Source organism: Lissotriton vulgaris, chromosome 2_1 (genome assembly GCF_964263255.1).
Source record: "Lissotriton vulgaris chromosome 2_1, aLisVul1.2, whole genome shotgun sequence".
NCBI lineage: Eukaryota > Metazoa > Chordata > Amphibia > Caudata > Salamandridae > Lissotriton > Lissotriton vulgaris.
The window spans coordinates 303,674,285-303,746,373 of record NC_141687.1 but is presented as its reverse complement, the minus strand read 5'-3'; the positions used below and the strand labels follow the sequence as shown (position 1 = coordinate 303,746,373).

Sequence of the window (72,089 nt, the reverse complement as noted above, 5' to 3'; positions counted from 1 at the left end):
TTTGAACCTCAAAATCCATGGTCATGCCACTAAGTATACTGAGCCTGATGCACTGAAAGATTTTCTAGAGACCAGGGAGTCCTCCTCTATGGAAGTGTCTAGGCTTGCTCAGCCTTCCTCCCCCAGACAAGCACATCATGGGTCCCTCAATAGTTACCGGCGCTTGGATGCCATGCCAGCAATAACGTGCAGGAGATCAGACAGTCAGTCAATCAATCAATCAATAAATCAATCATCGCATTTGTAAAGCGCACTACTTACCCGTGAGGGTCTCAATGCGCTGGGGGGAAGGGAATGCTGCTACTGCTCGAAAAGCCAGGAGTCTTCTGAAGGTCAGCAGGTCTTGGGTCTGCCGTAGGTGGATAAAGAGTGTGTTCCAGGTCTTACGGCGAGGTGGGAGAACGATCTGCCGCCGGAGGTTGCTCTTCGGATGCGGGGGACTGTGGCGAGGTTGAAGTCGGCAGAGCATAGCTGGTGAATGGGGGTGTAGAAGCTGAGCCATCCGTTGAGGTACGCTGGTCCGGTGTTGTGGAGTGCCTTGTGTGCGTGGGTGAGGAGCTTGAAGGTTATCCTCTAGCTGACGGGGAGCCAGTGCAGGTCTCTCAGGTGGGGTGTGATGTTGCTGCGGCGGGGGATGTCTAGGATCAGGCGTGCAGAGGCATTCTGGATGCTTTGAAGCCTCTTCAGGAGTTTTGCCGAGGCTCCTGCTTAGAGTGCATTTCCGTAGTGCAATCTGATGCTGATGAGGGCCTGGGTGACCGTTCTTCTCGTTTCAGTGGGGATCCACTTGTAGATCTTGCGGAGCATGAAGAGGGTGTTGAAGCAGGAGGAAGAGATGGCGTTGGCCTGCTTAGTCATGGAGAGTGTGGTTGAGGATGATCCCTAGGTTGCGTGCATGGTCGGTGGGTGTTGGAACTGTTCTCAGTACGGTCAGCCACCATGGGTCATCCCAGTCCGAAGGGGTGGGTCCGAGGATGAGGACCTCTGTCTTGTCGAAATTCAGCTTCAGTCGGCTGTTCCTCATCCATTCGGCGACGGCCTTCATATAGGTTGGTTTTGGCGGTGTGGGGGTCCTTGGTGAGGGAGAGGATCAGTTGGGTGTCATTGGCATAGGAGATGATGTTGAGGACGTGTAGTCAGGCAATGTGGGCGAGCGGGTACGCCGCAGATGATCTCGGTGGCTTCGGAGCGGAAGGGTGGGGGGGGAGGCGGATGCTCTGTGTTCTGCCAGAGAGGAAGGAGGTGGTCCAGTCCAGGGCCTTCTCTTGGATTCCGGCGTCGTGGAGGCCTGTTCATAGTGTGCGGTGGCAGACTGTGTCGCAGGCAGCTGACAGGTCCAGGAGGATGAGGGCCACGGTTTCTCAGTTGTCTAACAGGGTTCTGATGTCATCAGTGTAGGCAATGAGGGCAGTTTCGATGCTGTGGTTGCTGCGGAACCGACTGGGACGGGTCCAGGATTTTGTTCTCCTCGAGGTAGCGGGTCAGTTGTTTGTTGGCAGTCTTCTCGATGTTCTTCACCGGGAACAGGAGCAGGGAGAAGGGACGGAAGTTCTTGAGGTCCTTGCGGTCCGCCTTGGGTTTCTTGAGTAAGGCGTTGACCTCAGCGTGCTTCCAACTCTCCGGGAAGGTTGCTGTCTCGAAGGATATGTTGATGGCTTCCTGGAGATGGGGTGCGATGCGGTGCTGGCCTTGTTGAAGATGTGGTGTGTGCAAGTGTCTGACTGAGATCCAGAGTGGATGGTGTTTGTGATCTTGATGATGTTGTCGTTGTTGATGTTGGTCCAGGAGAGCAGGTGGTTGGTGCGGGTGTGTCTGTGGTGGTGGGGCGGATGTGGCGTTGAAGCTGTTGTGGATGTCTGCAATCTTGCGAAGGAAGAAGGTGGCGAGCGAGTCACACAGGTCTTGCGAAGGTGGGCTGTCGTTGGTGTTGGAGCTGGCGTTCGATAGTTCCTTCACGATGTTGAAGAGCTCTTTGCTTTTGTGTGTGTTGTTGTCTAGGCGATCTTTGAAGGAGGCCCCTCTGGTGGATTTGATGAGGTGATGGTGTCTGCGGGTGGCGTTCTTGTGGGCTGCGTAGCTGCCCGGTGTTCGTTCGCTGAGCCAGATCTTCTCTAGCTTTCGGCAGGTTTGCTTGGAGGCCTGGAGGTCTTCAGTGAACCAGCTGGCTTTCTTGCTGGTGTGGCTTATGGTGGGTTTCTTGAGCAGGTAGGGGTGTTGGCGCAGTCGTCGATCCACTGTCTGAGGTTGCGTGCGGTGGGGTCAGAGGGTGGGCTCTGGGCGAGGGTGGTGGTTAGCTGGTCTTCTGTGATTTTGCTCCAACAGTGGTGGGGCATCTGTTGGGCGCCGTGGTGCATGGTGGGTTTCCAGAAGTTGAAGTGGATGCAGCGAGTGTCGGTCCAATGGAGTTCGATGGTGTGGCTGAAGGTGACGTGGGAGCTTGCTGAGAAGATAGGGTCAACCGTGTGGCCAGCGGTGTGGGTGGGTGGGTGTTGTGACGAGTTGTCTTAGTCCGAGGTTGGCGATCAGGGTGGTGGAGTTGGTGTTGTTGTTCTCAAGGTGGAAGTTCAGGTCCTCAAGGAGGATGTAGTCTGTGGAGGCGAGGGCATGTGTTCTGTCGGCGATGGAGTCGCTGAACTGTGGTCAGGGTCCAGGGGTTCTGTAGACGAGGGTTCCTCTGAGGGAGGTGTTAGGGTCGGTGTGGATCTAGAAGTGCAGGTGTTCGGCGGTGCTGAGGGTGTAGTCGGTGTTGGTTTAGACTCTGAGCGTTCCTGTGGACAATGGCAATTCCTCCTCCTATTTCGTTGGTGCTGTCTCTGTGGGTGATCTTGTAGCCGGGATGGCTATGGCTATAGCGATGTCGGGCGCGGAGGAGGGGTTCATCCAGGTCTCTGTCAGGAAGGCGACGTCTGGGGAGGTTGAGTTGAGTAGGTCCTAGAGTTCGATGGCGTGTTTGCGGGTGACACTGGTGTTGAGAAGGATGCAGCTGAGGTGGTTGGGTACTTTCCTGGTCGATGGGTTGTTGGGTTGTTGGGCCAGATGCTGGTGAAGCTGCAGTTCCGGCAGGAGAAGGGCCTTTGCGTGCGCTTCGGGGCAGCCAGGTAGCAGGTGCGTGATCGTCCGGTGTGGAGTGCATGGAGGGTGCTGTAGTCGTAGCTGAGACGGGCACTGTGGCTGTCGCAGGGGCCCTGGCGCTGGGCGCAGTCCAGGTGCGGATTGGCGCAGATGGGCTTGCCTTAGGCGCGTCCGTTGCGCGACTACGCAAAGGTCGCCATTTGAAGGGTGGGGGGGAGGGACGATGAGCTGGAAGGTGGGAGGGGAGGGTCAGGGATAGAGGCGAAACGGCAGGAAAAATATGGGGGGGGGGGCAGAACACAAAAGAGGAAAAATACATTGGCAATCAGGGAATGGAATTATGAGTAAAATAGAACCAGGACCGGAACAGAGGAAGATAGCAAGAACAGAGGGCGAATGAAAATTACAGTGGCAGTCACAGAGAATAAGAATGAAATTAGAACCAAACCGGAACAGAGGCAAAAGCAGGAACAGAGGGCGGGCAGACTCAAACCCTGAACAGGAGTACTGGCTAGGCGCGAAGCGAGGCAGAGCCCCGCTGAGCTGCTGGGGAGCTGGAGGGAGGAGTGAGCTCCTTGGACCAAGGTCTGAGGACTCACAGTGGTAGACTGAAACAAATGTTTGGTTACCAAAGGGACAAGTTAAAGTCCACGCTGATTCTGGATCTTGGACATCAAAATGCTAGGGAGACACCATCTGACTAATGCTTGCTAATTTCTCTGACCGTATGCCCTTGGTGAGATAATCAACATAACTTATTTTGTATTGACATCCTCCTTGCCATGGCCTTGATAGATCTAGGGCAGGGTTCCCTCATGTACTGTTGGCACGTCTTTGTTTTACTTAGGACACATGGGTATTCCCCTGGGAACAACCGAGGATCCCTAGTGTGGAATCTTTCCTGTCTTCTCACTACTCTTGCCCCACTAAGTGCTCTACACACCTAACATGGCCATTTTATTCGCCTGCAGCTTGCTGTTCACCATGATACATCTGCTTCTATGCAAACTCCCCATTCCACAAAATAGTTTTAACCAGCATTTGGCTCACACCACCACGCAGGTGTACCCTGACGTACGGCTGTCTTACCAATATACGGGCACCAATCGGACACACCTTCCCCGTTTCTTTGTATGCCCTGTTTCTGCAACCATATTCACTTAAGTCTGGGCAGGCAACGTCGCAGGATAAAAGAGTACAGATTCTGAAAAACAGATTCAAGTATGGGGCTATATTATACACTTAGGGGTAGATTTACTAAGATTTTGTGACAAGGTTGTACTACTTTTGTGGCCCAGGTCCAACGCAAAATAATTTTTGTTATTTACTAAGCCAGGCATAGCCATTCTAAGTGGCTTTGCCTGGTTTAGTGAATGCAAAGTAACTCAAGGCAGCTCAAGTATGGGCATTCAAATGCATCCACCATTGGATAATATTGCACTTCTAGATTTGCAAAGACTTGTAAACCTGTGAATGCGTCAAAACGCTATCCCTTCCCCATTGAGGCATTAGAAGGAGAAATATATTAATTTCTCCTTGTCAAATCCACTTTCCAAGTGTGTTTCATTTTGCAGCACACCGAGAAGATCAAAACACTGATAAGGATTGTTTTTGTGCAGGAAGTTGTCCCTTGGCGCAAGGATGCCTGTGCAAGCATTAGGAGACAGCAGAAATGCACCACATCATAGATGGTATGGCGCATTTCTGCTGTTTCCCTTCCAAGCAAAGCAGCACAGCAAGTTGCACTGAGTTAAATGTATGTAAATCTGCCCCCTAGTTCCCAGAAGCAACTCTTCTTTTCTATGCTACCATGACTGTTTATGGAATTTGAGTCCTCTAAGATATTGGTGACACGAACCTTGCCATCTGACCTCTTGCTAGACACGTCATGGGCCACTAAAAAGACATGACTGTAAGGACAGGCAACGCTGAGACCCGATTGCAGCTTACGTGACGAGTAACGCTTGCTACATCCGAATGAACACGACTACATAGTCCTGTCCTGTGTGCATGGCATGTCCTCCTGCTAGACTATTTTCTATTTGGAGTTACACTTCTTTTTGTTGTCTCCCGTTTCAACAAGCGAGTGGGGCATCACAGCCCACTCGCTTTTACTACTGGGCCGGAACCTAAACCTAGGGTGAGTTTTACCCCTTATGGCACATGCAAATCAATCAGTAAAATACTCCCCCAAGAGAAAACCTCCACTTAGGTTGCACATAACAAATGCAGGGAGATGAAAGAGGGTTCTGTCACCTTAACACAGGTACTGTGGAGTGGTGTGGCTCACTGGTTAGAGGCGGCAGACCCGGAAGCAGAGAACGGCCCGGGACCAGGGTTCAATTCCCGACGCGGCAGGGTCGTGGACCAGGGTCAACGGACTCGATAATTCTCGCCTCAGTGCCTACTCTAACCAGGGATCACACTCGGCAACTCTGGGCATTAAGCTTGCCTCATCTCTACAACGGCCCCCCACAGACGCCGGGGATGCCTGGTTTCCCTTTGGAGATACCCAGAAGGGATCATCTCACAGGGAAAGCCAGGACGGGTTCCCCAGCGGTCTTCAGCGCCAGGACACCCCGAGATGGGGTAACAGTGCGCTTTACAAGTATCATCATTACATTACATTACTGTGGGCACCGGCAAAGCTGCCTGGAGGGGCATGCTGATGCGCAACTCTGCTACTGCCAGAGGGACTCCATTAGGGTATGCTCCAGACTAGAATCGGTAGTTAAAGATCCAACAATGAAAATAGTACAGAACCTTATCCTGAGGTGAAACGTCAACTGGGTCAGCGAAAATCTCCCTCCCCTCCTTCTATACACAGAAAGCAGAACGAGCCTGCTTTAAAGTGAAATGAAGACAGGATGACAAATTACTAGTGCGCCCTTTAGACATAACAGAGACCTTCACCACCTATTACGAAGACCTTTATTGGTCTAGTCCTCCAGGCTTGCCTGCAGCAAAGGAGGAATTTCTGAGATCCTTAAAACGGCCTATTTCGTCACCTAAAAGTAGGAAGCTTCTAGATGGTAAGATCGCCCTAGACTTAGTTATGGCAGCAATATGAGCTCCCCGCTGGTAAATCACCTGGTGAAGACAGTTTAACATTGGAATTTTACAAACCTGGGAAATGTCTTCTGGGTCCAGTGTTGGAAATGGGGGACAAGCATTGGAAAGCCAATAGGTCCAGACCCTAAATGTGAGTGCCGAGCTGTTGCGAGTGCCAAGGTTTGTTTGTATTTAAAATAAAAAGTAAACAGAAAAATATCTATCAAAATAATGGAGGAAGACCAAATGTATATTATTGTGTCTTAAAAACGTGCATTGAATTAAATATTTAAATTCAGGAAACTGAACTGAATTTAAAAAGAATACGGTAGAGTCAGAATGTGAAGGGGACCACTTGCCAGGGCCTATGCTGCTCTCTACAGGTTTTAGCCCTTTGTTGCTCTGTAGAAGCCCAGGGAGCTGATTTACAGGTCCTCCAGTAGAAGAGTTATACAAGTTCCATCTTCGGCCTCGGATGCCAACCTACTGAGTGCAGTAAATGGCCCTTCCCCCACCGTCATAAAATCCTTTGTGTGACAAAGGTGGTTCTGACATGCGATGTGTTGAATGCAGAGGATAAAACAAAAATAACCCTTAAAGTCTGCACTTCAGCCATACTCCAGCGAAAATATCCCTACTGCTGTGCTTTTACAGATGGACTGCGATGGGTGGGGAGGCATCGCCGTGCAGAGGGAGGAAGCAGCATACGAGGGAGAAAGCTACAACACATGATCTCTCATGGAGTTCTGGATGAAAAACAAATAAAAAGCAGCTCCCTAAATGCGTGATGTGGAAAGGTACAAGTCAGCCAATTGAAAGGATTGTAAAGAGGCTATTCTCCTGAGTGGGGACTACACAAAAAGTGGAAGGAAAGCCAACAAATAAGAAACAAGCAAATGAGAGGGGCAGTAAAGCTAATCAATGGTAAGCAGTGAGCGAGCTCTAAACCCACAGAAAGTTCACAATGTGTCATTTGCAACTAGACAGCTTGCATTTTCTGGTAGGCAAGACAAAAAGCATTGCCAGAGAAAAAGCATGGACAAAAACAATAGGTTTTTATTCAATCTGCCAATGATGAAACAAGTCATCATGTCATTGAGTGGCCCACATGCAAGAAACAAAGATTTCTTGCAGGCACAAACACAAAGAAAGGTGGAGAGGACACAGGTAAAGAAATGGTGAACAGTCACAAGGCAATGTGGCTGCATTAGACAGTATAGTAGAGAAAGTGGACAATGTTAAAATAATAATAATATTTCAGTACTCTTGAGTTGAGCTTAGACAAAAGGAATTGGATAGTGGGACTAAAGGGTGAAGGAGGCTGAAACCAGAATATAAATATCTCATGGATGTTCTGGAAATAAACGTGTTGGGGTGCATCTGTGCCCATGTTTTTTCTAGAGAGCAAGTCCTAAATTTAGAAGAACAGAAGAAGAGTTGTAAATTCCAGACTACTGGGATTTCCTTTGGTGGTTACCAAATCCAGTGAGCCCAAACGAACCCTTGAGCCAATAGGCGGTATTATTATGGTGATGAGGGGGTATCCAGATTTGTGGGAAGCTATGTATGCTAGGGGTCCATTAGGAGACAATAAAAAAGCATACATCATCCTTACTGTATAAGCACCATCAGGCCTACAGAGATCAACATTAGTTAGCCCCTTGCGGCTTGAAGAATCACTGTCCAGTCACATAGTTTAGGAGACTTCAATGATGTTATGTCTGAGGACACGGACAGATCTATGGGTGTGATGAGGATCAAAAGTATCCTAATATGATTAACATAATATGGATGAGCCATGTTGCCATCTGATATACAAGGATCTTAAACATGCATCAGTTGCATACTACATTTCAGGGGCACACGGATCTGTGTCTCAATCAGACTACATATTTACTAGATCTTTACTCCAGTGGTCGACATTCTGCACATCCTCAGAATAACTGTTTGCTGAGAGGCATTTTAGAGCATTGATCTCTCCTACTGACAGCTGGGGCATATGCAGGGTGAGGTAGAAAAGGATGGAGGCTCAATGACTTGGGATTTATTTTTCCTATGCTTTAAAATGGCTCTATCCCAATATATCCAAGTCGTATTAGGGTTGAGAAACGAACATAAGTATTGTTCAGGAGAAACGTTTAATCCCCAAAGCTGTTCAATTTGCACTGTATTCACTTGTATACATTTCACTTGTGAAATAAGGTAGTGACATTCAGCACATTACCTACATTGAGGGCAAAGCTGTAGAAATACCTTAAACGTGTCTAACACGGTCTTTTTATCTTTCCTGAAATTAGCAAGTACGGTACACTATTCATGAGAGGTCAGTTTTGACGATCTGGGCAACAAACGCTAAATTTAGTGGAGTATTTGGTGGAGGGCATTGACAAATCAGGCACTATTGCTGTTTCACAGAAAAGTTAAAGTTTTGATTAAACTTAGAGAACCCGCAAGGATACTGAGCCCACAGCAACTCGAATGATGAATCGCACCTAGGTCTAGATTTACTAACTCAAATGCAGAATAGCTCTTAGTGAAAATCAGCAGGGTAACAGCGTTGTGCGGATGATTTTTTTGTTAAAAAGGCAGGTTTAACAAGAGTCACATGCTGAAGAGGTCATTTGTTGCTCTAAAAAAGCTGTCTTTCATTAACCAAGGGGACAGATTTACTAAGGACATGTATTGTCCATGCATTTTTTTTGTTGCATTGTCCATGCATGACGCAAGTCGTAGCAATGCACTTTGTGTGGCTTTGCATGGTTTAGTACATACGAAGTAATATGACACAGCGCATAGCTCCGCTTTGTGTTACTTTGCGTCAGATAAGTGTTACATGGGTGGAGCATGGGTGTTTCCATGCATCCACCTATATATTTTGACGCAAACTCAGATTTACGAAGATTTATAAGCCTGGGTTTTCACTAAAATGGTGCACCTACCAAACAGAGGCAGCTTACATTAAAAAAAGGAATAGGTTCTAAAGGTTGTTTTTGTCCAGGAAGGTATCCCTTCTGCACATAAACAATCCTTCCCCTACGGTGTGAGGGTGATGGCGCTAGGCAGCAGAGTGTGCCAGCGCAAGGAGAGCACAGATATACTTCATATACTTTCATTCAATGCAGCGCAGCAAGATGTCTTACTGTGTTGTGTTACGTGAAAGAATGGTAACTCTGCCCTTAAGTTTTATCCTATGATGCCCAGGCAACCTAGCGGTGCATTGCACAAGATGTGTACTTGAAGTAAACCATGCACTACAAAACACAATAAGAGGACAGCTGCCCTGTAGCTGTGCTACAAATACACGCAACGTGAGTTTCCACTTGAGCTCTGTTTGCGCCCGGTTCCTTTGATGTCAAGCAATCTTAGTTGCTCCGGCTTTGCATGAAAACGTACATTAATCAATTTTTTTCCACCCCACTTCAATGCTTCTGTATAAATTACAGGGTGTTAGGTGCATCTTAACAAGAAGGAATGTGGTCATATCATTCCTCTGCTTCTGGGGCAAAAATAGTGTTTTTGCATGTAAAAGTGGACCAGCGCCGGTTTGCAACACCATGCACTGTAAAAGTGCAAATAGTAAATCTGCACCTCAGTTTACCCCAGCGGTTGCCAAGATTTAGAAATACGACCAAAGAATTTAAGAGCCCATTTTACTGGCAAATAGATAAAATGGAAAAGTAGGCGATAGAGCTTTTTTTGAATCTCAAACAGTTTATTTTTGTTTTTATTGCAATTTGAATTTACTGAATGAAGGGACTCTAAAGGTTTTTTACTCTCTTTTGAATTCTATGTCAGGGCCGGAGGCGAGGATTATGCTCATTCTTCCTTCACTTTATTAACAAATTTTAAACAGCAGCTCATCACTAATATGTAACAAAACTACATTTCCCATAGCACTAGGGAAGAAAAAACTGTCTCTTATGAAGTCCTTTTATAGTGTCCATGACTGATAGCCCATTAATTTCTTCAGTCACATCCTGCACTTCCTCTTTCTTTGCTGCTCGGCAGCTAGAGTGAAGTGCTTTTCTTATGGTCATAATGTTTGTCCTCTGTTCTTACGGATTCTTGCGGGGGATCGTGGGTTTGATTGCTGTTGCATGCTTTTGTCCCGCAGATTTCTTTTTTTCTCGGCGGCAGGAACGCTTGTGCGCTCCTTGCGCGGCTTGTGTTTTTCCGACGGGAACCACGGTGCGGACTTCCGCACACTAGAGGGCGCTGGGGGGCGACGCGACTCGGGTCCCCGGAGCACAATTTCAGTCAGAAAGTGACAGAACGCTCTCCGGTCACCCTGCATCCGCGCCCCTGCTGCCTGTAATCGCCCAGTGCTTCTGGGTCCATATTAAGCCCCAAATTGATTTAAGCGCCCACTCGGCGGATCGGTAGTTGGTGGGGTGCACCTGTTGAGCTTGAGCTCTTCACGCCCATCTCTGGCGGGTAGGAATAAGCATGTGGGGGGGGGCGGGGGGGGGGGGGGGGGATGGTTGGGCTCGCGCTAGTCTCCACATGGACGCCACCGGCAGGCAGTTGTCCCAGTGGATTGGTGGGGAGTTTGGTGGTGTCCCTGAAGGTAATGTAATGTAATGGGGTTCTTGTATAGCGCATCAAATCGCTCCACGGAGCATCTTGCCGCTTTGAGAAACTCGAAAGGGATGGAAAAACAATCGGCACTGAGTCAGCTGTATGTCAGATCAAGCATATTAAGTCATACTAAACTTTTGCATAAGGCATCGGGTAGACTGTAAATCCAGGTCTTTAGGCGGTGGTAGTTTGTTCCAGGTCTTTGAGCCCAGGACCGCCAAGGCCTTTTCTCCCCTAGTCTTTAATCTAAAAGTGGGAATCGTGAGGAGGTTCGCTTTTGCAGACCTCAGATTTCGTGTGGGATTGTACTGCTCAAACATGCCCTGGATGTAGCTGGGTCCTCTTCCGTGATAGGCCCTAAAAGTAATTAAAAGGATTTTGAAAAGCACCCTCTTGTGCATCGGCAACCAGTGGAGGGTGTCCATTGCCGCTGTGGCTGATCATCTGAACACCAGCCTTGCAGCGGCATGCTGCACCATTTGTAACTTATGACCCACCGTCTTGTTTGTCCCTGCTTAAAGGCTATTGCAGTAGTCAAGTCACGATGTAATGGGTGCTACTACCACCATTTTCCGTGCTAAGAGTGGTATCAGGTCAAAGAATTTTCTTAGGCCTTTTATGATGCTAAAACAAGTTCCTGCCACGGCTACTGCTTGCTGTTTAAATGCCAAAGTGGCATCAAATGTAATCCCTAGATTTTTAGCTGTCATAATGGTGTTAGGGGGAACGGAGGCATCTTTCGGCCACCATAATGTGGGGCTGAACTGATTATCTTTCCCATATGGCAAGATCTCAGTTTTCCCTGAATTACATTTCAGATAGTTGTTGCTCATCCATTGAAACGTTGCTTTGAGGCAGTTTTTGACATTAATTTCAGCCTAGCTGGTGTTGTTGTCCAATACCAGGATGAGCTGCGTATCTTCCGCATACGAGATGGTGTTAATTTTAAAGGATGATATCAGTGCAATCAGGGGAGCCATATATACATTGAAAAGAGTGGGGCTCAGACAGGAGCCCTGTGGTACTCTTGAGGTGAGCCGTTTTTCTTCCAACCTGAAATGGCCTAGGGTGATTACTTGTCGCCTGTTAGTTAGAATTTTTTTTACCCAACCCAATAAGTTTCCAGCTATCACGGCCGCGGCTAGACGGTCTACAAGAATAGTATGAGAGACCGTATCGAACGCCGCGGACAGGTCCAAGAGTACTAGGACGGCCTTCTTTCCCTGGTCCATAACTGCTCGCAGGGTTTCAGAGGTAAAGATGAGGGCTGACTCCATCGAGTGTTGAGCCCTGAAACCTGCTTGGTTTGGGTGCCAGATGTTATTAGCCTCCAAAAAAGCAGTGAGCTGTTTATTTACGGCTTTCTCTGTTAATTTACAGAGGGCCGGGACCAGTGAGATGGGGCGTAGGTTTGAAAGGGTTGTTGGGTCAGGTAGCTGTTTTTTCTGTAGGAGTTTTACCGCTACTAGCTTCCATTCTTCGGGGACTGAGGCTAGCTGGAGTGAGGAGTTTATGATGCGGTTAATGGTGGGGTTGACTATGTCCACCATTGCATGGAGGACCAGGGGCGAGCAGGGATCAAAAGGGGAGCCGGATTTGATCACCAAGATTGCTGTCCGATATTCCTCTAGGCTAACCGGATAAAACCTGGACATACTGGCCGTGGCTGTGTCTAGCTTAGCGCCCCCAGTATCACCTTGGGTCGGCGGAGAGGGGGAATGAGTGTGCGGATCTTGTCATCAAAGTAGCCAGCTATTGTGTTGCAGAGGCTTTGAGAAGGGGGAATGTCTTTCTGCATGGTTACAGGATTCATAAAAGTACTGACTATCTTAAAGATTTATTTTTGCTTATTTGTGCTGTTATTTATGGCTTCAGTGTAGTGTTCCTTTTTTGCAGTTTTTATCATGCTATGATACTGACGGTGCGCAGCTTTGTAACGATTCCGGGCACTTTGCAGAATAGTACACCACGCCGTGAGGGGAACGGCAGCTCTACCAGCCCTACCTGCACTTTATTTGTCTCCCCTGCCGTGAGGGCAACGGCGCAGTCACCACCACCGGCACCGGGAACTACAACTCCCAGCAGCACCGCGGCGGGAGCAACGTGGACAACGCGCCCGGCGGCGCTTTAAGAGAAGGGCGCGCCGAGCACTCCTGGGGCACTTTGCAGAATAGTACACCACGCCGTGAGGGGAACGGCAGCTCTACCAGCCCTACCTGCACTTTATTTGTCTCCCCTGCCATGAGGGCAACGGCGCAGTCACCACCACCGGCACCGGGAACTACAACTCCCAGCAGCACCGCGGCAGGCGCGGCGGGAGCAACGTGGATAACGCGCCCGGCGCCGCTTTAAGAGAAGGGCGCGCCGAGCACTCCTGGGGACACTTTGCAGAATAGTACACCACGCCGTGAGGGGAACGGCAGCTCTACCAGCCCTACCTGCACTTTATTTGTCTCCCCTGCCGTGAGGGCAACGGCACAGTCACCACCACCGGCACCGGGAACTACAACTCCCAGCAGCACCGTGGCAGGCGCGGCGGGAGCAACGTGGACAACGCGCCCGGCGGCGCTTTAAGAGAAGGGCGCGCCGAGCACTCCTGGGGCAATTTGCAGAATAGTACACCACGCCGTGAGGGGAACGGCAGCTCTACCAGCCCTACCTGCACTTTATTTGTCTCCCCTGCCGTGAGGGCAACGGCGCAGTCACCACCACCACCACCGGCACCAGGAACTACAACTCCCAGCAGCACCGCGGCAGGCGCGGCGGGAGCAACGTGGACAATGCGCCCGGCGGCGCTTTAAGAGAAGGGCACGCCTCCCGTCCCGCGGGCGGTGCCGGGCTGAGCCCGGGCAGATGGCAGGCTGTCTGTGGCCGTCCGGGGACAACGGAGGACGGGACGGGCCACCCCTCTTGGCTGTAAATGTGAGTAATCATCAATCCATACTCATAGGACTGATAATTGTTTCTAAGCAGCTAGTAAGCATTGTGTGGCTCCTGCATTTCTGATCCCTTGTGTGCTGCTTTGTAACTTTGACCCGCCACCAATCATGTCTATCCAAACCACCCTAACGGACAACTATCTGCTGAAAGTTGTTAACAGAATTAACAGAGATGGAAGAAAATCGCTAGGGAAAGGCAATTTACCTGACCTTCCACCTGACCTATCACTGGACCCCACCAATGCGGGCAGTAACGATATTAATGTGGCAGCCGAGACTAATAACATCAGTATTAATGCTGGAACCATTGCTGCAGAGGTTCCTGATGATCCTACTGCAGTGGAAGACTTACCAGACTTATCTGAGATTCCAGATGGCACCCCGCAACAATCCACTAGGGCCACCCGTTTCATGAGAGAATGTAGGAAACCCGCAATTAAACGGGGGAAGTCACTCGGCCAGGAAAAAAAAAAAGGACTCCACTCCCAAGGAGAACATTGGTGATAAAGGGACTCCTACTAAGGACAATTGTGTTACCATTAATATTAATCAATTTGACTCGTTAGTCAGTTGTAGCGATGATAAACTGAAGTCGGTTGTGGAGCCTTTATTAGTTAAAATTGATGCATTGTCGGCTGAAGTATTGAGATTGTGGGCTGTGGTGGATCAGCATGTGTCCAAATTGGATAAATCCGCACTACCCATTAGAGTTGCTACATGTCCTCAACCTGCTCCTAAGCTAGATAAGGGGAGGCCTCGCCACATGAATACTGCCTCCCCTGGCCCAAACATAGGAAGACAATCACCACAGGCGACACCTGTTTTGAATTGTCCAAAACCATTACCAGCCCGTAATATGGGTCGACCAGTGCATGTACCGGTGGCTACATCTGCGGCCACAGGGCCTGTAGGGGCAATTGCTGGAGTAAGTACATTACAAGCACCGAACAGAGACAGGGCCATGCAGCCGCCAGTTGTGCCAGCTGTGGTAGCTGGTTCCGATGGGGTGTCTGTGGGTACAAATAATCGTTCAGTAGACCTCCCTCCAGAGTGTGTACCCTATGTCGTGGTTCTAACTAATGTCCCGTCCCTAACCCAGGCCCCATCTCCTCAGGAATCCCCAGATTCTTTAAAAAATAAAACGGTCTCATGGTTAAATCGTCACTGTGGTTACCCAGTTACCTACTCTGACCAAATTATATCTACCAGAAGGGTCAATTGGATCGGTAACACCAGGAAGACCTGCGGGGGTGACTGTGTGATCGTCAATTTTAAACACCCCCAACATGTTGCGACGGTCTTAACACAGTCGGAGACAGATGTAGCCGCACGACCTTTGGGCTACTTTTATAATCATCTTAATAGGTTGCCTCCCGCCAACTGTAGAGCTAGGGCTTTCACCCCTAACTTTATACCTAATGGTGACAGATCTTTGCTACCCACTTTTAACCCTGGACTCAATTGTGGCAGATTTATCCTGCCCACGCCCTTGTTGAATCCCATCCCTAGTGGTAACAGATTTGTAACACATACTCCTAATTTTGCACCCAACTGTGATAACATTTTCTCGCCTGTTAATGGGATGGTTTATCAAGTCCCGGTCCAGAACAGGTACCAGTCCTTGAGTTTTTTGGACCAAAATGATTGACATCAGAGGGGGCCTGGGACTGGGAGGGATGTTATCCTGAGTACCAATAAGAATAACATAAGTGAGGTGAGAGAGGATTTACCTTCTGCCATTATGGGCAATTCGGAAAGTGGGACAGTAGTTCACTGTACGAATGAGATTGTTGAGGATTCAGCTAATGCTACAGGTAATTGCATAGGCGGGCCGGCGTCTGACCAAAGTAATAGGGGTAATTGTACCAATAACATTCTTAGTATTGCCAATAATTGTCATTCTGTGGGGATTTCTATGGCAAGCTGGAATATTGCCGGATGGGCATCTAAGGCACTCACATTGGAATGGGAGGACATTGTAAGGTCCTATGATATTTTATGCCTGCAAGAGACGTGGTGTGTTGATAAACCTAGCCTTGAAGGGTACACATGCTACAGTTTAGATGTTTCTGAATCTAGCCATGGCAGGGCAAAGGGAGGTCTCCTTATCCTTATCTCAGTAGATGTAAAGTTGACTGTTATTAAATATTTGTTAATTGAACCACAATCACAAATCCTGTGGGTACGTCTACTGGATGGCACCGATGTGCTTTTAATTAATTTTTACAACAATAATTTTACTAATTCTCGGCACAAAGTGATAGATGAGTTATCCTGTGCCCTAATGAAGCTGGTTAGCGAAGCAACATGCACTTTTATTTTTGTTTGGGTGGGAGATTTTAATTTACAAGTCTGTAGTCTATCCTCCTCCAGGGTTTGTAAGATCCTAACTAACAGTGGGGAGAGTATGTCCCACTTTCCACATAACGCTTATGGAGAGTCAATCAATAGCACTATGGTTTCGTATGATCTAGAGCTATTGAGTACTGCACAGGAGGGAAGTGAGTGTCCAATCCCCACTTTTACTGGAAGGAATGGGAGCTCCATTATTGATCATAGTCTCATCTAATTTGGTACCCCATTGCATAATCAAAGTAAGGGACACATCCTCCTTGAGCGGCCATAATTGTGTTAGCTTGCAAATAACTACATGGATGGTTAGAACTGAACCGCCCACTAGAGTATTGGCAAATATAGAGCCACATAGGCCTAATGGGGTTAGGCTGAGATGGAAAGGAGAAAATTCGGCCATAGTGGAACCCTTAATCATAAATAAATGCATGATGGACATTGACATTATTTTATCTCTAGGGTGCCCGTCTGCTCAGGTTATGACTCATTTTCTTAACATCAATACTGTCATTAATAATATCTTCACGGGGAAAAAAGTAGGCAGAGGAGGGAAAGGGATTGGATGGTTTGACCATGCCTGTACGTCCATGCTCTCACAACTCAAACAAGCTCTGGCCGTTACCCCAAGGGACAAGGACAGAGTCAAACTTCTAAGATTCGATTATAAAAAGGCGCCTCGAGGCTACACGAAGGGAATAAAGGCATCAACTGTTAATGTACCGAAACTACTCACAGTAGGCATATGCGCTTTATTCTCTCCCTGGCTGCACACGAGGATGTGGAGTAACGGCCAGAGCTGTTGACTTTGAGGTTTGAGTTTCGGCGTCGGCTCAACATCCTGTGATTCTGGCCAAATAATCTCCCCATGTCTACCAATATATGAATGTGTCCTTGTGTAATGTAACTGCGGCTCATGTAAAGCGCTCCAATACCCCGCTATATAAAATGGCCACAAAAAATGTACACCACTCTAACAGACTGTGTGCTGTCTAAGATCCTGGGATGCCCTTGTAGCTCAAGTCCCCCAGGAGTTGCTGTTTCCGTTTCGGCAGGGATGCAGGGTCGAGGCATTGTCGTACCCTGCTGCGACCTGGAACAAAGGCCCCTGGTTCTCGGAACGCAATCGCTGGGACAGAGCTGCGCTGGGACGGAGACAGCATTTTCACGGAGAGCAGAGGGACTCGCTATGGTCACTGGTCATTTGCCTGCTGGGCCACGAAGTAAGCGCTTGATGCCGGGCAGCGCTACAAACATACCGGGAGACCCGGGTCCATCCAGGCGGGTCCTACTACTTTACACACTTCGCATTGGAAAAACAAGAGGAGGAGCCGAAGAAAGAAAACAAACACTTAAATCGTCCTCGCGCGCTCCGTGGACGGCCGCAGCCCCAGGTCTGCCACAGCCGGACCTGCAGTAAGGGGCACAGCCCATGCGTAAGCCCAAAACCTTCCATGGGGCACGGCGCATGCGCAAGCAGCGGGAGGTATCGCTAGCGTCTCAGCTTCCGAGGAGGACAGCGCGTTCGCGCACGCGTGGCCGGCGCAAATCGCCTTGCGCGCGGCCAGGACTGTCCTCCTCGGAAGCTGAGCCGCTAACTATAGATCTCTGGCGAGAGCGAGCTTCGCTCGCTTCTAGCCGAAACCTAAAAATACACCGCGCTCGACAAGGGCCGCGCGCTGGCACCCAGCATCCGTGTGCCGCACCGGGCTTTCATCACGCTGAATTCTAGGCCGAGTGCCGGGCAGGTCATTCGCAGGCTCGCGGGAAGACAAAGGAATTATGAAGAGTGCCGTGGGAACAACCACTGGTTGAATGCGCACCACCCCAAGCAGAACGGGGGCATTCCTGGGTATTAAAACGCAAGGAAACCTGCTACCTCTTTCCACACGCTCGACAGCTAATCTTTCGATGCATTATTAATACCGAGACAGGAGGGACATGACGCTCCAGGGTGCGTTCTCCACCTGCTTGCAAGGCTCCGGACTGTGCTGTCCCACTTCTATACCTAGCCGAGCAGAATCCAACATTCATGCCTGTGCTGTGCTTTACAACCAAGCCAACGTGCATTTAATTGCTTCACGAAACTCAACCTGGCCCTTCTGTGTACGTGTATTGTAGAAAAACGTGTGATGCTGACGGTCACCAAAATAGAAATAGAGGAGGCAGTGTCGCGGCGGATAATCTGAGCTCAAGCAGCAACTCTCGTAGAACCAGAAATATATTCGCCTTGCAGGGGCGGGGAGGCTCCTTCGACACACAAAGCCGGCTCAATTAACGTAGATTTTTGAACACCTAAGCCGAATAGGTGCGCAAAGTAAGCAATTTGTGATTCAAATTTCACGTGCGAGTCACATAATTAGGCTAAGCGCAGCAGAGAGTGCATTTATAGCAGTCGAAAATGTGCCAGTAGTGTGGTTTTTCCACTGTCTTAACATTTATAGCGGCTAGGACTGTTGCAGGTGTGGTAGCCCTGTAAAATTCAGCGAACTCACCCATTCTTACATTTGAAGATATTCTAAATGTAAAGATAGGGCCCAACCTTGAAACCTCAGAAAAACTATTCCAGTTAAAAAGGCAAACCAAATGCTTTCAAATATGGTACAGGCATAACACCATGATATTTCACACATTGGAAGAGGTTTCTTTAGGGATAAAAAAAAATAAATACATGTGCAAAAATGCACTTTCCAAATCATTTCCATGTGCATATTTTCCACTTAGGGGGAAAACAACAAGTGATTTTTTGCAAATAGTAGTAGTACTCGAAAGCTATGCTCTGAATATTCTTTGAGCGTACCTAAAAAAACAAATAAACAGCTCGGAATCTAAAAATTATGAGGAAACATAAGACAGTAGGTGTATGAAGTACGATTCTTTTTGAAATCCAGGAACAGCTTCCCATTTAGAAATATATCACAACCCCAACTGGCGGGAAATGTTGTGGGAGGGCACTAGTTAAGGTCAGCAACTGATCAATGGCTTCCAAACATTACTGCTATCACAACAAACAAATGATACATATATTTCTGACTAAGAAATGGGAGATGGGAGCCCCACCCACACTTTTACGCTCCCTCTTATTCGCAATTTTAAAGGGTTGCAAACATTCTTTTACGGGTTGGAAAAACAGATGCACAGTAGTAAAAATCCCTTTCACGTATCACTGGAGTTGCGATTGCAAAAGTGATATATATGAGAGAGAGAGAGAGAGCGCTCAATAGCTATGTTTTAAGCATGACCTTTGAAGGACCAAAAAACAAATTTTTTCTTATTCTTCCCAGATTTAGACTTACAGAATCCGAGCTAGTAGGGGACGGTTGCAGTAGAAAAAGACGACCACACTCTCCTGGCACATTATAAATGTACAACACAATCCTTGCCAACTGTATTAAAATTGCAACAAGAGCAGTTGAGAGTCTAACACGAACAAAAAAAAGAAGCAATATGGACTATATTTCAGAAATTTCTTCCCAAATGTGCTTTCACAGTTTCCGCTCAGCCGGATTGCAATTAGCAAAAACAAGAGGAGGAGCCGAAGAAAGAAAACAAACACTTACATCGTCCTCGCGCGCTCCGTGGACGGCTGCAGCCCCGGGTCTGCCGCGGCCGGTCCTGCAGTAAGGGGTACGGCGCATGCGTAAGCCCGAAACCTTCCATGGGGCACGGCGCATGCGCAAGCAGCGGGAGGTATAGCTAGCATCTCAGCTTCCGAGGAGGACAGCGCGTTCGCACGCGCGTGGCCAACGCAAATCGCCTTGCGCGCGGCCAGGACTGTCCTCCTCGGAAGCTGAGCCGCTAACAATAGATCTCTGGCGAGAGCGAGCTTTGCTCGCTTCTAGCCGAGACCTAAAAAGGGGGACAAAGCGCTGGCACGTAATTACCAGCCCATCAGCCTGCTCGACTCATCTGTAAAAATTATGAGCAGAGTCTTGCTTTTCAGATTAGAGGAGTGGGCTGATGAGAATGGAATTCTTGCAAACTCACAATATGGATTCAGGAAGGGAAGAGGGACCCTAGATCAGTGCCTGAATTTAGAATTGTTGATAGGCAAGTACACCAGAGCCAAACCCGGTAACATCTATCTTTGCTTTGCTGACCTTAGCAGTGCTTTTGATTTAGTTAATCACTCACTTCTTTGGTCAGTTTTGCTTGACATGGGTGCCCCAAAAGAAATTATCTTTTTTCTCGCCAGACTATACAGCAAGCTGCAAACATGTGTTCGGTATGGTGTTAGTGGGGAATGTATTAGTAATTTTAATGTGAAACGGGGAATTAGGCAGGGCTGTGTCCTTGCTCCCCTTTTATTTACCCTTTTTGTTAATGGGGTTGAAGTCGCCTTGAAAACCATCAAGGCTGTGCTCCACAGGTTGCAGGGGATAGCATCCCAGTTCTGCTGTATGCAGACGACGCGGTGCTCCTGTCACGGACACCCGTTGGTCTACAGCGCCTGATGGACAAGTTTACTGAATTTATTGGGAGCAGGAGACTGTTGATCAATAAGAATAAAACCCATACGATGACCTGTGGGATTAAATCGGGCAGAAACCACTCCTTTTTTATAGAAGGGGTTAAAGTGCAGCATGTGAACAGTTTTTGCTACCTAGGGGTAACTTTTACTAGTGATGGTAGGTGGAGGCATGAACTAACGAATGTTCGAACTAAAATGAGCAAAAGCTCTTATGGCATTTTTAAATTTGCGTCTAAGTTGGGGGATAGGCGAATCAAGGATATGCTGGAAATCTACAAGGCACGTAGTGTATCCATTGCCCTTTATGGGGCGGGGCTTTGGGGTTATTGTAATACTGATTGTTTACAGATAGAAGAAAACAACTTTCTTAAGAAATTATTGTGCCTCCCTAAATCTGCCCCAACAGAGTTGATCCATAGAGAGGCTGGGGTTTTTCCCCTGACCGAGCTCGCCTTACTTAGGCCTCTTTTGCTTTACCGAGCAATTTGGCTTAAGGAAGAGACTGAGTTCAACCAACTTGTATTCAGGGACTGCCTTGGATTAGACAATTGTATGCAGATACCGTGGCTTAAATATGTGGTAGATTGCTATAACAGTATTTTTGATATTAATTTGTTGATAGAAAACTGTCCCCCTAGAGGTCTTCCTAAACAGGATCTAAAAAACACTTATGTCACATAGAGTTCATAAACGTTCAGTAATAACCAACTCCCTCGTTACTGTTAAAGCTTACAATAAATATATTGCTGTCGAGGGATTTGAGCACTATCTGAACGTAGTAACCAGGCCAACACATAGGTTTGTTTTGACTAGACTAAAAGTTGGCATTGCTCATGTATTAGTGGCCTTCCCACATCCTAAAAAGCCCCCTGTGGGTCCTTGTCCCTGTGATGGACATTCTAAGCAAAGCACAATGCACTTTATGCTCATCTGCCCCCTATTTCAGAACGTTAGGATCTCCTTTTGAAAACCAATATTTGTTAAGTATGGAGTTTTAAATGTGGAGGATGCTATGTGTTTGTTGTATAATTTGGACCACCCCGATATATGTTTTTATACTGCCAGTTTTATATGTAAATCTATGGCTTTTAGAAAAAGTATGAGTTTTTAATCATGTTTGCACTTTTTTTTAATACTGTTGCCTGTTTGCTGTGCTTTTATGGTCATTTTTATTATGAACCGAATAAAGCTTCATGAACTGAACTGAACTGACATTAATTTCAGCCTAGCTGGTGTCGTCGTCCAATACCAGGATGAGCTGCGTATCTTCGGCATACGAGATGGTGTTAATTTTAAAGGATGATATTAGTGCAATCAGGGGAGCCATATATACATTGAAAAGAGTGGGGCTCAGACAGGAGCCCTGTGGTACTCCTGAGGTGAGCAGTTTTTCTTCCGACCTGAAATGGCCTAGGGTGATTACTTGTCGCCTGTTAGTTAGAATTTTTTTTACCCAACCCAATAAGTTTCCAGCTATCACGGCCGCGGCTAGACGGTCTACAAGAATAGTATGAGAGACCGTATCGAACGCCGCAGACAGGTCCAAGAGTACCAGGACGGCCTTCTTTCCCTGGTCCATAGCTGCTCGCAGGGTTTCAGAGGTAAAGATGAGGGCTGACTCCATCGAGTGTTGAGCCCTGAAACCTGCTTGGTTTGGGTGCCAGATGTTATTAGCCTCCAAAAAAGCAGTGAGCTGTTTATTTATGGCTTTCTCTGTTAATTTACAGAGGGCCGGGAGCAGTGAGATGGGGCGTAGATTTGAAAGAGTTGTTGGGTCAGGTAGCTGTTTTTTCTGTAGGGGTTTTACCGCTACTAGCTTCCATTCGTCTGGGACTGAGGCTAGCTGGAGTGAGGAGTTTATGATGCGGTTAATGGTGGGGTTGACTATGTCCACCATCGCATGGAGGACCAGGGGCGAGCAGGGATCAAAAGGGGAGCCGGATTTGATCACCAAGATTGCTGTCCGGGATTCCGCTAGGCTAACCGGATAAAACCTGGACATACTGGCCATGGCTGTGTCTAGCTTAGCGCCCCCAGTATCACCTTGGGTCGGCGGAGAGGGGGGAGTCTTTGATGAGTGTGCGGATCTTGTCATCAAAGTAGCCAGCTATTGTGTTGCAGAGGCTTTGAGAGGGTGGGAATGTCTTTCTGCATGGTTACAGGATTCATAAAAGTACTGACTATCTTAAAGATTTATTTTTGCTTATTTGTGCTGTTATTTATGGCTTCAGTGTAGTGTTCCTTTTTTGCAGTTTTTATCATGCTATGATACTGACGGTGCGCAGCTTTGTAATGATTCCGGTTCTTTTCCTAATAGTTTTGACGCCATCTTCGCTCCAGGACCCTCACCTTCCGTTGTTCTTCTTTTAGGGTCGATGAGAACCAGGGAGCGGATATCCTCTTCCTCTGTGAGAGCTTTCTAATGTCTGTCCTAAGAGCAGTGTAGGTAGTTTCTAAGCTGAGTATATTTATACACTCCCCAAAGAGCTGGATGTCTCTAGTAGGATCTCTCGTTAGGGTGGGTGTATTTAACGCAGCTGCCGTTAAAAACTCCGGCTGTCGTATGATGTTTTTCCAACAGGGTTCCCCCTGAGGTCGAGCTGTCACCCTCCCTGCATTCTTTATTGTTTGGCCGGCCCTAACTGTAAGGTCAAAGGGGATAAAATGATGGTCTGTCCAAGTTAGTATTTGGGGCCTTTCCACTCTAAGAGTATCTGAGTTTGAGCAGATGAAATCTAAAATGTGCCCTGCCTTGTGTGTGGTAAGCTGGGTTAGTCCCAGAACACTCATTGTGTCCTTAAAACATGTGGCCGCTGGATCTGTGGAGGAGTCCAGGTGCACATTAACATCTCCTAGGAGTGTGAAATTGACGGATTTAAGGGCTAAGTTGCTGAGCCCTTCCCCGATACTTCCCAGAAAGTCTGTATGCTTCCCTGGTGGTCGATATATTTGGGCTCCTGTGAAGGGAAACGAGTCATGGGCCTTAATTGAAAAGCCCATACTCTCTGCTCCTTTGAGGTCTGGGAGATCAGAGGTTTGACAGTGGAGGGTGTATCGATATATGATTGCGAATCATGTGAATGCCCACTAAGCCTGTGCCTCTGGCCTCCTAATACTACTGAGAGATCCTCAGTTTTAATTCCCAACGCTACGCGTGAGTGTACTTCCTGGGGTTACCCAGTGCTTGTTCCCAGTTGATTGTGCTTGTTCCTAGTGATTTGGGGGGGATGGAACAGGGAGAGGACTCCTTGGCATATTTACAATGGGACGATGATTTCTACAACAAAGAAGACAACTCCATTTATAAGGCGATCACAGAGCTCATGACCCAGATGAGCAAAGACTAGCTGATAAGATTGAGCAGTTGTGTGCAAAGGTGGGGAAACCCGCTACTGCGGCCCTGGTACCATCGGGCGAGTCAGAGCTGACCCAACCGGACGGACTGAGACCCACTCCCCCCAAGAAAAGGCCTGGACACAGACTTCAAAACGCCTTAAGCAGGCCTTTTTGGAACACACGGCTTCAATAGTTCTGCCTCAGGGTCCAACGCCGTCTGGCGAGGACCCGCAGCCGGCCTCCCCTGTCACAAAGCAAGGGGACACCCCGGATGCTTCGGATGACGAGGCAGGCTCTTCAAAACTGTGGTGGCCGTCGGGGTCTACTGACCCTCCGAAGACAGGCATTTCAGACATGTTGGATCCCGATGATCTTGTTCATCCAAGATCGGCGGAATGTGTTCCTGCGGAAAAAGTGGCTTTGTACGTGGCTTCTCGTCTCAGGAAGCCCTTGGAGAATGAGGCTCGGAGTAGATTGCGGGCTGAAAGCTCACTGGGGATGCTTGTGTACTCCAAACGGTCAGGGGGTTCCACATAGAGTTTTACGGCTCCCCCAGACAAGACTGTCGTCCTCGCCCAATAGTTTTCTGCGCGACAAGTGCAGCTTTGGTAGACGAGGAAGTGGCCGAGTTGCTCTGCAAAGGGGCAGTGTGTCGGAGAGAGGTACACCCCACAGGGTTCCTCAGCAATATCTTTTTGGTGGACAAGGCCGACGGAGGTCGGAGGCCGGTCATCAACCTTCGGGAGTTCAACGAGTGGCTGGTGTACAGGCACTTCAAGATGGAGGGCATTTACCTGCTCAGGGATGTTTTCATGCCACTCGATTGGATGGTGAGGCTGGATCTAAAGGACGCATACCGGGTGGTACCGATCTTTCCACCGCACAGGCGGTTTCTTCAGTTTCTTTGGCGGGGTCAGGTCTACGAGTTCCGTTGTCTTCCATTCAGACTTTCGTCGGCCCCATGGTGTTTCACCAAGGTCCTCAAGCCGGTGGTGGATACCTGAGAGCATATGGGGTCCGCTTGATCGTTTACTTGGACGATATGGTCCTCCTGAGCCAGTGCCCTAAGCAGCTGCAGGAACATCTACAGATGGCAGTGTCCCTCCTTCAGTCTTTAGAGTTCGTGATCAACAACCAGAAACCCCTCCTGGTTTTGACTCTGAAAGTTTCCTTTCTAGGGTTTGTGATAGACTCCGTCTCAGCCACGCTCAGTCTGCCCTCCAGGAAGGTGGCAATGATCCGCCACGAAATCCGGCAGACTTTCGCCAAACAAGGAACGTTGTTGCGACAGATTGCGCACCTGGTGGGCCTTTTCTCGACTTCCATTCAGGCAATCTTTACGGGCCCATTGCATTACCGGGCTCTTCAGCGTTTTAAAAGCGTACCACCTCCGAAGGGCCTGACGTATTCACAGGTGGTCCCGCTGATGGAGGAGGTTCACGAGGAGTTGGAGTGGTGGCTATCCCACATGGAGGCCTGGAATGGGAGAACAATCTTCGGTTCCGCTCCCGATCTGGTGATACAGTCAGATGCCAGTCGGGTAGGATGGGGAGCATGGTGTGGGGAGTTTTACACCAGCGGAAGTTGGTTTTCTCAAGAACAAATGCTTCACATCAATTGTCTAGAGGTTCTGGTGGGCTCCTTTGAGGTCCAGTGCTGAACCAAGGACCGGGTACAAGCGTGGGTCCTACTAAAAATGGACAATGTGTCAGCAGTCAAGTACATCAACAACCTGGGCGGCACGCGGTCCAAGGCGTTAGCGAACATGGCAAAGCAGCTTTGGGAATTCTGCCTTTCTCATCAGGTATCGGTCACGGCGGAGAATCTTCTGGGAAAGGAGAATTTGGTGGCAGATTGGCACTCCCGCTATCTCCGGGACGCCAGCGTTTGGAAGCTGGACCCGGAGCTTTTCAGCTACCTGCAGGATCGCTGGGGCCCTTTCTCCATCGCCCTCTTTGCATGCCGGCTCGATCGACAACTCCCCCGGTTCTCCAGTTGGAGGCCTGATCCTCTGGGAAACATCCTTTACAACGAAACATTTTCCACGCAGTACCTTTACAACGCAGGAATTACAACGCAAGTTGTTACAATGACTGGCGCTGTAGGATAGGGAATAGTTTCAATTTACTATCCAAAACCTTCCCTACTATCCACGGGGACTGGAGTTGGAATAGTAAATTAAACTATTCACTATCCAGCGCCCCTCAACGCAAGTCGTTGTAACGACTTGCGTTGTAAAACCTGCGTTGTAAAGGCATGCGTAGAAAAAGCATGCGTTGTAACGACATACATCCGATCCTCTGGCAGTGGCATCAGATGCGTTCAGCCAGGACTGGAGTCGGGAGAGCGGATATGCGTTTCCCCCCTTCTCCATGATCACTCGGGTTGTGGCCCAGGTTCGCAGGCAGGGAACATCCGTGGTTCTGATAATGCCGTTTTGGAGGTCGCAAGTTTGGTTTCCAGCTCTACTGGAACTTTCTTGGGATTCTCCAATCCGACTCGCCCTAATTCCCATCTCCTGTTGAGTCCACAGGAGAGTCCCCGCCCGTTGGTGGAGGAAGGCTCACTCCAGCTTATGGCTTGGCGGATTACAGGCAACACTGGAGACTGCCGGGTCTTTCGGGCCACGCTGAGCTCCTGTTGTCCAGTGCTCTGGCGGACAGTACGTACAAACGATACAAATCGGCCTGGACCCGGTAGGTATGTTGATGTATGCGACAGAAAGTGGATTCCGTGGTCGCAGATTTAACCCACGTTTTGAATTACCTAGCAGAGCTGGCTCAGAAGGGTTGGGCATATAGGTCAGTGAATAGGCTCCGTACGGCGATTTCGGCGGGCCATTCTCACTTGGACGGAGCGCCCTTAGGGGAACACCCATTTGTGTGCCAGCTTCTCAGGGGTATTCGATTATCTACACCCCAGGACCCCATTACTCTGTCCTTTGGGACGTGAACCAGGTTTTGAATTACATTTCTTGTTATCCTGGCAGCCGAATCGGTTTCTCTCCAGGAAGGAATTATCTGCTAAATTGGCCATGTTGTTATGTTTGGTGTTTTGCAGGAGTGTCTCAGATGTACGGGCTTTGGACATTACAGCCAGGGTTTTTCCCCGAAGGCGTTACCTTCACGGTGAGGAGATGTACCAAGTCCAATACTCGCACGATTTCCTATCCGGCTTTTGTGGAAGTGCCTAAGCTCGGTGTAGTGCAATGGTTAAAAGCTTATGAGGAAGCAACTGAGGAAGTTCGTCCTTCGGGCGAGGGACAACTCCGGATAGCCCTCAAGAAGCTGTTTAAAGCAGTTTCCTCTCCCACTATAGCCCGTTGGGTGCCGTGGATCATGCAGGAAGCGGGCATTAATAAAAGAGCTTTTGGTGCGCATTCAGCGCGTGGTGCGATGGCCTCAAAGGCGTTTAGCCTTGGTGTGCGTTTGGAGCACCTTATGAAGGCAGTGGATTGGTTATTTGGCTCTACCTTCAAAAGGTTCTCTTTTAAGCCACTGCTAAAAGTGGCGCAGGTGGTGGTGGACAAGCTTTGAGGGAGAATAATCCTCGCCTCCGGTCCGGACATAGAATAGCAATTTGCCTAGCCTACGAGAAGGTAAGTTTCAATTCTTTTGTGGGCGCGGAGGCAAGGATTATCCCGCCCAGCAGGCGCGTTGGTTGCTGTCCCACGCCGTATGGATGTAAGTAATATTTTTCGTTTTCAAACTTCTTGGCATAGGTTGATGGTTTTGAGAATGTAACATTGACCTTGCTATGGTATTTCAGCAATGTTTCATGATTAAGTTGTACTTTGGCTGACTTGGTGTTTCGGTTGATGATACTGTGATTGATGGCTGTACTCTCTTTCAGCGAATGAAAATGCCAAGCAGAATATTTAACCATGGGAGTGATCCTCCAGCGAAGAAAGAGGAAGTGCAGGATGTGACAGAAGGATTTATGGGCTGTTTTTCTTCGTTAGTGTTATGGGAAATGTAGTTTTGCTACATATAAGTGATGAGCTGCTGTTTAAAAATTGTTAATAAAGTGAAGGAATAATGAGCATAATCCTTGCCTCCGCATCCTTAATAGAATTGGAACTTACATTCAGATAGGCTACACAAATTTCTATTCCATTTGGTTGTTTGCCAAATGTTCCTCTCGCTCGGATACAGGGATCAGGTGAGTGGACAAAATTTACAGGCTCTCTTTAAAATGTCTTGAGTATAGATATTGAGGTGGCTTGAACTGCTGTGAATAGGGTTTCCAAGCTTTTTCGTTTTCTGAAGAAGAAAAAAGATATATCTTTCCAAAAATACAAAAACAATGCCAGAAAAGTTAATCTGTTTATCATTGACCTGCTGGAGGCTAAGATGGAATAAGAGGTGTGCTTGTGTATAGTGCGAGCACAGAAAGTGGATACCTAAAGGGGAAAAAAAAGGAAACACGTTCATCTGCGGTCCACCTTTTCCACTGGAGTCTGCTTTAGGTAAGACTAGTTATATTCAGTAGGGCGATCAGCACTGCTGCTAGGGAGACAATGCTTGACTGCAAATGAAATTCTGCGAACCGATTTGATGGGACCTTTTATCTCAGGGGTGCATTTGGTTATTTATTTAGTGAAACGCTACATTCATCTGGATGGATGCTTGGTTGATATGGTCTGGGTTAACAGTAATCGTTGGGGGAGTTTTAGAACGTAGTGGTACCACAAATCTCACATGTGCACGACTAACTCTTACACAAAGGCGCTTGGGTGCTGGTCCCAGGTCTACTTAGTCCAACCTCCCTCCTGGCACAGAAAATCCATTAATTATCATAATTCGATTGAATTCTGACAAAGAATATCAATTACAAAACTTTATTGATGTGAAACATCCCACAGCAAAACACACAAGATGATGGACAGATTTAATCCCTGTTTAAACCTTCATTCATTTGGAAGGAAAATCAACTGAAGTACTAGGAGACAAGATTTGGGGAGAGGGGGTGGGTAATACAACTTTGCCCAGGATAACACATTTCTGTAAATTAGGTAAAATGTTAAAATAAAAAAAATAAAAGAATTTGAACCAGAGTATGCCAGGTTTGACTATTGACAATTTAGTCTCTAAATCACCTCTCCTTAAACAAAAGCACACACCCAGGCCACATAAAACTACCTTATGCCTCAGGACAGAACAACAATGAAGAAAGAAGCAAAGATCCTATGGAAATACATATACAGGAAATTATTTTATTATAGTAACCACTATTCCAAGAGTCATAACAAATTCATATTACCAGTATGTTTTGCAAGGGTACACTTTTCTTCTTCGTCAGAGGCGAAAGGTAGAGCCACCCCTCCAGGTATTTTTAAATCTATGGGCCGCAAGTTGCACAAGAATTAGAACAACACGTTCTTAACTACTTCAGTCATCTTGAATGCTATTTGAGGAGTAGCTCATTATCTTCAGGGAGATTGCCAGTTAAATGAGGTAGACATGTTACGCATTCAATTGAATTAAGGGAGTAGGGATGAGAGTATAGTATGAAACAGTCATTCCAAAGAAGAGGTATCGTTTGTGCGTGTTTTACTAGCCAAGTTACAAAGAACCAGGCAGTTTATGGTCCATGTAAAAGGAATTGCAAAGGTTACTTCCATTTCGAAAGAATAGGTGTGCACAAAACCATATTTGTAAGTGTCACTTTTTGGCAATCTTATTGGTGGCCTCAGCAAAGAAGCACTGGACCGAATGGACATCAAATCAATCTTGCAGTCTTAATCTGCAACTTCGGGGCGCACACTGGACCTAAATTCGACATCTGCAACTTTGACCAGTGTCGGTAACTTATCAGTAAGTTGCATGTGCGACTAGTGAGACTGAAGCTTGCACTGCTTCGCCCTGTATACTTTGTGCTCGGTAAATGAGGAAACGTGAAATATTTGTGCCGAAGCTGTACTTCTTTATTTGAGGAAAAGATGAAAGGATAGGTGAAAATAATCAAGGTGGAAAGAAAACTGCAGAAAATATACAGTACTGCATGTTTTGTCCTACGAGTAGTCTGCAGCTCAATTGCTGGAACCCTTACAAAATAATGTTGTGAGTGAACGGATTGACTGCAGAGATTGACATGTAGCATATAGGTCATACATTCTCATTACAGTCAAACTCAAAGTCAGTCAAAGAGATTCTGAGCCCAATGAGAAAACCTAATGGGTAAATTTACCTGCAGAAAATCTTTGTGAATGGCATACTGGTTACAGTCTCCAATGTTAGTGATATAGATCAGTGGTAAGTGTGCCTACTTCGGATATCTTTTTGTAACCTGTGTGGCAGAGGATCTGATTCGAGTAAGATAAAGAAACCTCGCTCAGAGCAATGATTAAAAATTGTAAACTTCTCACATTTTGAGGATGTGTTTGAATGCCAGCAGTCTATAATTTAGAAATCAAGTTATTTTAAGTTATCAGTTGTGTGTAGTAGGACCGTTTATTTTGTATGCAGTTACCTGTAGACGAGAGGTTAAATTAGTTACAGGACATTTTGCAGTTTCAGCAACGCCCCATCCCACCCTACAGACATTGCCCTTACTGCCCACTACACACCACCACTGCACTGACCATTACAGTTTCGAGGATTTTTTTTTATGGACTTCAACCAAGGCTTGTGACACTAAACCGTATTTACATTGTCTGTTAACCAATAATTTGCAATGCAACTTCAACCAAGGCTTGTGACATTTGTCCGTTGGTAGTAGTACATTGTCTATTAAACAATTTGCAATGTCCAGCGCCTACAAAAAAATTATTAAAAAAGACAGGGTACATTATTTGTAATGACAAAATGGTTGCTCTTATTCCCGAACATTACCACCATTTCTGCCTTTTGCCTAAAATAAGCTGGAATGGCAACAAGAACACAAACATGGCACAGTCACATGACTTCCTGCGACACCTTCCCCAGTGACGGCGATTTCAGAGGAGCCAGCTTTGTGCACGCTTCGACCCTCAGACCTCCCGAGCCCAGAGGTCCAAGAAAATAGGCATTGGACATGTCCTTCCTGGTGCAAAGCCTGTGGCAGTCCACGTCGGCGACCAGCTGGGGGCGCTGTTCCTGCGAGTAGCGGCTCTCCATGACCTCTTGGGACATTCTAGCCGCCACCCTGGAGTCCGGATTTGCAGCCAACATGTATCGTCGCCTTCGGTTCTCTTTATACTTGCGGATCCTTTCCTCCTCGGCCAAGGGGTCGTCTAAAACCCCTTCCCAGCGGAGGCTCTCGTTGATCTGGTCGGAAAGCTCCTGGACAGGGTTCCGGGAGGCGACATCTGAAGGGGAGGAGGATGAGATAGCCTTCCTCTCTTCCTTCTTTGGGGTCCTTCTGGACGATTTTCTTGAACTCTTGTCAACGGTTTCAGACAGCGAGGCCTTCGGGGGCTGCTTCCAGTTCTTCTGATTATGCGCTGTAGGATTAAAAAGTACAACGCAATATGAATCTCGCCAGTAACATAACGAGTACCTCACGACATGCAGAGAATGATCTTGGACATCAATTCACCAAAATGCCAGGGGTAGCGGAAGTGACTTCACATGACCCTTGACATGCACTTACATATAAGCTTCTACATACACACACACTCACACTTACACACGCATACTCACATATACACACACTACCTACACATCACATACACACTCTTACAAGAACACATTCAAAACTGCAAGCACGCACCCAACATACATACATTTAAAAGCATTTTTTTAATTTACCTCAGCTGCCAGGAAAAGTCATATTCCAGATTTTTGCGCGCTATTTTTTTATTAAACTAATAGAGAATAATGTAATATTATTCACTATTAGTATAATAAAAAAAAATGACAAAAACAAGGAGTGAAGCCCCCACCGACAGCCATAAAGACAAGCTCCTTCTGTTCCTGCCACTGATTTTGCCACTTCTGACACTAGGCGTCGCAAAGGCAGTGCCAGGAGTCACAAGAGGCATGCTTCATCATCATTTAGGTCTCCTCCTATTGTCAATGTAGTGACTCTAAGGGCTATGCCCCTTTCATAGACACGGCAACATAACTCGCAATTGTTGGAATTAAGAACTGTTGATTATGTTCTTAACATAGTGCGGGTTATTGATTGACCTATACATGTGTGCAGCTATTTACCATGATGGGAAATAAATGCAGTGCAAAAAAATATATTGACAAAAAGTGAGTTAGAATTGGGCAATGAGAGAAAACACTTTAATTAATGTCTCTCAGTGCTCAAATCTAAAAACAGTGCAAAAATAGACAGCTTTCAACAAATGACTGGATAGTTGACTGGGCCGACATGTTTCAGCAATGTGAGGAAAAACTCATCCTCTGCCTTCTTCACGACATCAATAATGTTGCTACTGCATGGTGAATAAACAATAAAGGTACAAAAAAGTAAATTGTGCAGGTTGGAATCAGTACAACCATATCACCTGGAATCTTAGGTGTGAAACAAATCCTCTGCAAATGGCGTGCTGTAATCAGCCACCGTAGTGCATGGGGATCAAACCTCACCTCACCTGGCTCAGGGAAAGGAGGCACCGCTCTGACGGTCGAGACCTCAGTCGGTCGCCCGAACGGTCTGGGGAAATGATGATGAAGCATGGCACCATTGGTGACTGATGGGAATCCGTCCTTGTGATTAGGACTTCCAATCGCTTTAGGACACTAATAAGCTTTCTTTTGGTAGGAAGGAGATTTCTTGCTCTTTCAGATTCTTTTTGTCGTGTTTTTCCAGACCCGTGGATAGGTATGTGTAGTATCTGTTCTTTATGGTGAGTGTATCCACGCTAGGTCTTTAAACATTCCCTGAGACCCCTTTTCCAATTGGTGTATTGTTCGTCACAAAGGGCATACCAGGGATCACAAGGGCATGCCAGGGGTCAATGAGAATGATGCAGAATCAAATACCATACTAACAGTTTATAGTGTGTATTAGAGATTACGTTTGGCTCTTGACAGGCATTTCTATTGGGGAACTTCATCAGGGGGTGGTGTAGCTGAACAGCCAGAGTTACTGATTTTGAACTGGGAAACCAGGGCCCTCATCTATCAGCTACAGAATTATTCCAACATACTTTTAAAGAGATTTTTCATTAAAATTAATAGTGCCCAGAGAAGCTCCCTGTGGCAGGAGGGAGTAGCCAGAATTGCCATAAGCTAATGCTACAAATCTACCTATAACGGGGGCATAACAGCAGCAGATATAGACTCTTACTGTAAAACTGATCACCAACTGATTCTAAATGAATTGTGATACGATTTGGACAATGACCGAGCTTTCACCTTTGAGAAGGGGGCAATGACTCTTCCCCTGGCCACACGGATAGTATTGAAGATTGGCATGATGCAACAAATTTGCTGGGGAGGTGGGACAGACCCTTGGGGAGAAGGCACCTCTGAGTTGAGAAAACTACTCCCCCATGCGACTCAACTCAAGGGATATCGACAATGGATTGATTGGATATCCATGCTACAGGATGTGATGCAGGGAACAACCTTGAAGTCCTTCGATGTGCTACATGCTGAGTTTGAACTTCACTGTAGTCAATTTTCCAGATCCCTCCTGCCGCGTCATGCCCTAATGCCACATGTGGGAGACCTCTCGGAGAAGCCAGACGTCAATCCACTGGCTGAAATACTGGTGGATGAACTCAGAGTAGAAACTCTCTCAAATGTATAAATCTCTTTTCCACAATGATCAGAGGTTTGGGAGGCCTTGCTGGGGTCTCTCAAAAACGATGACTGATGGGAGGTGGCTCCATTCTGACTTATCAAATTGCACGATCTCCATCACACATACATTACGAGACACATGATTGGGAGACTGGCATGGTGCCTCTTCATGCTGCCTGCATTGCTTAGAGGAGGAAGGGGACCAGGTATATACGGTGTGGGATTGTAGGGTTTTAGTCCCCTTCTGGGAAGGGTTCCTTTCAACGATAGGTATAGTCTTGGGTTGGCAACTTTTCCAAGACCCCAGTCTGGACATTTTACATACCGGTAGATCTAGATGGTAACAGATAAAAGACAGTCCTACTATGGATTGCTCTCCTGGTTGCAAAAAGATATTGCTCAGAATCTGAAAAGTATGGGACCCCTCCTACAATTACACACACTTGAAGACTGGTTTAAACCATTGTATGAGCATGACAGACCCGCTATATGCGGCAAGGGGATTGCCCTTACAAATATTTTCAGATATGGGGAGGCTGGGCAGAATTTAGAGGGATTCAGATCAAGCCCGGCATGCCATGGACCTTAGACAAGGAATGTCAAATCCTTTTCGACCAATAGTTAATGCGTATTATGTTTCGTTACAACTGCAGACAGATGGGAACGGTACGGGAGTATTTCGGGCACATTAGCCCTCTATACTAATCTAGGAGTCGAAACTGTGGCTGGATAAAAACACAGAATTCTCCCAAAACTGTGTTAACCGCTAAAGTTATCTTACCATTATTATATTCCCCTCAAAACTAAACTTCTGGGCACACAATGATCTCTGCAGCGGGTGTCTTAACCTTGTAAGATATTTCCTCCTAGTGCCCAATTAAGTAATCTAGAAAACATTTATCACACATGTCTTTGTTACCAATATTTTCGCGTGAGATAAAAAAAATAATAATAATAATAATAACGAATAAGTGGATTGTCAGACTCTGCTTTTCAAGCTCCGCCTCTCGTGACTCTACCAACTGTCCCCAGTCACAACTTGACCAGCAATTTATGGGTTCCCAGAGTAAATTTGTCCAATTTCAACAATGACCTGGACTCATTGGTGTAGAAATGTAGCTGTGGCCCGGCAGCCAAGATGCCAAACACAATATCAAGAGCACTTACTGCTCACACTATGACGGGACAAAGTAGTGGCAACCAAACCAAAACACATCTTGGGAAGCTTGACTGCAAATAGCAAGTATCATGGAGGCATTTGTTACATAGTTGGCCTACGTAAAATGAAGAACAGAGGCGACAAGCCGCTTGCCCTGTACAGTCACACACCTGCTTACTTGCATCTAGAGAGGTGAATCGGCACAGTGATAATAGGCATGCCTGGGCCAAAAGTGCCTGTAAGCAATCAAGGAGCCTCTAGGAAGGTGATCTCACCCAAAGCGGTTTAGGCACATGGGTGAGATGGGTGCATTGCCCTGATCTATGAACGTTCAACTGGAGGATGACTACAGGCCTGAGGAACTTACTAGGGTGAAGGAAACAACACAAAGAATGTAGCCTAAAAGAGACACAGCAGAGATGGAAGAAAAGATACGTCAGCTGCCAGCAGTTGAATCGATCATGCTAATTTGCCTTGTAATTGCTTAAAGAGGAGACAACAGCTGTGAGAGCTGGAGGATCAATGGCAAGCTTTACAGAAGACCCCCCACAAACAGCATCTGCCTTCAGCATTAAATTCAACGCCCAAATAGCCACAAAATGTGTTTGCATGTTTTGCGGATACCACCAAAATACCAAGAGGCAAAACAGTGAGGTTATGGGGGTATGATGCAGCGGACAAGGTAACACTGCAATAAGAACGACAACAACGCTTGAGGCAGAAGCCAACTAGGAGACACCATTAAGCAAATATAGATGCTATAACATGCTAGCATCTGGAGGGGCTCATCAGACGGTTGATGGCAGCAGAGGAGTAGGGCATCTGAAGCGATGTGACCTGTTTAGTGGAGAGTCTAAGACAGTGATCCCCATACACCGGGCATTCACAAACACTGCAGGCTACAGCGACAAGATGGAGGTTGTAAAACTGCAGCTCCTAGACATGCATGGAACTCCTAGGAGACCAAGAGCGAGTTGGTCATGAGGTGCCCTCACACAGGGAGCCCAATTGACTGACCAGTGGCAGAGTAGGGTAACTGAACATTCAAATCCTCCGTGCTGTTACTTCCAATCTTCCCTCCACCAAAAGGCATGCACTGACAAAGAGAAGTAGGGGTGCTGGAACTAGGGGTGAGGGACGTGCTGCAGCATACCCAGAGCAGCCCCAGAATAGCCTTGCATGATCTCCAGAGGAACGTGACTTTACTTGTGTGATGAAAATACCCAGACACCAAATTTCCACAAATGACTGTTTGCGTACTATATACATTTACTAGTAAAACTGTATGCTTGATGCAAATTTAATGGCATTTTAAGAGGACACTTTAATTAACAAATGTGCCTCTGTACACGACTGTACCCTGCCAGTCCATGCTTTGCTCACATATATGGTACCATTCTTCTGCTGAACGTACAAGGCTAATTTGCTACACTTGTCCTTTATGTAGCAATTTTGATTTTTCACAAACCCTGTGATTTCAATGACGTAACACTGATGGCAACATTACCACTCTGAAAATTGTTCCAGCATCGCTGTTTAGAAGCACCGTGGGTGCCCTCTGAGAGGAAACCATGTAAGTGGGATGCAGTCTTAAACCTTATCACCCTCTTAGTTACTCTGGGTCCTCCTCCACCTCCTTTCCATCTCTCCTTCCTCTCCACTCTTGTTTTAAAGCCCATCTAGCAGTCTGGGCCCCTATAGATCTCAATCTGGCGTAACTATAAGGCTCCCATTTTGAGAGGGAAGAGCGCACAGGGCCGAGGCCCACAGGAACATGAAGTATAGTTTATTATTGAACTGTTGCTTATAAATGTATTGATACCTTTGGTATTTTATTTTATTTTATTATAGAGTTTTGTATAGCGCGAACAAGACCCTTAGGTATCAGAGCGCTTCACATTACATGAGGTAGGTTGGAGGTAAAACATATATAGTATAACGATTCATAAATATAAGAGGTAGGTAGTTATACAGCTGTAATGAGGTAAGCATATATATATTTACAGTGACATGAGGTAGTAATAAGGATACAGCTTGGTATCAGTGTGTACCGACGGTCCTGGTTCATGGGTCGTATCGCCAGCCCATTCTACGCAGAACCTTTATGTACTCTAGAATGTTTGTCCTTAAGGCTCCACGGCTGAGAGTTCAGGAGTCGGCTATTATCAAGGTGCCAGGTGAATAGGACGTTGCTACATATGAAGCTTACAATAAAGAAGATAATCTCTACATTCACTGTGCCTGTTGTACTTCTTCACAATACCTTTTCTCAGAAATGTGATGGTTTGAAGTGGGTAGTTGTGGCATGTGAACGGTCCCCTGCCTACTAGAGAAGGGTAAATGCAAATGTGTTTTTGCTATAAATTATCAATAAATATAACATTTTAAAAATATAACAAGGCGAGGTTGCCAAGCTGCTGGGAAGCACAGTGCCCGTACGAGCAAGGAGCTTGTGAGGTATATTTCCCAAGGTAATGTTCTAGAGGCTCTATTCGACATCACGCCCTGCTCAGTGTTAAGTAGGTTTACCTGGACTGAGAACCTACAAAGATGAGACATGAGCGCCAAACGTCCAGAGAGACCTGTCAGCCAAGTCTACATAGAAGACACCATAAGTGTCACTTACACACTATGGCCTCCTAGTACTTGTGGATCACAGTGTTTACTTTGCACAGTCCTTATGGAGTCGAGTACCTTGTGCAATCTCACCCTAGGCGAGACTCAATGACGTTGTATACTTTGCTGTCTACAGATTCATTGCGTTGATGCACTCTTGCCAGAATGTGTACTGACAGGAACATCAAAGTGCATTTTATAAAGACCTTCATCACAATCAGAAAGTTAGCATTGACTGACAAGCTACAAGTGCTTCACATTTTTTGCACCACTTTTACTTCTAAATATGTTGACCTTTAAAATAAAATGTGTTCCTCTATCACTTATAGACTCCTTTACCGCCTTCCGCCTACTTCCCCTTCACCCAACGTATGACATCTGCAAGTGACGGCATTGCTCCCTGGAAGGCAATCATTTAAGGAAGAAAACCTCTGCACTTGAAAAATAATAACAGAACAAACTATTAGTAAGGTAAAAAAAAAAGGGGGAGAAGATGTGGCATAAAGGCCAGAGCTGCCAACCCTGGTACTGGGGAATAAGGTTTGAGTTTCGGCATCGGCTCAACATCCTGCGATTTTGTGCAAGTCACTTAATTTTAGTGTCCTGCTGGACACGTTCTAGTGTTCTGCCTGTGTTTGCACCCTAAACATATACCCACCCATCACAGGCTTCACCGTTCAGGTGACACTGCAAATAAAAGGGCACGTGTCCTGGGCCAGTTCTAGTACCCAACTACGGTGTGTCTGTGTCCATCTTTAGTAGCTTGTGGGCCCAGGGCCCGCAACACTACAATGGCGACGAGTGCATCGAACCCCGCTTGTGAGCTGTCATCCGTTGAGTGTCTTGTCGTGAGGAGAGTAATGGCCAGAAGATAAGGCACACCACACCTGCTGCCAACACGACGGCAACAGAGCCTGGCAAAGCACATCCATGGCCACCCAGCGAGCCCAACGGCGTCAACCGGTAAAGCCCCTGCAGCCATAAAGCTCATCTGTCCGGCAATAAGGGAACCAAGACAGAGGGAGTGCATCAGCTGACACATGGCTCCCTCAATGTTTGAGGATCACCGCACCAACATTGAATAAGGCCTTATAACATGCGATATATGTATTGTTGAGAATGAACTGTGTTTACGGTCGAAAATGCTAATAAAATATACTTTAAAAAACAAAATAAATTGAATAAGGCCCCACTCCTGTATATGAGGCACACGTGGAGGAAGAGATGGCGCCCACTGCGAGAGGGGGGAAAAATGTATTTATTTATTTGTTAATTTGCGGGGTTTTATATAGCGCTGGCCAGACCCGAAGGTTTTGGAGCGCTTTAAAACATGGCGAAAAACACACAGTTTAGTAGTAGTATACAAATAGATTTCTGGCACATTGGAAGTCGCGGTGCGCTGAGCAGCATTGAAGGCATGGAAGACACAGAATGATGCAATAATGAGCGCGCTAAACAGCATTGAGGGCAAATAAGACATGGAATGTTGCACTAGTAAGCGCATAGACTCGAGCAGTGCCTTCTTTAGGGAGGGGTGGGTGGGGGGAAATAGAGGGACGAGTCCGGAAGGGGATGAGGTAGAAGTCTTAATGACAAAGTGTCCGATTCGTGCAGGCTTGAGCGTTTCGGCAACAGCTATCCTTTCGGGAGAGAGCGGTTGAGGAAGAGGTCTTTGAGCTGTCTTTTGAATTGTATGAAAGAGGGGGTAATCCTGATATGGACTGGGATGGAGTTCCAGATTTTTGGGGCGTTTCCAGAGAAGAAACGGAAAGCGGTATTTCAGTAGCGACGCCTCCAGGCAAACCCCCACAGAGCGACTGCCACTCACAGTCAGCAGAAATCGCGCATCTACCCCTGCAGCTATGAGGAGAGGCAACAACAAGGAAGCCACGGCTAGCAACAGAAAGAAAGCGACTGCACCCAGTGTCTAAAGCAGCAAGAAATAAAAAGCACTGAGCGGAATCGACTGTGTGAACGGTAGAGGACAAACCGGCCACCCCAGAAGTGAAGAAGGCCCGTACCGCAATTGTAGTGTCCCCACTGCATTCAAGCAAGAATCGCACGCAGCGCAATAGCGGACCATCAGCAGTGCACAGAGCGCGACCACCAGAAGGCTGCCTCCCGCCGTACCTCCCTTCCCATCAGCAAATCTCCAGCAGGCTGCCCACACCTGCATGCATCATAAAGAAAAGAAAAGGGAGCACCTACCTTGCCACAAGAGGATCACTCTACACGAAGTGCAGCCACGACAACGCCCACGGGCGGTTTGGCATGCAGCATGAGGAAGGCTGCCGTATGAAGAGCATTTGTGCCATCTAGTGGCCAAATGCAGTGCCGCACCAGGACCTGTACCCAACCGGCGGCACCCGCATGGGCAGAATGACCCACAGTTCCTGCACCCTCCACTGTGCCTGCAGGCAGTGCCCTGCGCAATGCCTGATGGAAATCTTCCAATATGGGCATGCTAGCCCACATGAGGAGAGGTGTCAGGCCACTTATAATGCCAAGTAAACGGCAGAGTGATGACGCGGCCAGGCCGCTCTGAAATCGCAGTGTCACCTACAGACCAGCTACTGCTGAGCACAGCACAAGTCTGCAAATAAATGGCCACATTTTGAATACTGCTTTATACAACCATACCCTGTTCACCAAAGAGTATGCTAGAACCTGTGACTTCACTGCAGGCTCCTGGAGCACTGCAGGAACCAGTTGATCACCGCAAAACACCGACCACTGCATTCCTCTAGCAGTTTTTAACAGAGAGGACAAACTGGTTGACTTTCTCCCAAAACAGGGAGGGAAGTACTGCATTCCCCATGATGTTTGTCTGTTGCCACCGCATGCCACCAGAGAGGTGCCCCAATCAAAGAGGAGACTGTTACATGTGCAAAGCCCTGCTAATCAGCCAGCAACTACAGTCACCAGGTCCAAGAGTGCACACCGCCACTATAAGAAAGACTGCCGGCTCAAGCCAAACTGCTGAGAAATACTGGACAAGGCCCAGCGAGGTGTGCCCTCAGAGATGAATGCCCAAGAGAGTGGCCCTCTGACACCTCTGTAAGTGAAAAGAGCATGGACACACTCAGACAGCAAAGTCAAGGTAGCTATGCCCCACCTATAGCACGAGATAGACAGGTGCAGAGCGCAAAACTCCCAGTGGCTGCCAGACGCCACCGCCTGTGGGGATATTGCACCACTCGCCCCCAGTGCTGAACGGAAACCACAGCAACCTACAACAGGGACACACCAAGTGCCAGAGGAGAGCTCCAAAGAAGAGGACGGAATGCATGAGGTGGGAAGAAGGTGGTACCGGCGAACCTGCCAGTATAGTCAGGCACCCAGGAGAGAGTGACCTCTCCAAAGAGAAGTAGCAATGCTGAAGGCAGCAGAGAGCCTCTGAATCTCCACTGCACCAGTGAAGCCCTGCAGCGGGCCGAAGACAGCAGAGTGTCCTCCCTCACACTGCCTCAAGACAGAGTCGCCAGTGACCCAAGACAGGCAAGAGGAGAGTTGCACACTCCACGTGGCCAACCGCCACCACAACATGTGCTCCATCGACAGGCCACACGTGGCTGTATGAAATGAAATGAAAATGGATTTCTAAAGCGCATGGCTGCCCTTGAGCGTCCCAGCGCTAAATGTACACTCAGACGGAACTCCTCTGATCAACACCCTGAGATGTTAGTCGTTATGGGGGAAAAGAAAAGTTTTCAGAGTTTTTCGAAATCTGGCCAGGCTGGGTTCTTTCCTCATTGCTGTTGGGAGGGAGTTCCACAGCTGGCCAGCATTTATTGAGAAACGACGTCCCCCAGTCCTTGCTCTTTTTGCTCTCGGGATTACCACCAGGTTCTCCTCGCCAGAGCGGAGCGTTTTTGATGATTTGTAGGGGCGGATCAGGTCTTTTAGGATCGGAGGACCAGTCCCTTGGAGGACTCTGAACACGGTACAAAGCGCTTTGAATTTCACTCTCGCTCTTATGGGCAGCCAATGGAGCGCTTTCAAGGCCGGTTTAGCTGATGCTCTTCTGGGTGTATTCGTCAGCAATCTGGTGGCTGCATTCTGTGCCCTCTGGAGCACGTTCAGGGTGTACTCTGGCGCTGCTAGGAAGAGGGCGTTGTTGTAATCCAGTCTTGACAGAATAAGGCCCTGTACTAGTAATTTTCTGGATTCTGGGGGAAGAAGGGGCATGGCTTTCCGTATTAAACGGAGCAGACCGTAACAGCTCCCTGCAGTTTTTTTCGCCTGAGTGTGCATCGACAGTTCCGGTTCTAACCAGACGCCAAGAATTCTTATGGATTCTTTCGGGGTCGGGGGCTCCCCTAGACAAGAAGGCCACATACATTTGGGGAGGGAGGTACAGAGATTTCCCAGAAGCATCACCTCTGTTTTAGAGCCATTAAGCTTGAGTCTCGAGTCTGCCATCCATGCCATGATGTTGGTAAGGCAGGCGGCAAACTTTTCTTCGTGGCTCTCTGCGAGCGATAGCGAAACAATCAATTGGGTGTCATCCGCATACGTTGCGAGTTTCACTCCAAAGGGTGCAACCTCCCCCTCCAGTGGGGCCATATAGACGTTAAAAAGTATAGGGCTCAGCGATGAGCCCTGCGGGACACCACACTGAAGGGGGGTGGGCACTGATCTTCTATTGCCCTCGCACACTTGATACGTTCGCTCACTCAAGAATGACGTCAGCCAGGTGAGCGCCAACTCTCTTACTCCCAGCTCTTCCAGCCGGTGGATCAAGATCTTGTGATCCACCGTGTCAAATGCGGCACTCAGATCCAGGAGGACCAGAGCTGCTGATCCTCCTGAATCCAAGATGCACCTGCCCTCTTCTACCATAGCAATCAGCGCCGAGTCAGTGCCCTGACCGGGCCGAAAGCCAGTTTGGGAGTGCCGCAACAGCTCGTTGGTTTCCAAGAAGGTCGAGAGCTGCCGGTTGACCCATTTCTCTGCGATTTTTCCCATCCCTGGCAGTAAGGAGATTGGCCGAAAGTTGGAAAAATCGGCGGGGTCAAGCCCAGCTTTTTTCAACAGGGCTTTTACTATGGCCCGCTTCCAACTGGGGGGACCTGGCCAGAGGCGAAGGAAGCGTTAAGTAAATCTACTACCGGTCCCGCTATGACATCCGTAAAATGCTTTAGGATGTGCATAGGCATGGGGTCCATCGGTGAGCCACTTTTTTGCGCGGCCAGCTCTTTACAAAAAGCTTCCCTGGTAATCGGTACAACATTGTCCAGCACAGCTCTGTCAGCGGCCAAGCAAATCTCCCCTGAGACCAGTCTCTATCGGGGCTGTATGCCACATTCGCACAGCAACCAAGGAGCACATCAAGGAGAAGAGCGTGGCAGGACGATACTCCGCGAAGGAGGGTGGCAAAATGTCATAGGGCAAAGAACCACCACAGGCGCGCAAGAGGGAAAAGGAGAAGAGAGACACGACAGAGTACTCGTGCCAGCACTGGAAAAGGTGATCATCAGCACAAGCCAGCCATCGGGGTGCAGGGACGTCTCTGGAGGCAGTGTAGTGTAGTTCCTATATTCCAATAGGCTCTGCGCATTGGAATAACATAAACGGTAGTTTAGACGTAGGACTGAGGTCGACTAGGTCTGTACTGAATATGTTAGACTTAATTAGGTATGCCAGCTAGCTCAGAGGTCACTAGAAACGTTCTCGAATGAACAGGAAGGAGTTAACTTTCCTGATTAGACAAGAAGGGATTCGTTTCTGACAACCGCATAAACAGGACAACTTTGCTCCCTCCAGAATAAGGAGTATATCTCCAGAGTCGTGTGAAAACAATAGATAGCTATTTCACTCAGTCAATCGTGCATGCTTAGTTTCACTAGAGTGCAGAGAAATAGAGAGAAGGGCGTTTTCAATAGAAGTTGTTATTTATTGAGCAGTCTTCTTTCTCATTCAAGAGAAGTGAATTGCCACAATTGCAATACTTATCATAAAGTAAAGTGCGTACAGTAAAAGGGGTATTATGAAATAATACTGTAAAAGCATTTATATCGTTTCCGAGCCATATGATACTTAAAACGGAAAAAATATATATAGTTACATACAATGATAAAAGTTGACTAAACGTACTCAACTGGTGCTTCTAAAATGCGCCTACCCCGGTGCACCTAACTTAAGCCTAGTATGTGGGAAGGAGTAAGTGAGCTGCAGTTTAAGTTAAGTTAGTTTTGCCAAGAATCTGAATCAAGAATTCTCTAAAGGTCTAATCAGCTCCGTACCTTGGTTTTAGAATGAAGGAGGTCTTGTATCTCTTTCTCAGGACTTGATCTCCCAGTCACTAGCAAGGGTGACTGGAAACACTGGAGCTGGATTTCTCGACAGGAGAAAAGACAGCGTCTCTCTCAGGGTGTCAAATGGGAGGGTCGGCTTCCTTCGGCACTCGCATCAGCTTGGCTTTGGGTAAGTAGATAGCCGCTCTGCTCCAAACCACTGTGTGTTGCTTAAGACGTCACTAAGAACTGTCACTAAGAACTGTCACTAAGAACTGGCAGTTCTTTCAGGACTCGCAGGAGTTCTAGGACAAATCAAAACAAAAGCAGGGGGAATTCCCGGGCTGCTGGAGGTTTGGTTTGTTTAAAGAACGCGTTGTACTTTCTAGGAATCTTAGGGAAGTAGCCTTGCCGTATTTGGACTGCATTGGCTATGACTAAATATGGATATGATTCTTATGCCTTTATAAGGATATGATTTGTTATAACCACATGAGGGCATAAATTGGGAATATTTAATTAGGGTCCTAGATACGTTCACAACAGCTTCCCGGAAGGACTAACCGTAAGCAGCCAGCAAGCGCGATTTGCGTTCAGGCCCCATGCTTCACAGTGCGACCGTCTACTCACCTATCAATTGCTGTTAGGCATTGATGGCACCACATCTAGCAAGTGCACCTGCCTGAAGACAACCGTAAGTTTGCCACAAACTCCCTCGAGTCCTCCTCACTCCCGAGGTCCATAAAAGCAAGAGATCACTGTAGGAGATTAGGATCTGCTTCCTATGGTTACCCCCACTTTTTGCTGTGTTTCACTGGTTTTTCGACTTTAGTCTGTCTGTGGCCCTGCTAATCAGGACCACAGCCTAGCTGTTGTCTCTCTAAATTGATTGCATGTACTTTAGGTACGTACCAGATTGGTTACTGGGTCACCCTTATGAGTCCCTAGTATATGGTACCTTAGGTACCAAGCGCATGGGTACCACAGAGGCCTACCAGGGGTTGAAGCATGTATTATGCCACCCCTGGGAAGCCTTCCAAAATGGCTCCACATGTTTGCACTTGCAGCCTGGGTAAGGTGGTGTAGGTACCCCTTACTGGGATATAGTATACCTATATCCACCATTTAAAACAGACACATATTAACCAATAAGTCACTCCTATGGCAGGCCTTGACAATCCTGAAGGCAGAGTGCTTGGTTTTGTGTGAGAGGGTGCCCTAGCATGAGCTGAGCCCCTCAGCAGATTTCGGAATCACTTCCTTATAGCTGTTCTGTGATATGGCAATACCATATACTCTTAAGTGCATAATAATTCTCGCGGTTAATGCTAACTTTGGTTTGGCTTTATCAAAACATGTGTTTGGTGTCAAACACTTTGGAATACTACCCCCCCCCCGCCCCCCCTGGCAGCAGGGGTAGCATTCCACCCTTCAAGAGGGAGAAGACATGTAAACACTGGTATACCCGGTGGAAGTTTAAAAGAGCCTCAGCATCACAAAATGGATGCTGCTGCCACAGACACGAGTCTGACCTCCTGCTGCTGGACGAAACTCAGCAGGGAAGGCCTGGACAATAGGTTTCCTGTCCAGGGAGGTGCCAGCGCCTCCCCAGACAGGTTTTAATGTATTGGGGCAGGGTGGGATGCATTCAGTGAATGTTTTTGAGACACTGCCTGGGGCACACAAGGTGCTCCATGCATTTCCCAGTTCAAACCAGTTGCTGGGGCACTCAGCCCCAGCTCTGGTGCGAAACTGGACAAAGAGGAAGGGGTGTAACCACCCCCTCTCCAAGTCCTCCCATTAGATTACCCTGGACGAAACTCTGAAGACGAAATCTTGGACCTTCGACATTCCATATCGACTGGAAGATGGAAGAAATCTCCCTTGGGGTCAAGGAGTGACGTCCCTGTTCCAACAGGCACCAAAGAAGCATCTTTCCGTTCTGCATTTTTGAGGCTCCCGCCGGAACCCGAAGAATCTGCAACACAGGACACGGACTGAGACACGCAGCCGACACGAGCAACGTGGGACTGGGACACCTAGACATCCTGCAATTTTGCAACTGCACCTACTTCCCGAAGTTGTGCATTGGGGTATTTGTTGCCCTTGCCCCGAGCACCTATTCACCTAAGCGGAGAAGCCTACACTCCACGAGTGTTCCACGAGTGTTCCATGGGCCCGCTTTTTTCACCGCAGCTCGAGGCTCCTTCGCGATCCCAAGTCCGCTGGCTAGTGGGTCCCCACGAAAGACAATCCTTTGTTTCTTGAGCTATCCTGGTTGCTCCAGACGTGCTCTGACTCCCCTCCAAAAGGTGAGTCCCTCAGACCTTGCTAGTCTGCACTGATGCCAATCTTGTCATCTTGCGTGGGTCGCTGTTGCCAAGGCTTGTTGGGTACAATCCAGATACCGACGCTACAGCACTCGACATCCTTTGTGGGACAGCTGGAACCCAGCTCCTGGTCGTCGTTGACGCCTCCTGGACCTCGTGGCTGAAGAGTCAAGCTTCACCTACTTCACCTTAAAGCACCCGACATCTGCTGGCATCTTCTTGTCGCCATCCTGGTCACTGGCTAGTGACACAGACTCTGTCCCCTCTGCTTTCAGGTTCTTCTGATCTCCGATCCACCCTTGGATCCATCCTGACACTTTGCTCCTGGTCGCCTCCAGCACTTCTTTGCAGCTCTCAATAGGAATCGACAACGAAACCTGACACGAAAAGACACCTATGCACCCGGCTTTCCTGGGTGAGGTAACACAAGTACTTCGGTGCTCCCCTGGGTCTTGACTCTCGAAGTGTCCGGTACTGAAGGGGTTCCCTCACATTCCACTCCTAAGTGTCCTACATCTTTAACTTTGTAACTTAAACTTTCCTCATAGAAGTCTATGGTAATAATAATAATAATCCACATTTGTAAAGCGCGATCCATCACTCGTTAGGGGCTCTAGGGGCTGTCGGGAAGATTAAGTAAGCTATTGCCCAGAGTCACATGGTGCTGGGATAATCTGCCACGGGCCCCAGGGATCGAACCGTGATCCCCAGATTCCGGAGTCAGTCACCCTGGCCGCAGCGCCACATCTCTCCCTTGGTGGTTGGTGATTCGTGGCTGTTTAGACACTGCACGCGTTCCCCGTGGGTCTCCTGCGTCCCTACCTTGGGTGGTTCCTGGTTGCCCTAGCGGTTCTACAGGCCCTAGGCCTCACTTCAATCCCTCACGTGGTTCTTATACCACTATTTTAGTATATGGTTTGTGAGGTTCCTAGGGCAAAACGTATACTGTGCTATTTACTGTGTGCTATTTAAAGTTCTTGTATTGTACTTTGACCTCTAGCCTCATAAAGAGACTAGAGGGGTTGTGTTTAGAATAAATACATATATTTTATACATATATATATTATATATATATATACACACCTTGTGTGGTGTACTTTCATTTGATCATTCAAGAGATTATAGACTGGTAAAACAAGCTGCTTTACATTCCTTCAAGACTTAGCCTGAAGGCTGCTCTCCACAGCTACCACTAGGATAGCTTTCTATAAAGGTCTTCTTAAACCTACCATCAATAAGGGTCGTTTGGACTGGTGCAAGGTGCCCACTAGAATAGTGGACATCATATGCCAGGCCAACTTCTCACAATCGCCGCCTGTTTGCCCAACTGAAAAAAAATTATTGCATCCATCATCCAGGCGCATCATCATCATCATCACCACCACCAAGAGCATCTGAGGAGCATCACACCACCAGAGTGGATCCAAACACTCAAGACATCCGGAGTTCACCAAGGCACTCCTTGCGCCGTGGGAGGCTAGCCACCCAGGAACCTTCTGTGTGCCCCTGTAAACATGAAGCCTGCCAAAGAAGAGCATACCCGATCATTGGAGTATCCACCCTAGGGGTTACACGAGGCTTGCCCGTGGCTCTGTTGGGAGTTCTGCAGGGACCCCTCCGGGCGGCTTACGAAAGGCCTGCACAGCCCGCGCGGTCACGTGGTAATCCAGGGGCAATGGCCTTAACGAAGTTCCTGTGAGAGGGGAATCCGCATCGGAGAGATGAGTCGGCAGCAGCTCCACGACAGGCACTGGGAAGCATGGAGGTCGCAGATGGAGACTGGCCACCCAAAGACCATCTGAGGAAGGCATAGAACCGAAGTCCAAAGGTCGAAAGCATACAGACTGAGGCACCACCCTATGCAGTTACATAAGCGGCTGTGGTCCTGTTGGCAGTTCCTCAGCGACTCCTACACAAGGCCAGCTCAGTCCAGACGGTCCCTTGGCAGCCCGGCAGGAAGGCCCTCCAGGAGACTCATGTGAAAAGGTAGTCCAGGCAGGATGACCAAGTCTGAAGCTGCTCAGCCAGCAGGAACCGGAAAGCATCATTGCCTCCAAGGAAAGGCCTTCATCCACCAAGGTCATCCTCAGTATTTGCAGGTTGGCTATCCACCGTAGCCTGAGCGCCTGCTAGAAGATCTCCAAAGTGGACTCTACACTGCTATTGGAACTATGTAAAGAGACTTCAACACTGCAAGACCAGGCCTGTCTGAACTGCATCACCGAGGCAGACCAAAGTTTCCTGACCCTGTGGTCCAGAGCTCCAGCACCGCCTGGCAGATGGCCTGAAGAGATTTATGGGTGCTGTGTATTGTTGTTTGTTTTCATAATAGTTTGGACTTTTTCTTAGTTTCTTTTTCATTAAAGTTTGGGAGGGATGTAATGCCCTGCTGGACACGTTCTAGTGTTCTGCCTGTGTTTGCACCCCAAACCATACACCCACCCATCACAGGCGTCACCAGTCAGGTGACCCTGCAAATAAAAGGGGCCGGGCAGACATGCCTTGGGGCAGTTCTAGTACCCAACTATGGTGTGTCTGTGTCCATCTTTAGTAGCATGTGGGCCCAGGGCCCACAACACGACATTAATTAATGTTGTAATTAATGACATAAATTAAACGCAGATGACACGCAACTGGTGTTGGCCATCAAAGGTGACGGGCTGGAGGTGGCAGAACGCTTCCAAAATGGAATGATGGCTATTGGAGAGTGGATGGCAGGCAACTGCCTGAAGCTCAATTCCGATAAAACGGAGGTGGTCATTTTTGGACCCCTCTCCCCTATCTGGTCAGCAACATGGTGGCCACCAGCCTTCGGCACCCCTCTGAGCCCAACCCCCAAGGTCAGGAACCTGGGAGTAACCTTCGATGATCATCTTAATTTTATGGCACAAGCAAACAAAGTAGCGGCCACAGCCCACCATAAACTCAGAATGATAAGGAAAATTACCCCTTTTCTCCCGGATGCTGCTGCCAAAACACTGGTCAGCTCCTTGGTTTTATCATCCTTAGACTATTGCAATGCACTTTTTCTAAATTCACAAACCAGGGTAACAAAAAAACTGCAGACAATACAGAATGCAGCAGCACGTCTACTGTCTGGAACACCTAAGTTTGCACCCATCTCTGATACTATACAGACATACCACTGGCTGACTATCCAAAATAGGATCAAGTTTAAAATCACTTTGCATAGTCTATAAGGTACTTCACGACCAAGGACCTCGCCCCCTCAAGGACCAGCTCATTCCCTATAAACCGGTCAAACAGCTCCGATCTACAACTCTTAACCAATTAGTGGTTCCACGATCTAAAACAGTCTCCTGGGGCGACCGCCGCTTTTCAGTTGTGGCTCCAAAAATATGGAATACCCTGCCACAACACATCAGAACCAGTACCGCACTCCTGCAATTTAGAAAGAGATTAAAAACTTGGCTGTTTAACCAGTGACACGGCTTAGTGATCTGCCTTAGTTTTTAAGCTCTGGGGAAAGACATCTGATTAGTCTAGCGCTGAGACGCCCACGGGTATTCGTTCGCGCTCAATAAATGTCAGTAATAAATAAATTAATTAATTAATTAATGTCCCTGCCCCTACAAAAAGTGAATGTGTCCTTGTGTAATGTAACTAGTGCTCATGTAAAACACTCAAATACCTTTGGGTCCAGTTTGCACTAAATTAAAAAAAAAAATGAAATGAAAATAAAACTGTTGAGCAGCATTATTGCCATCTAGTAGCCAGTAATATATTTTGAGTCCCAGAGTAAGTGCAAGATGGCGGGTTGACACTGCTCATTGTGTTAATGCACCGAGTGAGGAGTTCTATGCGCAGATATGTTACGGTTCGGTTCCTACTGCATGGCCTCAGCCAGCCCGAGGTCGCTAATACTGGGTCCGATCCGCTGCAGCGCACACAATCCCTTCTTAGACGAACATCGTAGCAGATCACATTGGGCAACTTTATGCAGTGACATCCAGTGTATATTTACACAGCTTGATTCAAAGGTACAAAGGAGTAAGACAAAATACTATATTTCGGCGCACTAAACCTACCTGAGTATTGCTCTGAATTACACAAAACGAAAAATAATTTACATTGACCCATTGTACCAGTATTTCAAAAATCAAAAAATCCAGGGGACAAGTGGCGCATCAATTAACTGGATCAAGAGCGCCACCACGCGGCAAATGGTGAAATTACGGAAAAAGTACTGATGCATTAGAGTTCCCGAATTCCAGACCATGACATTTCTAGATAGAGTCTTTCGAATTTTTTTAATTTAGAGACAAAGTGCGAAGCATTCCTTTCAATGGGAGATGGAAACTGTAACTCTTCAACCACAATATCAATCCTCCTATCTTCGGTAATGCTGAGAGATATGTAGAGTGATTAAATATAGTAACTGCTCATATTCGAGGTCCCATCTGTGCCTGTTAAGACAAAACGGGTGTTATCAGGCTCTTGTTCTGTGCCTGAGACAAAGCACCTCTCCAATTTTATGAGGTGTGTGAAGGGATGTGTCTCTATTCCTGGATCCACGGCTCTTCCCATTCTCCCTACAAGGGGGCACATTTATCATCGGGTGTCAACACAGTCAACCATACTAACCTTTTCCAAAGATACCCGGAGCGTGGAGTGTCACAAAATCAATCAATCAATCAATCAATCAATCATCGCATTTATATAGCGCGCTACTCACCCAGAGGGTCTCAAGGCGCTGGGGGAGGAGGGCCCGCTACTGCTCGAACAGCCAGGTCTTGAGTTGCTTCCTGAAGGTGAGGTGGTCCTGGGTCAGGCGGAGGTGGGTGGGGAGGGAGTTCCATGTCTTGGCGGCGAGGTAGGAGAAGGACCGTCCCCCTGTGGTGGCTCTTCGGATGCGGGGGACGGCGGCGAGGGCGTGGCTGGTCGATCGAAGCTGGCGTTTGGGAGCGTAGAAGTTGAGGCGGCTGTTGAGGTATCCTGGGCCTTGGTTGTGTAGGGCTTTGTGTGCGTGGGTGAGGAGACGGAAGGTGATTCTCTTGTTGACCGGGAGCCAGTGCAGGTCTCTCAGGTGTCCGGAGATGTGGCTGCGACGGGGGATGTCCAGGATGACTTGCCCCCCCCCTTGCTTCTTTCCTATCTGAAAGGTCACAGGTAATGAAACTAAGAACTTACTCCTCCAGTTGCAGTTCGTCTACTTGTGGGGCAACTTGAAAGCGCATTGTGTTCGATCGACACACAGACACAGACACAGACAGACACACCCCCCAGTAGTCCACTGATGTAAAATCACAGAGCATAATAATTTACACCTATGCACATCGATCCCAATGAATAAACGTGACATGTTCCAATTACAAAAGGAAGAGAAACAATGATATGGCCTCTGACTCCTCGAGGTTAAACGGTGGGTGAATATCTACTTCCCGAACCCATCGAAGACAGATCTCATCATGGCGGTCGCTGCTCCAAAGTCAACCTAGCAACGCGTACACGCCAAGGTCACTTAGTCCCTGCCACACACGCAGGTCGAAGGTTAAAAACCTGCCTATCACAATGGCTAGGAGCATACAATTCTCTGCAGAAGCGAAATCAGGCTTTTATCATCAACATTAAATACTGGGGGCATATTATCAAGTCAGTTATTGCCGCGTTAGCAAACGCTGTAATTTATTGTTTACAAGCGTGCGCTAACCTGTGTTAGTGCTAGTTTCCGTGAGTTAGCTGCCGTTTTTTTATCGCCCTACATGCCATCGCTAATGACCTGCAAAGTAGACGTTCCGGAGCAAAACAACATGGAAATAGTCGCTAACATGGCTTCGCTGTATTAACAAGCCTGCAGCAGACCCGCAAAGCGACAAGAAAAATCGCGCTATGCATCCGTTATCGCAGGTATTGAACGTCTGCAAAATTTCTGACTTAGCCATACATATAATGGGAGGTGGATTGTACGACTGAGTCCACATCTTCCTATCACCAAGGATTAGCTTATCACTGCAGTTTTTACCCTGGATTCCTAACGATGTGCGTGGAATTCACTGCTATTGCAGGATTTATTATTGCTGTGGAGATTTGTGTTAAAAATAACGCAATATCTCGGCGATAAGATCCTGCGACACGTGGGGTTAAACAAAATCGTGCTAAGCGTGCTCTGCGATATTTATCGCAGTACGCTAATAATATACACCTAAGAATCTTGAAGGTTCAAAACTTTCTGTAAAAACCCAGGCCATTCTAGCTATTATAATTGCCCGGTTAGCCTTCACTTTGGCATCCACAAAGTTTTGAATCTCAAGATGCAAAACTCCAGAACGCAGTAGTGTGTTTCCTTGCCACCTCTGGTGCCAGCATCAAGTCACTTTACCGGCTTCTAACTTCAGAGCATATAGAGTTTAAAGTCCTTCTGCATGGACAATAGCACTATGACACACAGCAGGCCCTGGTTTTTCATCTCAATGTCTTAAAAGATATTATCTGCCCATTGCTTGACACAGTAAACAGTCATTATCCCTGTTTCCTGAAGTTAGCCAAGCCTGCAGGGAAGGGCGTTCCTTCACTGTGGCAACCTGCAGATGTAAATGTAAATGTATTGGCATTTATATAGCGCACTACTTACCCGTAGGGTCCCAAGGCGCTTGACCGCTGCGAAACCCTTCCTGGCTTCCCTGAGAGATGGTCCCTTAATGGGTATCTCCAGGGTGAGACCAGGCATCCCCGGCAGTCTGGTGGGGCTGTTAGTGAAGATGAGGCAAGCTAATGCCCAGAGTTGCCGAGTGTGATCGCTGATCAGAGTGGGCACCGAGGCGAGAGAATTATCGAGTCCGCTGACCCTGGTCCAGAAACCTGCCGCGCCGGGAATCGAACCCTGGTCCCGGGCCGTCCTCTGCTCTCGGGTCTGCCGCCTCTAACCAGTGAGCCACACTACTTCACTAGTAGATGTAGAATGCCAGCACTGAAAGAAGTAGATGATCAGTCTCATCCATTTCCTCTTTAAATGTATTTCAATAAGGTATACAAATCTGTGTGTAGGGAAATGATCCTCAGGTTTCAACTTTATAATGTTGAGAGAAAGCTCAATTGTCAAGCATACTACAAGGTCGAAGCAGACCCCTACATTGCCTTCGCGGGACCCTCCTGCTTCAGTCTGTTAGTCAGATCCCCCGTTCAAATCGTCAACAGCACCAAGATATCGTTCTTGAATATAGCTGTGCTTGACACTGCAAGGCCCTTGCACTGCTTCACAAAGCCCACACAGCGCTTCATGGTTAGTAATGGACTCCGGCACAGCCACCAAAGACTAATGTCAGGTCAGACCCACTGGAACTGCCCTCAGCTCTCGCGTAGATCTCTTCACAAGCCCTAGGAATAGCCACGCTCCTGCCCGCCTTTGCGCACCTCAGCTACTACAAATTCATCACCCTTCCCTCTATCGTTCATACCCATAACATTTGGTCCGTCATCCAAGTTTATCACATCTATTCTAGATAACCCCCACCCCTTCAATCATTTTATCACGGCAGAAGCCACATATGTCACAGAATGCACAAAAGACAAGTTAAACATCCTAGCATCCAAAACCTCATCTCCAGTCCTCTAGGGGCACAATCCTGCAGAAAAACATTGGCCAAGGAGAAGAGTGGGCAAAGGAGAAGAGTGGGCAAAGGAGAAGAGTGGGCAAAGGAGGAAGGGGGTAGTAGTGGAAGGCACGGTGGTGGTCATATAAGGCGAGGAGGGGGTATTTTGCACACAGACGATAGAACTGTTGTACCTCCAGTTAGCATAACAAAATGTTCTGCACCAGTCGATTCTTGCTGTATTTTAACAGCCTTTGAGCTGTAGCCTGCTGCACTCTACAGGGACCCATCAACAGACTTGTTGAGGATCGTATTCTGCCTATCAGGACAGAGCACCCAGAAAGCCAGAGTGAGACTGGAGGACACCAGCAGCCCGTTTAGAGCCGCCCTGGTATAAGAGTCCTGGGCCTACGTTCAATGTTGCTCTTGAAATTAAATACAAGTCAGAGATCAGAACCTTTTATATGGGGTCACCTCTAGTGTTGTGTAATGCAGCCACTATAATAACAGAAAACACAGGATACTCGACTACCGTGGACCAACTTCAGAGCTCCCATTTGTTTAAGCTGAATTTCTCAGTTTAAAACTAAGTCATGCCATGCAAATGCCAATCCAGCCTCCTGATCCCCTCATCACTAAATGATTTAGGAGGAGGTTCGCAAGAAGGAGAGCAATGGCCTAGCCCGCCCTGGCTCAAACCAACCAATAGGAGACCGTCAGCGGAAGGGCCAGAGAGGCCTCCTAGGACACTGGCACGACTGCTCCTTTGTCTCGGTAGCAGTGGTATTACTAAAAGAAATATTTTGTGAGTGTTTGCGTGCGCATCACTTGAAATCAACGAAGCTGCAGCAGCAATAATTCTCTGCTACTGGCTGGCCACTGCACTCACTGTACTATCATAAATGCAAGCATGCTTAACTTGTAAAATGAATTCAAATAAATGCAAGGTTCCCAAAGTTTTTCTTATGAGCCAGCGTTGCACTGGCTTTTCGAGCAGCTTGACAGTCAGTGTGTGAGCCAAAAAGGCTGGTCCAACACTGGATTGAGCCAACTAAATATCAAGGCTGAATAATTTTGATCTCATGTCTCTTTTTCCAATCACCCAACAATTCATTTTTGACCTACCAGTAGAGATACTTTTTCATCCCTGCTTTCTTCATGTTGCCGTTTTATCTTCCTCTTCTCTTCATTGTCTGCCTTTTACTCCGAGTAAAAGTGTAATAATGGAAAAAAGAAGTCCTGGTCTCCAAAAATATTTACCGGAGACGACCATCTGCAAATAACAGCATATATGAAGTACTGGCCAGTGCTTTACAGTGAGTACTGCTCTGCTGAACCCTGGCAAACACCTCTCAAATTAAGCACTGTCTATTCTACATCACCTTGGGATACTCCCACGGGAGATGGTGCGCTTTAAAAGTCCAAATCACATAACATGCGTAGTGTTCGCCATGTCCAATTCTAATTTCTAATTTAAAATACTTCTAGAGCGCAGCGTACACCTTGCGGTTTCTTGGCGCTGGGGGGGATCAGCAACTGAGGTGGAAAAGACCAGGGAGAGATGAAGGGGATATTTGAGGGAGTTTAGGTGGGGAAGGCCTGGCTGAAGAGGAACGTTTTCAAATCTCTGCGAAAGGGGAGATACTGGGTGGCAGAGCAGAGGTGGTCAGGAAGTGAGTTCCAGAAGGTTGGAGCCAGGGTGGAGAAATTGGCCCCGCCCCACTTTTTGCGAGTGAAGCGAGGGATCTGGAGGAGGGACTTAGAAGAAGACCGAAGTTCTCTTGCAGGTACATAAGACTTGATTAGTGAGGAGATGAAGGCGGGGGCAGTGCCCTGACGGGCCTGGAAAACCATGCACCCGATCTTGAATAGGGCCCGTTCCTTTATAGGGAGCCAGTGAAGCTCCCTGAGAAGAGGGGTGGAGTGGTGATAACGAGGGAGGCCGTACACAAGCCGGGCTGCTTGGTTCTGGACGGTCTGGAGTCTACGTAAACTGTAAGCGGGGATACCGTGGTAAAGAGCGTTTGCGTAGTCCAGTTTCGATATCACAAGTGCGGCCATAATGATCTTAAGTGCCTGGGGGGAAAAGAAGCGGGAGACAGTGCGGATAGTGCGGAGAGAGAGGAAGCAGGAGGACACCACAGAACTGATTTGTGAATGGAGGGTGAGTTGGCTGTTTATTTTGACACCAAGTGTTTTGACCGTGGTGGAGGGGGTCGGTGCAGAGCCAAGAGAGGGGGGCCAGAAGAGAGAGTTCCAGGGACTGGACGAACCACCAGTGAGAACCAGCTCGGTTTTATCCGGGTTCAGCTTAAGGTGGTTGTGGTTCATCCAGTCCCTGATGAATGTCATAGTTGACTGGAAATTGGAGACCGAGAGAGGAGAGGGGGACAGATCAAAGATGAGCTGGAGGTCATCCGCGTAATTATAGACGGTGACCTCCAGCTGCTGTAGTGCAAAGATGAGAGGAAAGATATAAAGGTTGAAAAGTAAGGGGGAGAGCGAGGATCCCTGGGGAACACCACAGGTGACAGGGAGGGGAGTGGCCGTGAAGTCGCCTAGCCGGACCGCCTGAGTGCGTTCCCTCAGAAAGGAGGAGAGCCAGATCAAAGCTGATCCCCCGATGCCGGCCGCCTTGACACGGGTAAGTAAGATGGTGTGGTCCACCGTGTCAAAGGCGGCGGAGAGATCAAGGAGGACCAGTGCCTGGTGTTTGTTTTCATCCATACCCTTTCTGAGTTTGTCCAAGGCTGAGACCACGACTGACTCAGTCGAATGCCTGGGATGAAACCCGGCTTGGCGGGATGCCAGTCCCCCATTTGCCTCAACATGGGCGCTGAGCACCGCGGTAACGTGGCGTTCCATCACCTTGCCCAGAAAGGGTAGTAGGGAGATGGGGCGATAGTTGGCCGAGATAGAAGAGTCAGCGCCAGGTTTTTTCAGGATGGGCACTATGGTAGCTGCCTTGAGCGAATAGGGCACTACGCCCTGTGCCAGGGAGCTGTTGAGGAAGGCAATGGGGGGGGTCAGGGCAGCTGGAGTAGATTTGCTGCAGGACTCGTTCTGGGCAGACGTCCGCGGGAGACCCCGACTTCACTTTAGGGAGTATCTCCAGAAAAGAGTCCTGCGTGAGGGGGGGGATAGAGGTAAGAAGGTAGGGGAGGGGAGGGGGGAGGGATCGACGAAGGCAGAAGAGGGTGGAGGGATATTGAGCTTAATGGTTGCTATTTTATCTAAGAAATAGGTATTGAGCTGGTCGCAGAGAGGTTGGGAGGGAGGGATATTGGGCGAGGTTCGGTCTGAGAATGCCAGGTCATTCACTATCCCGAAGATTTCCCTGGGTTTATTTTCAGCAGAAGTAATTTTTGACGAGAAGTAGGTGGTCTTAGCAGCCAGGATTGCTGTTTTGTATTTGTCCAGTGCTGATATGAAGTGGGTTTTTGATAAGGGATTGTAATTTTTCCTCCATTGCCTCTCTGCCCGTCGGGCGCTCAGTTTGAGATCTTTTAGGTGGTCATTGAACCATCTATTAGAGTCCTTTGGTCGGCGGATGGAGATGCGGCGTAGGGGCGCCACAGAGTCGCAGCCTTCAGCCAGCCAGGTGTTAATGGCCTTGGCTTGAGAGGTAGATGGTAAGCCAACAAGAGTAGGGGTAGAGTCGCGGAGCATGGAGGTCAAGGAGGGGTAATCCAGTCTATTCCAGTTCCGTGCCCAGGTGTTTTTGGCATGCGGAGTTTTAGGCATCACGTTACGGGGAATAGAGAAGGAAATGAGGGCATGGTCGGACCAAGGGCACGGCGAGACGGTGGCCGAGGCCACGGGGAGGTTGAGGGACCAGACCTGGTCCAGTGTGTGCCCATGGGAGTGAGTGGGGACGGATATGTGCGACGCGAAATTAAGGGATGAGAGGCAATCTGTAAACTCTTTTGAAGCTGAGCACTCGTGTGGGTCAGAGGGCCAGTAATTGAAGTCCCCTAGCACCAAGACCGAGGCGTAGTTGACCACCAAGTTGGCCAACAGGTCTTGAAAGGCCGGCAAGAATGCGGGCGAGGGCTGGGGAGGCCGGTACATTAATAGGCAGGTGATGGGGGGGGGAAATGAAAGAGAGCGGACTATCAGGAAGTCAGCAGGGGGAATGGGGGGGGAGGGAAGTGATTGGAAGTTCAACTCCGACCGAGCGATCAGGGCGACCCCACCGCCTGCCTTGCCCGCCGGCCGGTCGGCTCGTAGGGCCACATAGGAGGGGGGTAGGGTGGCCAGGAGAACGGGGAGGGAAGTGTCACAGTACCAAGTTTCGGTCAGGAGCAGTAGGTCAGGTTTCTCAGAGTCGAGTAAGACGAACAGCTCATGGTGGTGCTTGACCGCTGACCTGGTGTTGAGTAAAAAGACAGACAATGCCGGCGAGCGGGGGAGGAGGTCGGGGGGAAGGGGGCAGGGTGACGGGGGCGCATGTAGCGGGGGATGAGGGGCTGTGGGGGAAGAGGAGGCAAGGCCTAGAGAGGAGATCAGTCTGCGGATGGGATCCGGAAGTAGCCATTGACCTTGAAGAGCAATTAGATCCTTGGAAGAGTAGGATGTAGATTTGGCATGGAGTCGTGCCCCTAGCCCCGTCCGGCCGCGGACGGGCGCAGACGGGCTTGCCTTAGGCGCGCCTTGGCGCGCAAAAGTCGCGTCCGCTGCGCTTCCTACCAAGACACATACTTTATACCGGTGGGTGAGGAGGTTGGGGGGGTGTGGCCAGCCGAGGGGGCGTGTCTCGCCTCGCCCTCGGGAATGGCGACTGAAGGAAAGAGGTCGTTGCAGCGAGTAGCGCTGTTCTAGGAAGCCAAAGATGCAGGTAAGAGGGGATGGCAGTTAAAAACACAGTAATTCCGACACAAAATGCAATTTTAAAAATATTCGTCCCTGCTCCCGGCTTTTCGCCTCAAGAGCCAATCATCAATGCAGCGCCTAGAGTTGGCGCGCTCTATTTGTAGTTTTGGCGGGGGGGCGTGGCCAGCCGAGGGGGCGTGTCTCGCCTCGCCCTCGGGAATGGCGACTGAAGGAAAGAGGTCGTTGCAGCGAGTAGCGCTGTTCTAGGAAGCCAAAGATGCAGGTAAGAGGGGATGGCAGTTAAAAACACAGTAATTCCGACACAAAATGCAATTTTAAAAATATTCGTCCCTGCTCCCGGCTTTTCGCCTCAGGAGCCAATCATCAATGCAGCGCCTAGAGTTGGCGCGCTCTATTTGTAGTTTTGGCGGGGGGGCGTGGCCAGCCGAGGGGGCGTGTCTCGCCTCGCCCTCGGGAATGGCGACTGAAGGAAAGAGGTCGTTGCAGCGAGTAGCGCTGTTCTAGGAAGCCAAAGATGCAGGTAAGAGGGGATGGCAGTTAAAAACACAGTAATTCTGACACAAAATGCAATTTTAAAAATATTCGTCCCTGCTCCCGGCTTTTTCGCCTCAGGAGCCAATCATCAATGCAGCGCCTAGAGTTGGCGCGCTCTATTTGTAGTTTTGGCGGGGGGGGGCGTGGCCAGCCGAGGGGGCGTGTCTCGCCTCGCCCTCGGGAATGGCGACTGAAGGAAAGAGGTCGTTGCAGCGAGTAGCGCTGTTCTAGGAAGCCAAAGATGCAGGTAAGAGGGGATGGCAGTTAAAAACACAGTAATTCCGACACAAAATGCAATTTTAAAAATATTCGTCCCTGCTCCTGGCTTTTCGCCTCAGGAGCCAATCATCAATATGTCTCATCCTGCTCACAATCCCAGCAGTCGGTGGGCATTTCAGAAAATGAGAGACCAATGGGTTAGTAGGTGTGCTTGCCAACAAAACCAAACATGCCACTTCCTCCTTCAGTTCCATAATTTATTAGCCCTTTTCAACTCATTCAAGCCCTCATTATACCAAACAATATTGAAAAATATGTTAAAACCTTTAGAAATGGGGACATTAACAAAACGTTTAAAGGTCAGGCAGCCTGGTGTCCACAAGCCAATAGCAAAATAAAACTTAAACAATAGTTGCTAAAGCCATTTCATTTTGAGATTGCATCTAAATTATTTTTTTACTAGCAATAAGTCAAGCCAAGCTCATAACTCCGATTGTAGGATAAACATGCTACGGCTGACTTTAGTTGATGAATAATTATATTCACAAATACATTCCCCATCCTTTCTTGCATTCAGGCTACAACAGTGAAAATCAAAGTGATACTATGAGGATTTTCACCATTCCACTGGTGAAAATTTAATAACTTTCTCCTAAATTCCCTATCTTGTCCATCCGCTCTTCTTTATATGTGTGCACTTTTCCGGCTACGCAGTTACCTCTGACCTTACTGAGTAAGAGAAATGGGACAGGCGGGGTGCAGGAGATGGACAGACATAAAAAGGTAGAGGGAGAACAGGCTAGAGAAAGAGACTATGTGCAAAGGCATTTAAGGTAGAAAAAGAAGGAAAGTAAATAAAGGAAAATGAGGACTCCAGTAGGAAACAAAGAGAGGGAGAAGAAGGAAGATGGAGAAGGAGAAATAGATATGATTTTAGAGTCCAGTATAAAGATAGAGCTAGGTAGAAGGAAATGCAGAGAGAGACAGAGGAGTACAGTACTCCAAGAAGTGAAGTAGAAGGTAGAAAAGAGTTGAATCAACGGTAAATGCAGCCACAGGTAGAAAGAGAGACATGAGGAAAAACAAAGAAATGCAAGGTAGAAAAAGAACAAAATGAGAACATGTACAGAAAACCAGTCAGGAAAAAAATAGTGAAGTAGAGAGTAAGGTAGAGAAAGGGGCGAAGAGCAGAAAAAACAAATGAGGCATACAGTAAAAATAAAAATTAAAAAAAAAGTGGAGGGCCGTATGAAATAGAGAAAGATGTCAAGTTTATACAGAAGTAGAGAGTTGGGATGAAACTATGGTGAGAGAGAGATCTATAAATAAAGATGTTGAGAGAGAGAGAGAGTGGGTGGGCAGGACAAGGCGAAATGCAAAAGAGGGTCCAATGTTACATTTAAGTTTGTGAGGAGCTGCTGACAGAGAAAAATTGGTAGAGATAGACAAATAGAGGCAGTCAGAATGGAGTAAAGTGTTTAAAAAGGCTACAGAAAAGGAAAGGGGACGTGGAGAGGTGAGGTAATTAATTAATAGTGAGGTAAATTGAGAGGTTAGATAGTGAGAGAGAGCATGGGGTAGAGAGATTAGGAAGGGGAAAAGGTGCAACTAGAGAAAGGAGATTGTGAGTGATATAGATGTAGGCACAGAGGGATAGAGAGAGGGACATGGTCATGTGAGAGATAGAGACATTAAATGAGGTATACTGGATACAGTGAGTAAGTGGTGAGGTAGAGTGCACTGAGATTGATCGACATAATGAAGGTACATAGAGAAGAGGAAAGGGAGGTTACGAGAGTGGAGTTAGCTAAAGAGACATATGGTATAGAAATATAATTTTCACTGTGATAGCTGAAGAGTGCGAGGGTTAAGGCTGGTCATACCAGGCATTCACACCAAGGGTCAAATTTATCATTTGTTAGCGCAGCCACATACGTTGCTGTGCTGCACTCAGTATGGAGAAAGCAGGAAATACATATTTAATAAAAATACAAAACAATAGCACAGGTGCACCACACAACGGAACTTAATCAATAAGAACAATTCATAAAGCCAATGTCCAGAGAAAAGAGTTGTTCCGTTTTTTATTCCATTTTAATTTCACGTAGATTAGACAGAGTCCAGTTCTAGTGACTCAACACACAATACAGCTGACGCGTTTCGTCCTGGTGCAAGACTTCTTCAGGGCACTGGATGTTGGTAGAATCAATCACACCCGTAAGCTGAAAGATCTTGATAGAGACCATGGCCGAATAATGACTAAAAGGTACGTTCCACAATGGTGATGTCCAACACCGCCAGATTATGTTGAGAAGGTAAATAGGACAAACCCTGTCACAATTTATCTTCAAAATATCATGTGTACGTCTAGAGATAGAGTAAATACCACCACTTAATGGGAGATAACCTTGTGCAAAGAGTAAAACCGCTAGACCTATAGTACAATCGAGCAGCATGGCTCTCCTTTGCTGCTACGTTCCCCAGCACTCCAGTTTAAGGCAACAGTCTGATTTCGGCTGTTGATTTTCTACCTATTCTGGTCTGCATTTTAAGAATATTTGAAATAGGACGTCCACGCTGCTCGATTGTACTAAAGGTCTGGGGGTTTTACTCTTTGCACAAGCCTATCTCCCAACAAGTGGTGTTATTTACTCTATCGCTAGATGTTCACGAGATATTTTGAAGATAAATTGTGACAAGATTTGTCCGGTTTACCTTCTCAACATAATCTGGCGGTGTTGGACATCACCATTATGGAACGTACCTTTTAGTCATTATTCTGCCATGGTCTCTATCAAGACGGCTTTAAATCTCTAAATACAATAATATATCTGACGGAATACAGCTCACTAGCAGGGAATCCTATGATCTTTCAGTTTACGCATGTGGTTGATTCTACCAACATCCAGTGCCCTGAAGAAGTCCTGCACTAGGACATAACGCGTCAGCTGTATTGTGTGTTGAGTCACTAGAACTGGACTGTGTTTTATCTACGCAAAATGAAAATGGAATAAAAAAACTGAAAAACTCTTTTCTCTGGACATGGACTTCATGAATTGTCCTTATTGATTAAATTCCGTTGTGTGGTGCACCTGTGCTTTTGTTTTGAATTGTTAGGTTCCTGAGGGAACGAGCACTGTAACGGTAGGCGCCATTCAGTGTGCACACAAAATCCCTTTTAGCACAGAAGGGACAAGATTGATAGAGTGATAACAGGTTAGGTGCTGGTATCTAGAAGGATCCACTGTTAGGTCTATTTGTTTATATTTAATAAAAATACCCTGATGCTGTTCACTAACCCTGCAATAGCGCACAAACAGACTGACTAAAAGCCACACACAACCTTTGCACCATGGTGCCGAGCTGTGCAGTCTAGAATTGGATTTGAACCAAAAGCACACCCTTACAGTACACAATTCTTTGCCTAAAGGAATTCTTAAACAATTTACACATTAGGGCCAAATGTATCATACTTTCCCGCAGCGCAATGCAGGAAGTCACCTTGCTACACTGCATGAACTTGCTGGAATAAGATGTATTTAACATTATACTGTGCATTTCTGTCTTTACCATGCACTGGCGCACAATGTGCTGCCTTGCGCCAACACAGGTACCCTTTTGTCATGGTGCAAGGGTGCCCGATTCATAGGCAGGATTGTTTTTGTGCAGTAAGGACAGCTTCCTGCCCAAAAACAATCCTCAGAGGCATTTTCCTTTTTCTACATGTGCTGCAGAATGCAGCACAAGTAGAAAGAAGAAAACACAAGCATTTGCAATGCAATCGGTCTCGTCTTTGTGACCTTATATGTATTTACCTATGCAACACATTAGCCTGGGTGCTGAAACATCTACTGTTCTTTAAGATGGAGGGAAAGTAAGCACCAAACTGCGGACACACCAGGTATGGGAACACATGGAGAGAAATATTGCCTTTCAGCTGGAAATGGTATAGTCCAAAGCTCTGTTTTTAATTTAAAAAATCAGGGTCTTCGGTGGTCTTATCACTAAAAATAGAAGATTTGAAAAACACAATATTGTCTAGGGTGATTGTGGAAGACAATTTCTGTGGACGGGAATCTAGAGAATGCTAAAGTGATTCTGGTATTTTACTGACCTCTGCTGGTCGTTTTCTATCAAGAAAGCTAAATAGAGACAGTTGCCAGACACATAAAAAATAAAGTCCCTCAGCAGAAAGCAATTCTGGTATTTTACTGACCTCTCTACTTGTCGTTTTCTATCAAGAGTTAAACAGAGGCAGTTGAACAGAAAAAAAAGTGCCTAAGCAGAAGCAGACAAGTCCTAGGGTTGATCTCCAGAGCCCACTAGTACATATACATATAAGTATATATTAGAGGTCTTCATTTCTCGACTTTAAAAAAAGAGATGTAATAAAGATATTTCTCCTCGTTATGCCTCCCCTGGGGAGGTGTAGCATTTTGCACATTCCCAGATATACCACTAATTGCAAATCTGGAAAGACACCAAAATCAATTGAGTTGATGCGTGGGAACACCCAGGCTCCACCCATTTCAACATTTTCTATACAAGTACCGGCTTCAATGAAGTGTTCTTTTTTTTACGCTAACCTCTGTCTGGCTAGCTTAGTAGATCAAACTTTACGTCAAAAACTATGGATGCTTGTGCTTATCTAAGTGACACCCAAGTAACGCTCCCTTGAAGCAAAATAGCACAAAGGGCTATTTGCGCTGTGAAAAGGGCATTTTTGGCGGTAGAAAGAAAAATACCCTGACACAGGTTTGTACTGCTTTGCGACTAACTAATTTTTTACTTTACTCTGGCACAAACCATTAGTAGATCTGGCCCTAAGTTTATGTTTAGCAAGCCTGAGTGTCAAATTAGAAGAAGTATCACAAAAGGGTTAGAAATTAATGTAAAAAAGACGAAATATATGTCTCTTAATCCCCATAAAAGTTTTAGGAAAAACCTAACACTGAATGGAGAAAAACTTGATTACGAACTAAGTTTTACTTATTTGGGGGTTTTATTAGATTAATCTTTAAATTGGAGACCTCAATTAGAAAAATCTAAAATTGTGTTCAAACAAAATTGTCTTCCGATACTGAAAAGACATAATAAATGTGCAAACAAGGCAGTTACCCCAGCGTTAGAACTCTTTAAATGCAAGGTCCAGACAGCTGTTTTGTATGGGCAGAACTATGGGGACCTGTGTGTAGAAAGAACTTTGAAATCTTGGAGAATAAGTTCATAAGGGGATTATTAAAGGTTCCTAATAATACTCCACTATTACCCCTATTCCTCGATATGAACATACGACGCACCCATCTACATGCAATATTAAGACCGCTATTGTTATGGGTCAGGTTGTGGATTACCCCTGAGTTAACTGAATACAAAAATGGATTGGTTGAAGTTTTGAAACTAGACACTAGCAGCAAGATTTCTTGGTTTAAACATGTTAAAACCTGGTTAACAAAATTGGGTTTATCCCATTTTAGGAGCCAGCCAGAATCCTTGACTGCGTCCTCAAAGAAAATAGTCAAACTTTCTTTTTGGGCCCTTGTGAGCCATGATGCTGTATACGTTGGAGAACATGGCCCCTTAACTGAAAAATTTTTAATGGTAAAAAATGTAGCCCAGTTTGAAATGTTTCTTGATGAGATTCAGCCACCATTGGCGAAAACCCTGTATTTAAAGTATAGGTACGGTACATTAAGAACCCGGGAAACCGAGTCAAAATGGGGGAAAATTAGTAATGACAAATGTACCTTATGCACAAACAATGTAAGAGAAGACATTTTTCAAATTCTGTTTTTCTGTTCAAGCTATGTAGAAACAAGAAGGAAATGGATAGTGCCATTGTGCCGTAATATCGGAACTACTTTGCATAAGGAAGCTGGAAGAATATTAATTACGGACACTAGTCAAGCAATAGTGTTTGGCATCAGTAGATTTCTCTTGGCAGTAAAATTCATTAGACAAAAATTGTCTCATCCATTTTAAGCGTCTGGCTGTTATAACCCAATTTAATGCTTTTTTAACCTTGTAAATATTTTAAATAATCTTTTTAATTATATTTATTGATGTGTGTTTCAACCCCATCCTCATGATTTAGCTGAGAAGAGTTATGGTTAGTATTTGGTCATGCACTAGCACTTTTTTGGACTGTTTATTCTTGTACACTTGTCAATAATAATGTGGTCATGTATATTATGTATTTTGTATGTATATTATGTATTTTGTATTTCTTTTATGGTGCAATTGCAACGAAATAAAGATTATTGAACTAGAAGAAGTATTTGTTATGTTATGATCAACGTGATTAAGGCAAGAATTTCGACTATCCTAATGATCTAACAAGGGGGGCTTTGCCAATGGCCCACTTTGCCCATTCCTCAAAAAGCCCAAGGCAAACACCTGCTTACTTGGAAGAGTGTATGTTAAAGTGAATTCCTTTTGGTTCCATACAGGGGTCTGTCCTCTCTCTCTCTGGGACCTCTGTCACACCTCAGAGCCCTTTACCACATCGTTTTAATTCCTCTCTAGCAGTGCTTTAAATTAATAGGGACTGTCCAGTAGTGAGTACTTGCACTTCTTTATTTTGGGAAGGTAGACTAGTACCAGGACTTTTCAACTCTGCTGCAATAAATTTAATGGGAAGGTACTAGCACTTCTCAAGAGCAAATGGGCACTCTGACCAGATGGGAGAAGCACTTCTGTATTTCTATTTAAAGAACTGTTCTCTCGTCCGTCCTCAGCCTCTGATCATTGGCCTTATCTTGCCGAGGACGGTTGCCTAGGAATGATTCAATGCACAGTGCTCAGTTATCAAAAAACCCGTATGAGTAGCAGAATGTAATAATTTTAGAAATGCTGGGTAATTAATTAGGTTATAGGTTTCTTGTAGGAACAAAACGCGTGAAAATCTTTAGTAACCCAAAACGACCACTGACGCCTAAACCTATCATGCATATCAGAATGTAGCGTTTATGGAGTATGGGCAAGTTTTTTGTACTGTAATTACACTTTAACAGCGGTTACCCCTGCGAGGAGCTGTATCACACTCAAGTGCCCACAGAAAGGAGTAGCGTGACAATTCGGGGTGGTGGGGGCAGGAGAAGGGGGCTGGGGAGCGTCCCAAGCCTAAAATACAAAGGTTTGCACATAAACCAGGGGGACACCCACCTGTCTCGTCAGAAGTGGGGGTGCTGGACGAGTGGCTGCGCTTCTTGGACTCGACGCCTGTCTTTGCCTGCTTGTCCTTCTTCCTGTGCTTCTTCTTCTCCGCGGAGGCGGTCTTGGAGTGCTGCCTGCTCACAGTCTTCACCTTCACTCCCTCCTGGGCCTCTTCCATACATGCCAGACCCCCGGGCATAGCCATCTGTCGAGGAGGCTTCGGTTCAACCCCGATGCGCCCTGCCTGTTCTGACCAGTTCACTGCATTCAAAAGTTTAGGCTGATTCAGACAAACCGTTACACCTATCGCTCGGTGGACAGTGCACGTTTGGTGACGTTGCAATCATAAAGCCCCAGTGACCACCAAAACGCACCGTCCCTGCCGCCAGGAAGGGGGCTCCCCGGCCGCACCCCCGACACCATCAGTAGCGCCTCTCCTGGCTCTAGGCGCCCAGGACCTGCACGATACCCCCGGGGACAGCCCGAGGGGGTCAGGTCCAAAGGGAAACATACAGCAGCAGACGGCGGGAGCAGCCGGGAGGCCGCGGTGACGGGGAGCGCTGTGTGGCGGAGGAGGGTCCGGGGCAGGCTTAAGGCCGGGAGCGCAGTAGGGGCCATGTAGCAGCCCTTGAACAGGCGCAGTGACGAGCTAAAGGCATTGTCCGAGGGAGAGTGTCGGGATTAAGATGGCGAGGGGAGCAGCGACCCGGCAACTACAGGTCCGTCTTGTCTCCATTCCCCCGCAGTCTCTTCCTGCGGCCCCGCGGAGCAGCTCCTCTCCCTCGCCCTGCGCGAGAGGCTTCGAGCGCTCGCGGTCTCCCTCTCAATCACTCACCGCGTGCTGTGGACGCTAGGGGTTTCCATGGCGACATTAGAACACACCTACTCCTTCGAACTCATCCGCGTCCCGATCGAAAAAAGTAGTTCAGAGGAAAAAAAGAACATTCCTCAATGACTGTGTGCTGCAGGTTCGGATCCTTTCCCGATTGCTGATGACTGATTTGGTCACTTTTGCCTGCGCTCGCCGTGTGACTTACTGCAACATAACAGCTACCACCAAGGAGGATTCCAGTTCAGAGAAACAGGGGCGTTTAATGCAACAAGCCTCTATCTAGGGTGCTCTGTCCATATTTTCGGAACCAACAATCAATGGAAAAGCCAATAAATCTAGCATTGGCTGCCGACTATTTGACATCGAGATGCTTATTTTGTTTATGATGCTTTTTGTATGAAGACATGCATTGCATGAAAACAAACATAGTCTAAAAGTTTGTTTGTGTACACACACACTGTGGTGTTGCGCTCTAGTCTACGAGCGTGAACGCGATGACGCGTCACGCTATAGACAAGAGCGAGGCACGCGCGCTGGCGTAGGTATAAGAAGAAGGGCGCGAAGACGTGCGGGCGGTTGGCGACTGTTGCAGCAACCAGCAAGACGCTCGGCGCTCTTTATGATCTTAAGCTGTGCTTGTTGTTCAATAAAGCAAGTTGAACTTTACCTTGGCTCAGAGCACTGTGTGGGGGACACTATAACATTCATTACAGTGGCGACGAGGGTGGGATTTCCCCACCGTCCACACACAGCCAAAGTGGGAGTCGTGTTCCAGAAACGCAGAGGAACATCCCAGGCCGAGAGAGCAGCGGATGAGAAACAGCAGCAACGCAGAAACATAGAGCTCAGCAGTAGCGCACCACCACTACTCGGCAGCGGACCAGTCACAGGCCACACCTCAGGTCAGTGCTGTCCCGGAGGAGAGGGGTCCCTCAGCCTGCACGCTGGCAACTAAAGGCACAGTCCAGAATCAAGAGGAGGGTGAGCAAATCCCCAACCCTCCACGAGGCGCTGAGGACAATACCCCAGGCAGCCCCAGAAGCCAAGGAGACGTCGCAGGAAGTGCAGAAAGCCCCAGTGCGCCGAATAGCCCCAGGGTCCAATTAGAAACACCGAAAGACGAACCCAAGATGGCGAACCAATCCTCCGCGTTGATGGCACCCATCCCCTTCTTACCCAGGCCGGGTGAACCCCAAATGAAGTGGGAAGACTGGAGGGAATACTTCAGGAACTACATAGAAGCACTCGAAGACGAAAACAGAGGACCATACGCCCCAGCTCGGAAGAGGAGGCTGTTGCTCCACAACTTAGGCCCGAAGGAGTGAGGGTGTTCGCCAACATAGTTCCCAAGGAACGCGAAGCAACAGAGGACGACGTGTTCAAAAATGCGCTGGAAGATCTAGACAACCACTTTCGTCCTGCTGTGTGTGTATCCATAGACCGCTACAATTTCCAACAAAGGAAACAAGAAGCAGGGGAGTCTATCGACGACTACGTAGCTGCTCTACGGCGTCTGGCCATCACGTGCAAGTACGGGACACTGCAAGATGAGTACATAAAGGACCAGATAGTGATGCATACCACCAACAAATCGGTCCAGGACAAATTATGGGCACAAAGCGAAACGTCGCTTAAAGACGTCATAGCCATGGTGAAAAAAGCAGAGATGTCGAAGCGCTGCGCAGATGCAGCCAAACGAGAAAACACACTGAAACAAATGGTCAACAAGATCGATGAAGCCTCAACCATGCACAAACAAAACGGTTCTTTTGGAGACCAGAAGCAGGAACCTAGATGGACAGGGAAGCAAACAGGTCAACTGTCCACAGAAAGCAAGTTCTCATGCTACAGGTGCGGGAGCACAGCCCACTCGGCACAAGACAAACGCTGCCCGGCGTTTCGCGCCAGATGCGCGTTCTGCGGCCTGGTCAGCCATTTTGAAAAAGTTTACCGCAAAAAGGGAAAGAGGTCCACGGTGAAGTGCGTCGAGTCAGCACCGTCAGAAGTCTGAACGGAGGATGATCTGGAAGATGGCGACATGGTACTATGCATCGAAGGTCTAGTACTAGATGTGACAGGAAAACGCACAGACAAACCACGCACGGACATGTTCATCGGCGGAGTGAAAGTGCACGTGGCAGTGGACTCTGGATCCCCCTGGACGATAGTACAACGGTCCTTATGGGAAGGAGACTTCGTACCCGTAGTAGGGCCAGAGCTGCACCCACCAGACATCCGTGCCATTTCCTACACCGAAAACGCCATTCCCATGATAGGTTTCCGACCATTGAAATTCGAATTCAGAGGCAGATCGGCAACCTGCAAGTTGTATGTGGCAGAAAAGGGCCCCTCTGTCCTGGGATGGAGAGATGCTGGATACTTAGGAATAAGACTGGATCCGGGGGGCAAGGAACAAATCCTCCTAACAGAAGAACAACCCATCACGAACGGTGAAGAGTGGAAGGAAACCTACCCCAAGGTATTCGATGGCACGGTAGGGAAATTAGACAAATTCGTCCACAAAATAATACTCAAGGAAGGAGCGACACCAGTGTCACACAAAGTCAGAAACATACCCATATTTACGATGGAGGCTGTGCAAGCTGAACTCCAGAGACTAGAGAGGCAGGGCATCATAGAGCCCATAGACAGTTCAGAGTGGTTGGCCCCCCTGGTTGTGGCCAAGAAGCCCAACGGCAAGGTCCGTCTATGCGTAGACCTCCGTGAACTCAACAAGTGTCTAATTGTGGAAAAATTCCCACCTGCCCAGAATTGAAGAAATGCTGGCGAAAACCAAAGGCGTCACCCACTTCTCCACCATTGACCTCACGTCGGCGTACCACCAAATCGACCTGCATCCCACAAGCAGAAAATACACCTCCTTCATCACTCCCTTTGGGTGCTATCAATTCCGCCGTATGCCCTTTGGCCTGGCATCGGCCGCCGCGGTCTTCCAAAAATTAATGCATCGCTTGTTCAAAGACATACCCGGAGTCCAGTACTTTCAGGATGATATCCTGGTAATGGGAGCCAACCGGGAAGATCACGATGGAAAACTGACCAAAGTGCTCACGGTGCTGCAAGACAAAGGCCTCACAGCGGAATGGAGTAAATGAAAAATAGGGTTATCCTCCGTAACCTATTTGGGACACGAAATAGGTAGCCATGGCATATCGCCCAAAGGACTGAACGTGAGAGCCATCAAAGATGCAGAGGCTCCGAAATCCAAAGAAGAGGTACGGTCGTTTCTTGGAATGGCCGAGTACTATAGTCGATTTGTGAGACACTTCGCGACAAAGACGTACAGGATGCGTCTACTCATCAGGGACAAGTCGAAGTTCGAATGGGATGCGGAAGCCCAAGGAGAATTTGAAATGGTGAAAAAAGACATCAGTGAAGCCATCCCGTTACAGGGCTATGATCCCTCAGGGAACACCATCCTGACAACAGACGCCAGTGACAAGGGCCTGGGAGCGGTGCTGGCACAGGTGAGGGAGAACGGCTCCGTAGAGACAATCAGTTTTGCGTCACGGGCCCTATCCCCCACGGAACAAAGATATAGCGTCATAGAGAAAGAGATGCTGGCTGTAACGTGGGCAATGAGCAAGTTTCGGCAGTTCATCTGGGGCACCAGGTTCAAACTTCAAACAGATCACAAGCCTTTAGTCAAGGTCTTGACGTCCTCGGGCCATGACACGGCCACCCCGCGCATTGCAAAGATGATGCTCAAATTGCTGGACTATACATATGACGTTGAATATCTGCCAGGCACCCAGAACAGGGTGGCAGACTACCTCAGTAGAGCGTCCGCCATGGAGGAAGCGCCGGGGACAGCACCGGACATGGACGAGATGGTAGCGAACATGATGGACAATGAGATGACGATAAGCAGCCAGGAATGGGCAGCGGCTTATGAGCGAGACCCGGAGAAGTCTGAGGTCAAACAACACCTCACATCAGGCTGGCCAGACAAACGGAGGCTCAAGGCGGAGATGAGGAAGTTCTATGAGATTCGAGAAGAGCTATCCCTGAGTGACTCAGGAGTTTTCCTGTACAGAGGTGAGAGGGTCAATCCACCCGAGACCCTCATACCGGCATTGTTGAAACAATTACACGAAGGACACCTAGGCATTGTGAAGACCAAGGCCCGGGTGAAGCAGATGTATTGGTGGCCAGGCATGGACACTCAAATTGAAAGACTGGTGAGAGAGTGTGAGCAATGCCAAGGAGCTGACAAAATACTCCGACCCCTCAGACCAGCGCTAGGGAAATTCGAAAACCCCCAAAGCCTATGGGAAGACATAGCGATTGACATCCTGGGACCAGTGCTGGACAACAGGGGAATAAATACATTTCTGTGCGTGGTTATCGACAAATACTCCAAGTGGCCGGAAGTGGACGTGCAGGAAGCCATGGATACCGAGACAATTTTGAGATTTTTAACCTCCTTGTTTTTAAGAGAAGGCATACCCAAGAGTATACTGAGTGACAACGGACCTCAGTTCATCTCGGAAAAATGGTCCAGATTCATGAAGAGGAACGGGATCATATCGAAGCACACTGCAATATACCACCCGGCGAGCAACGGCCAAGTGGAGAGGTTTAACCGCGTACTGATGGGCTCAATACAAGCGGCCATCATGCAAGGGAAGGACTGGGAAGCAGAAGTACATAGCATGTTGTGGGCGTACAGGATCACCCCCACTGTGGTAGGATACAGCCCCTTCCAAATCCTAAGAGGCCGACTCCCGTTCACCCGGGACAATGTGGTGTGGAAGGAAAAAACTGTAACCAGCAAGTGGTCCCCAGCAGTAGTGCAGCACAACCTAGAAAAGGCCCAAAAGGTATATGCTGCTCATTATGACAGGCGGCATAACGTAAAAGAGACTGTGTTGGAGGAGGGAGAATGGGTTAGAGTCAAACTACCCACCCTACAGAGGAAGGGAGAGAGCAAGTATAGCCCACCCTTACAAGTCAAAGAAGTTCGAGGTAGAGCTGCGCTACTCAGCGACGGCAAAGTGTGGTCCCAAGATCGCATGGCGAGAGTCAACAAGATCGTAAGATGGCCCAAACCAGAGGAAGAGGAGACACGCATAGGAGGAGAAGAGGAGACACCCGTAAGCGGGGAAAGCCTAAGAGAAACCACCGA

At 47.7% G+C, this 72,089-nt stretch overlaps 1 protein-coding gene across 1 annotated transcript; it reads right to left on the bottom strand.

The window, feature by feature from the left end:
• Positions 1–30,692: 30,692 nt before the first annotated feature.
• LIAT1 (ligand of ATE1) lies at positions 30,693–66,949 on the bottom strand. Its single transcript, XM_086958533.1, has 2 exons — positions 66,118–66,949; positions 30,693–31,219 (listed from the first exon to the last, which is right to left on the bottom strand). Exons 1-2 carry the CDS (start codon positions 66,311–66,313, stop codon positions 30,693–30,695), a joined length of 723 nt encoding a protein of 240 aa, XP_086814659.1. The 5' UTR covers positions 66,314–66,949.
• Between the last annotated feature and the right edge of the window lie 5,140 nt (positions 66,950–72,089).

Excerpts from the sequence above, each read along its gene's own strand:
- LIAT1 (XM_086958533.1), bottom strand. The coding sequence starts at position 66,313 with ATGGCTATGCCCGGGGGTCTGGCATGTATGGAAGAGGCCCAGGAGGGA. Across the intron at positions 31,220-66,117 it reads CCCCACTTCTGACGAGACAG|CGCATAATCAGAAGAACTGG; the intron begins GTGGGTGTCCCC and ends TTAATCCTACAG.